The sequence below is a fragment of the Miscanthus floridulus genome, chromosome 6, assembly GCF_019320115.1.
Source record: "Miscanthus floridulus cultivar M001 chromosome 6, ASM1932011v1, whole genome shotgun sequence".
In the NCBI taxonomy this organism is placed as follows: Eukaryota; Viridiplantae; Streptophyta; class Magnoliopsida; order Poales; family Poaceae; genus Miscanthus; species Miscanthus floridulus.
In genome coordinates, this window is record NC_089585.1 from 11952954 (window position 1) to 12023243 (window position 70290).

General features: G+C 47.8%; 5 protein-coding genes and 1 pseudogene across 5 annotated transcripts; 4 read left to right on the forward strand and 2 right to left on the reverse strand.

Annotated features, from left to right (window-relative positions):
- The first annotated feature begins 9755 nt into the window (after positions 1 to 9755).
- Positions 9756 to 13187, forward strand: LOC136457642 (uncharacterized). Its single transcript, XM_066457668.1, has 7 exons — positions 9756 to 10065; positions 10197 to 10312; positions 10400 to 10518; positions 10612 to 10774; positions 10887 to 11104; positions 11188 to 11557; positions 11651 to 13187. The coding sequence occupies exons 1-7, from the start codon at positions 9904 to 9906 to the stop codon at positions 12960 to 12962; spliced, it is 2460 nt and encodes an 819-aa protein (XP_066313765.1). The 5' UTR covers positions 9756 to 9903; the 3' UTR covers positions 12963 to 13187.
- Positions 13188 to 23838: 10651 nt separating this feature from the next.
- LOC136457644 (coleoptile phototropism protein 1-like) lies at positions 23839 to 28573 on the reverse strand. The gene is made up of 3 exons (XM_066457669.1): positions 27518 to 28573; positions 24361 to 24666; positions 23839 to 24256 (listed from the first exon to the last, which is right to left on the reverse strand). The coding sequence occupies exons 1-3, from the start codon at positions 28427 to 28429 to the stop codon at positions 24011 to 24013; spliced, it is 1464 nt and encodes a 487-aa protein (XP_066313766.1). The 5' UTR covers positions 28430 to 28573; the 3' UTR covers positions 23839 to 24010.
- A 1903-nt stretch (positions 28574 to 30476) lies between these two features.
- On the forward strand, positions 30477 to 33495 carry LOC136457645 (pentatricopeptide repeat-containing protein At3g62890-like; annotated as a pseudogene).
- A 20412-nt stretch (positions 33496 to 53907) lies between these two features.
- Positions 53908 to 55576, forward strand: LOC136461652 (uncharacterized). The gene has a single exon (XM_066460942.1). The coding sequence runs from the start codon at positions 54042 to 54044 to the stop codon at positions 55338 to 55340; it is 1299 nt and encodes a 432-aa protein (XP_066317039.1). The 5' UTR covers positions 53908 to 54041; the 3' UTR covers positions 55341 to 55576.
- A 1743-nt stretch (positions 55577 to 57319) lies between these two features.
- LOC136460212 (uncharacterized) lies at positions 57320 to 60208 on the forward strand. Its single transcript, XM_066460002.1, has 4 exons — positions 57320 to 57470; positions 57564 to 58670; positions 58854 to 59413; positions 59549 to 60208. The coding sequence occupies exons 1-4, from the start codon at positions 57320 to 57322 to the stop codon at positions 60206 to 60208; spliced, it is 2478 nt and encodes an 825-aa protein (XP_066316099.1).
- A 2076-nt stretch (positions 60209 to 62284) lies between these two features.
- On the reverse strand, positions 62285 to 65417 carry LOC136461651 (UDP-glycosyltransferase 73D1-like). The gene is given in 4 exon segments (XM_066460941.1): positions 62285 to 62963; positions 62965 to 63574; positions 64113 to 64231; positions 64233 to 65417. Coding segments are annotated over 4 exon segments (1530 nt in total). The 5' UTR covers positions 64653 to 65417; the 3' UTR covers positions 62285 to 62582.
- Positions 65418 to 70290: the final 4873 nt, after the last annotated feature.

Below are 70290 nucleotides of genomic sequence, written 5' to 3' on the forward strand. Positions count from 1 at the left end.
TGATCCCAAGATGCAAATATCGGTCGATGAATATAGAGAGATTAGAAAACATCGTGCCAAACAAAAGAGCCAATACGAGCAGGAGAAGACATCGAAAGCAGAGACATCAAAGCCATGGGTCACATCTTGAATCTTGTTGAATAAGTGGCAATGGTAGAAAGAAAAGGATTATCAACGATGGTTAGAGGGTCGAAAATACCAGCATCAACTAGAAGAAGAAAGGTATGAAAGGAAATAAGCCGAATCGCACTGGAATTATCCTTTCTTCAGATACTGCTGGAATGAAGGTTTGAAGTTGCCTACTAGACATAACTGTCTAGAATGCAGCAATCAATATTGGGAGTTTAGGCAATCTCAGATCAACCGCCGGTCTATCCATGCCCAGGATGCATATCATCATAATAACATGAACCGGCGCTTAAAAAATAAAAATATTCATGATCGGCTGGGAAAAAGAATTGTTGACCAAGACTGGGCTAATCATAAAGAAGGAGGCAACCAAAGGGAGCATGTCTGGTAGGAAGGCCAGTGGTGCCTAGGAGATTTGATGAGAAGCCAAAAGAGGAGGGTGCAGCGCCTAAGGAATAAAGAGTTGGAACAGGCTCAAGTATCCGGTAAACCTCAAGTATGGTGTGTTAGGCAAATAGACGATAGAAAGCAAGCATCGGCTAGTATCCAAATGGCTTTTCTATTGCCATCAGAGTTTAGAGCTTCGGCAAATCAAGAAGTTTATTCGTATTTCGATGAATCAGAGTATAAAGAGATGGTTGCCAAGTTGACAGTCGTGCAGCAAGTGATATTTGACAGACCAGTCAAACATCGACACTTGAAGGCATTGTATATGAAAGGTCTTGTTGATGAGAAGCCGATGAACAAGATATTGGTGGATAGAGGTGCTTCTATCAATCTTATGCCATACACCATTTTCCATAAGCTTGGCAAGGGACCAGGAGATTTGCTTAAGACCGACATGATGCTTAGAGACTTCGGAGGAAATACATCCAAGACCCGGGGGGCAATAAACGTCGAACTGACAATCGGGAGTAAAACTCTGCTCACCACGTTCTTTGTTATTGATGGGAAAGGATCATACAGTTTACTCCTCGATCGTGATTGGATTCATGCGAATTGTTGTATACTGTCGACCATGCATCAGTGTTTGATTCAATGGCATGGGGATGATGTCGAACTGGTTCATGCTAGTGAATCCGTAAGCATCGCGATAGTCGATCCAGTCTTTTGGGAACTAGGAGATTTTGAATGTTTCTCTAGAAAGACATGGGAAGGAGGCTTCATTAAAATCAGCAATGAAAGCCAATAGCCGATGCAAGCGATCAGCTTTGAGAGTTTGTTTTAGTAGAAAAGTCACAGCTTCACGTCGGCCGTTGGATCAAAGGAAAATGAGTATTAAGTCTTGGAGATGGGTTTAGGCCGACGTATGTGAAGGCTGAGTTAAAGTGTAAGTGCAATTCAGAGTTAATGGATTTCTTAAGAGAAGTTCTGTTTCGCTTAATAGGACGCTTGACCTGGGTTGATTACTCGTCTAACCTTTTATATTGAAAGTTCTACGGGACGTTATCCTAGCATCTGATCAACACTTGGTAGCCGATTCATTCTCGGCTCTAATAGCCGGTACCAGGAGGGTATCGCCTCTAGTTCAAGAAGTAAACATCTTCAAAGATAATGAGAGCCGATACGATATGTATCGCCTATAGAGCAAAAAACACAAAGATTCACAGTCATACACGAAGGCATTGCATTGAGGCACGATCATAAAAGAACAAGAGTCTTCATTCATTGGTTTATCCTAAATACAAACTAATCAAAGACCTTGTTCACCACATCTTGGGCGGATGTGATGTCCACTATGGCCTCCGCTGCCATGATGAACTCTTCGAGCAGATCTTCGTGCTCCTCAGGGCCATCACCAATCGGGAAACCAACCTCCATAGTATGAAGATCTTGCCTGGTCTGGACTTGTGCTATAGTTAGAGCCACTGATGTGCCATGGCAAACACCGTGAAGGGCAATCTCCTAGACACGGGCCGGAATATCTTGGAGACGAATGTCGGTGGAGGAACCCTGGGCATTCACGGTGTCCACGGCTGCATTCGCCGCCAGTTGGAGAGATTCCAACTATGCTGTCAAGGCTGTCATTCACAACAAACCTACAAGCAAGTCAGAACTATTCATCATCATGAACAAGAAATGTTGATCTCACCCCATGCGTCAGAGACGCTGGTTCATTGGCATACTCTCCTCTAGAATTTCCTCTACCGCGTGCTTACCTTGGTTATCTTCACCGGCCATGGAAGAACGATTGTATCTATGAAAGGGAGAAAGAGAACCGCTATAGGGTTTCGACAGCAGGTGGAGAAGAGTGGAGAAACAGTTGCGAGTAAGGATATATTCAAGGCTGAAACCACCAACCGGTATTTGAAGACCTAGAGCAAAGGGATGGGTGCCTCGAGACGTGTAAAAGGCAATAGTAATTAATGGAAGGTGAAGCACCACTTCACTAATGCCTATGGAAATACAGCACTGAGCAACTGAAAGGCAGGAAATCGAAGGGTTCTCTTAATAAAAGCCATGTTTTCAGACTTGGTTAAACTAAAGAGTCTGGGTCGGCTATATCAAATCAGCTCTTTAGCCGAAAAAGCAAGCATAAACAAAAGTAATGCGCATAGTGCCAAGATAAGAAAATTATCTGTTAAATATCGCCTATTACAAACTACGGGCCGAGGAAAACCTTGCCTACTATGTCATCGGGGCCAAGGTATTAAAAGCTATAGAATTAGTGGCACTCATGAAATCCTCAACCAAGCACTCCTGCTCCCTAGGGTATGCTGCATCTAGAAAACCATGGGGAAGAAGCTGAAGATTTTTGCCCAAATGGGCTTGAACGGTAGCCAACGCCATGGCAGTGCCATGATGAACGCCATGGAGGGCAACCTCCCTGACCTGATTCAGGATGTCATGCAAACGAACCACTAAAACGGCGCCCCTGGCATTGACAAATCCTACCACATGGTCCATAGCTAATCGAAGGCTCTCTAGTTGGGTAGATAGATCTAAAAGGTTCAAAGGGGAGGTGATCAGAGTCTTGGAGACAAAATTGAAAAGAAGTAGAGGTTACGACAGGTATCTCACCCGCAATTCTGGACTCGGCCTTGGCCAACCTATCCTCCACCGAATCGATCGTAGGAGGTGACCAGCATCGAACCATGGCCAAGGCTGATTCTACAAGGGGTAGACACTCAGCAAGACTTTGGCCATGTCGATCAATGGAGGCAAGTAGGTCATCATTATCAATCCGCCTCATCTGATGGCAAGAGGGCTGGCGGCAAGCCATCAATGAGGAAGGCCCTGAAGGCCAAACGGAGTTGGCCCTGTTCCCCAAGGCAGCAGAGGCATCATGAGATACACCTTCCTAATGACGAAGGCACTGATGTGATGATGTAGATCCGATGAAGACCTTCTCAGGGGACCTCTTGCTGTTCTCCATAATCTCTAACCTATGGAAAAGCAGGAACTATGCTAAGGGTGCAAGGGTTTGAGGCAAAGTGAGTTATACTTGGATCCACTGCCAAGGCTCGTTTATATAGCCCAGGAAGGCGAGAAGATAGATTTCACCAGGAGATATGAAATTGAAATCAGAAATGGAAGCGAATCGGCACTCTAGGAATTCAGGGGATGGATAACGGAAGGATAGCAAATTCGAGCTTATTGTTTCCCAAAATTACGAAGCGTCGTGAGACGGATACAAAGAGTCTACATTGACTAGGGATCTACCCACCAAGGTTTCTTTGGATTGAAGAGAGTCCAGATCCCCATAAGGCCGAGGGTCATCGTAAACCAAGTCACATCGGCCCATTGATAAGATTGTGCAAGAGAAAGGGAAGAGCCACCTGCCTAACAGGTACCCAGCTAATTCCTCGGTAACTAGGAGACCGCTAGAAAGAAGCTTGTGCCTTTCCCGATAGGCATTTGATGGAACAAACAAGGGAAAGGTGTCCACATATTCTAGCCTTCATAGAACACTAAAACAGCTTTGTGAGCATAGAGAGAAGACTTAGGTAATGTCACAAGAATTCTTCTAACCACGATGGCTGGTCTTCTTGCTCAACAAAGCGCTAGAATAAGTGACACAATCACCCTGTACACAAGAATTCTTCTAACCGCTCGAGATCATCATAACAAAAGGATAGACCATGGAGGGTCCAGCGGAGTTGGGAGCACTCAGAAGGATGGATGGAAGAGAAACATGGCTGAAATAGTGAGTTGCTCTTGCCAAGATCGGATAAACGTTTTATAGCCGACCCAGGAAGATGAATCCAAATACCCGTGAAACAGTGGTGCTCTTGCAAAAGTTTTGAAGCATGGGCTCATGAGGTGATATGAACGGCGACAAATAGTGGACCCCAGATCAAGGTTCTCAAACCGTGACTGTGCATCAATTAGGGATGCAGACAGGATAATTTTGGAATAAAATTACTTTTATCCCAAAATTGGGGGGCATGTGTTTACACCAAAATTTGGAAAATCACAGAGACCCAGAAGCTTATAGGATCATATCATCAAGGGATTAGTTGCTGGTGGATCAGAAATAGCTGATTCAGATGCAAAATCTAGGAATCGGCTTTCTTCGGACAGCGCCAGCAGATAACGACAGAGGCTATGCTCGACGCTAGGATGAAAACATGTTGGACTCTACAAAAAGGGAAAAGATTATAGTCCAAGTTATCTTAAATTAGGAATGTTTTCATTTTTATGCCAAAATCTGTAAACAAATTGTGCTCGAGTAGGATTCATATTTAGGCTTCGGGTATAAATACCGAACCCTGGCTCTTGTAATAGAACAACGAATCAATCAAATACAAGTCAATTTACTTTTTTCAGCTCCGGCGACCCCTTAGGAGTAGGAGTAGAGTAGATCTCGGTGAGTTCTTCAGCGAGTATGGCTGCATCGATCCGGTTGACCTCCACTGCTTGTCTGTAAGTACCATCATGGTTTATACCTCTGTTCGTATGGCTGCATCGATCTGATCGACCTCCACTGTGACTCTGGTATAGGCTAGTTATCAACTCTTGCCTAGTTTAAGTATGGCCTGTGTGATTCTGCCTCACACCCCACTGCTTGAACTAGATCAAGGTCAAGTTATCGGCTCTACCTTTGAATGGTAGTCTTTGGTAGATTCATTAAGTCACCGATATTGCTTATTGCTTTCATTGTTTATCTAATTACTGCAATATCACTCTTCCCAATTGAGATTGATCTAGATCGGCCTTATATCTTATTTAACCCATCGTTTGCTAATCTCAAACTGATCTAATCTACATCTTAAATGATGAGTTATGTTTTTATTGGATGTTTTATATCAATCTTAATCATGCATAGCGTACGGTTAAGACATGTTTGATCTTGAGTAGATCTATCAGTTAGCGAGAACCGTTTCATGGCCCGTTATCACGGCCTATGGGATTCTGCCTCTCACCCCACTGTTAGCACCGTGGAGCGGGGATCGTTAGTTGATAGATCCGTTCCTAAGAAGGCATGACCTTAACTGTGCGCTATGCCTGAATCAACTATTTAGCCGATATCGAGCGCTTTCACAAATAGCTCACATCACGAGATCGTTGAAGTAGAGATAAGTCAAAAGATGTGTTAGCCCCATGATCTTGTTATTGTATTACGGCCTGCATGATTCTGCCTCATGCCCCACTGATATTAGTAATGAGTTAGGGTCATCGAGTCTATTGTTGTTTCTACGGCCTACATGATTCTGCCTCATGCCCTACTGGTCATGGTGATAGATGAGATCTAACATGTTCATTAAATTTATCTTTATTAGTTGGTTGAGTGGTATTGAATTGTTTCTTTACATAAACAGGAGTTCGGTTACTTGTAATCTTTGGCTCAGTGTAAACCGACCATCATCGATATCTTATTGCCATTTATTAATATTTGCTTAAATGATGTTTATTCTAAATGATAATTGATTCTCTTCACACGACCCCATGAGCTCTAACTGACTTACTCTCATGAGTATACTGGGATCGGCTATTTAGCCAATTTCCTTCCATATCGGCTCTCACAGCCGTACTTTTGGAACTGTCTGGCAACACCGGCAAGTTCCGCCCTTAATTACTGATGAACTTTCTCTCCTTGTCAATTGCAGGGTCAAATTGACTAGCACACATCGGGAGGATTGCGCAGGATCGACCACCCCTGCGTTGAAGCTAGGCGGATCTGCTCCATCGAGCGGACCCTTCCGGCTTGCTGCGTGTGTCCTCGGCACGAGACGAAATTCTATGTCGACAAAAACAAAGCTTATACGACTTCGTGCGGTTTTCAAGAATATATTTTGACCTATATTTTGTCTTATATTATATAATTTGTATGAACAAAAGTTTGATCATTTGAAATTATTCCTAAATACAAATATAAGTTAACTACTTTCGTAATTCAAACTTTTGATGTAATTAGGCTAATTATTAGTCAAACAAAACAAAATTTGAATTTTAAAATATGTGCATGCCTTATTTTTTAGGACAGAGGGAGTAGTTATGTAAGGTTCAGCAAGGAACACCTTTACACCACATTTTTTTGTGGCGAATGACAACACAACGAAAGTTACATGGGTATAATGTTCGTTACATGGGTACAATACATCAATAGTTCAAATAAAACACAAGACATCATAATGAAAGTTCTAGTACAATACAACATTGTTTATTACCAAAGCATGGAAATCCTTAGTCAGAAACATACTGAGTAAGTAACTCATCTTTCGAGTACCAATCCTCTACCACAACCTCGTTGTTGTGGCTAGGCTCACCTGCATTGCCCTAATCTACCTATCACATGTAGTAAGCGGCCTCCACTTCATCTGCGGCCTAAGACAAGAACACGTTCTCCTCTGTCTCGTTCATGTGGCTAGGCTCACCTGCATTGCCCTGATCTGCCTATCGCCTGTAGTAAGCAGCCTCCGCTTCATCTGCGGCCTCTATGGATTGAGAGAAGAACGTGTCCTCATCCTCCTCTACCTACAAGCCCACCTCTAGTAGAGCGATGAGCTCGCTCAGTCTGCTAGTGTCATCCTCATCCTTCTCCGCCTACAAGCCCGCCTCCGCTAGAGCGATGAGATCGATCAACCTGGCAGTGTTGTCCTCATCCTCGTCCCCCTCATTGTCCAACACAATCGGAGATAGAACGCTACGACCAGCTCACGTTCTATGCTCATGTAACTTCTTTTCCACATACCTTTGCATGGGCCACCACTGCGGCATGCTCCCCACTGTATCCAATCCCTTCATGTATAAAATGCAAAAAGTTAGAAACACGATTATATTACATATAAAAGAAGGCAACGAAAATAACAAGGCTTCCAATGACTCACTTGCACACAATGCAGCAACATGGTCGTCCAAGACCTGCATCTATACCCTTTCCTCCATTGCAGCCTTCCTTGCCCTCTCCTCCTCTAACGCCCTACGTCTCTCTAACCCCCATTTGTTAAGCCTAACACCGATCGAGTTACTAATATCGTTGTCTATCAAACTCACGCATGTCCTTCTTCCGTTGTTTAGCGAATAGGTCAACGTATTTAGGTCCATATCTCCTCTTCCGTGCAATTACTTGCCTCCCCTTCAACTCATCCAAGAACCTAGCTTGACCATCATAAGATTCCCACTTGCATTTCCTAGTGTTCTATTGAAACAAAAAATTAGATCATAAGTCTTATCTAAAGAAAAAAAATATGATTTTATGTTTTCCATAACAATAACCAATCTCATCATAGTCAACCATATGGCCGCAATAGTGGTCTATTCCAAGCTCCGAAGGGATTAGGCCATAGTTGGATTAAACACCACATTCGCACATGATAGATGGTGCTTTGAAAATTACCCTTTTTTCTTTTTTTTCCTTTTCCTTTTCCTTTGTCGGTTTTGGCCATTGATTCTTAGGACCATAGAGCCACTCCTTGAAACGACACTTCGCAAATGTAAACACCTAAAAGAGGTGACATTAGTACATGAACACCTATAGCTCAAAATTTCAACAGATACAATGTCCACTTACTTCATGCTTGTTTGGACACACAAACTCCAACGTATTATTAGGATTTGTCATAGCTCGATCTCCGTAATAGCATAGAGGAGGTTCCTCGAGTCGTCTAACTGTGGCTAGGTGCTTGTCCTTAGCCGTCATTGGTGGTGGGTTAGGGAGAGGTGGAACCCACCGCTCGAAGTGCTCACGTGGATGTCTCCCTCTCCAACAATCATCAAAAAGGAGGTACCTTAGGTCAAACTTGTCTGTATCGTCGATCCACTGAAAGAAAAAGCACCTCTCATAGGCCTACACAATAAGATTCCAACAAAATATTAGTAACCTAGTAACACAAATGAAGAAAAAAATATACGGAAAGAATTACTTACAATAAAACGACTACATGTGTAGAAGCAACGAACCGCTGTGTCGGAATGTCTCGATTGAAACACGTCGGCCAGACGTCCACAGTCACAGTTAGGGACATGGAGGTCAGGAGGGACGGGGGCATCTTTGCTAGACGCGTCAGGGTACAATTCTCTAGGACGACCCCGTTTTCGCCACAACTGCTCACGATGCATGTCTTGCATCTAATAAAACGGTTGTAATTTAACATCAATCAAAACATCACAAATTAATGTAAAGGAGAACCATTTGCATTACAACTAAAGTAATATAACCAACACTTATAGGAACAAATACACTAAACATGGTAAACATACTTCTAATCCTTGAATCCACCATTCAAACTAATATTTTTCTCCAAACCCTAGCTATCGATCCTAATACTTAATCCACAGTTTAAACTACTAATAAGAGCACCGTTACCTTGACTGAGGTCGAGGAGGAGCTTGGGGAAGGTAGGGAGGGGGCGGCAAGGGAGGGAAGGGTGGTGGCCGGGCGCGGGGGAGTCGAGAGGCGGCGGCGCGGGCGCCTCGAGCGCCCTCACTTCTAGTCGGGCAGACAGACAGAGGGGGGAAGCCAGGGAGGGAGCCCGCAGCGCGACGGTTAAGTCGGGCCCGGCCGCGCCATGACCGGCGGCGCAGCACTGACGCGCCATGATCCACGGCGCGGCAGCCCGGCCACGTCATCGCCCAACGCTGCTGCTGCCTGACACGTGGCTACCCCCACCGCGCCGCCATGCATGGCGCGGCAGCGTGAATTTACCGCGCCATGCGAATAGGCGCGGCCAAAAGTGTTAGTTTTGAAGAAAAAATAGATTTGAAAATAGTTTAAAAAGTGTTAAAAATTAAAAAAAAAATCGATGCATGTGCATCAAAAAGGCCTAACACGGCCGTTATCTCAAGCCGGCATACTCCGTCACGGGTCATAAAAAGTCATTAACCCGACAAAAGTCATACCGGCGCCATTAAAAAATCAAAGGATCTCCGCCTCCTACTCCGATCTGTCCGTGTTCGGTTCCAACAACTCCCGCGCAGTACCGCAGCTCACTGTGCACCTGCATTGATCGCTCCAACGGTCTTCCAAATCATTCCGGGCCAGATCGCGTAGCCCCACAGGCCAGCCTCCCAAGCGCCCCGAGGCCATGTCGTCCCCCCTCCCTCTCACCGTCTCACGTTCTCTCGCCTGACGAATTTGAACACCCCCAACGGCTCTCTCCCATCTCCCCGTCCCGGCGTCCCCGTCCCTATCCCTCCGACGGTCCGACCGTTGCGGGAGGCGAAACGCTCCTCGTCCTCGTCCCCGTCAGCCCGCCCGCCCGCTTGCAAATCCAGCTGCTAAATTGCTCCGCACTCCCACGCCCTTTCTGCTCTCTCTCCTAATCCCGATACTCACCTGTCCCTAATCCGTACGCACATCCATCGCGCACCGGCAGCGGCGTCGACGCAAAGATGGCAGCAGCGTTCACTGAAGAGGAGAAGGCGGTGGACGACGCGCTGGGCTACCCCAAGGCCTACGCCAGGCTCTGCCGCAGCGGCGGAGGGGCGGTCGGCCTGCCCTACAGCCACGGCCCGCCGCACGCATTCCTCCCCTACGTCCTCCAGCCGCACGAGGTACGTGTGTGCGTGTGTGTTCAGCGGTCGCCTGATCTGATCCCTCACCTCACCGCCGCTCTGCGTGACCCGAGCGCGCGCAGAGGGAGACGAGCTGAGCTGAACTGACCGAGTGGTTACGGTGGGTGCAGGCGCTGCGGGCCAAGGACCTGAACGAGATGTTCCCGGTGACGGACGCGGAGGCGCCGCCCACCGCCAACCCTCGCGGATTCGCCAACCTCCTCTGGAAGCAGCTCGACCACCTCGGGTGCGTGCGTCACGGTTTGGTTTCCGCTTCGCGATGTCACGTCCTTTGTCAGTTCGGCTGATTGATATCTGCGGCGATTGGATGCAGGAATGCGGGGTTCGATCCGGCGCTCTTCCGGGTGGACGCGTACGGGAACGTGCTCTACTTGCACGCCGACTCCGCCTCGTCCCTCGCCTGGGACATCGACCACTGGTTCCCCTGCGCCAGTAAGGAATCGCTGCGATCTGATGAGTTTTTTTTTTTCAGCCTCGAACACTCTTACTGACCGCTTGATCGGTGGTGGCTGTGGATGTTTGCAGGGGGAGGGAAGACAGTGCCGAGCAATCTGCGGATAGTGCAGTGGCAGGTGTGCAGGAAGAAGCAGAACAAGCTAGAGTTCCTCATGCCGTGGTGGGATCTGCAGCTCGGCGTCTCTGTCAACCAGTTCCTGTCCATCTTCGCCTCCAAGAACTCCGACTTCAGGTACTCTTGCTGCTGCCGCCGACTAGTTACAGGCCGGGTGCCCATCTTTCGGCTGCTTGTCCCTGTGGGAACCTAGCCGTAATGTACCTCTTGGGTCCTCTTGACCGTGCAGAAACAGAGCATTCGCGTTCTTGTTCACCCATGGTGCCAGCGAGGAGCTGAGCTCGCTGCAGGTGGTGGAGGCGCACGCGTTCCCGCAGCACTTCTCTGAGATGAAAACGAAAGTAGGACTCGCCCCTGCTGCAATTGTTTCCTCTAGGGGTTCTGACAACTCGGTGCTCAAATCTCTTGATGCGAACCGACCGCTCAGGCCTACTTACCCTTTGATTGGTATAAATTTCCTTCATGCTTTGATTTTATAATGAGCGTGTTCATATGATCTGTGGAGTTCTAATTGATCATTCTCTGTGTAGCGGCTAAGAAATTTACAGGCGAAAGGGATGAGAATGTCCACTTGGCAGGACAGGGGCCTAGTTCCACAAAGGAGAACAATAACCCAGATGTTGATGGCTACATTAGCAATCCTTACTTGTCCATAGCTATGGCTAGGGACTCGCTGAGGCAACGAGAAGAGGCCAAGAAGAAGCAGGCCGAGCTTACAGAATTGGAGAACGAGGCCAATGAGCTGAAGCAGAAGAACGAAGAGGAGCGGGTGGCCATCCAGGGCTTGGAGGCTCTCCTAATCAAGAGGAGGCGGCGAGTTGAGAAGTGCCGTCGCTTGGCAGAGGCTCAGTCCAACTACAAGGCAGTGCTGGAGAAGATGATCAGAGATGCCATGCACCAGTAAGCATGATTGCTTAATTAAAAGAGCATTAACATGCGCTATTCAGAAGTTTAGTGATGCTAATTATTTATCTGTCAATATATGAAATGCAGGTCCATTGTGTACAAGGAACAACTTAGGCTGAACCAAGCTGCAACCAGCACTCTCATGGCCAGATTGGAGGCCCAAAGAGCAATGTGTGACTCATCTGAAACCGAGCTCCGGAAGAAGTACCAACATAGAGATGATTTGGAGAGGCAGATAAAGCCAGAAAGGAAGAGGTATCGTGTTGATGATGGATTGCTCGAGGAGAGGCACAGTGAGAGTGTAAAATATCTTTCAGCAAGAAGATTGAGGAGTAGCCCTCTCAAGCAGGAACTGAGGGTTTTCCTGGAGGAAGATCAGAGGAATTCAGATGCATACATTTCACTAGGCGAAGAAGAAATTGGAGAAGGAACTTCAACACGTACTCCAGCATTCGAAAATGACAGAAATAAACCATTGAAGGTGATAAACTTCCCGAGGAGGTCTCTTTCCATTGAACAGAACACTGTAGATACTGAAAGAGGCAGAACACTGGTGCGGGAGAAGCTAGAAGAGTTGGCCATCAAAGAACGGCAACATAGCAGGAGACGGGAAAGAAGAGAGACCATGAGATCGAGGGGAACTGGTACACCTATAAGATCAAGAGACGACAAGGCTAAAGTGATCATGCAGAAGTGCTACGAGTCTGAATCTGAGAGATATCATGCCAGTGAGACAGTTTCAGTACCGAGGACCTCATCACTTCCAAGTCCACCCTATAGAGCAACGGGCATGTATGGAACTTCCAGATATGGTACAGATCAGTCAATGCTACTACAAAAGAGTGAAGCACTTCACCACCGAGGTTTTAGCAGACCAGAAGATGATGAAAACTTGGACCATGTTGGCAAAGGAAATGTGGATAAGTGGCTCCATATGCTCATGGATAACCAACAAGAAGATCATGCTGTATACCATTCTTCAGATGAACACGATAATGACGAGGAGAATGCTTCAGATGAGCAGCAAATGCAGAGCCGAATTGACGAAGAGAGCTGCAGGAATGGGATAACTGAATGTTCTGATGAGATTGTTGAGGTTGAGGACGAGATTGTTTCTGACCAGGGAGCAGAAAGAGGCAGGAACAGCTTTGGAATTAAAGACAGAGAGGAAAAGAAGATTTGGTTCCCTAGGTCTGACAGCACCAGGGGTTTCCGGTCACTGCCATCATCACCCTCCAAGATCCTGGGAATGAGAAGAGGTGTGGAATGCATGGGCAGGAAGCCTAAGGTGGCTGGTGACGATGACTGCAGATATGGCTATGAGGATTCAGTGTCCACAAGCAGCAGCAAGTTCCTCAGCAGATGCAAGCAGGCAATCAAGAAAGCAGTACACAAATAGGTCGTTGCACCATACGTCTGAACCTATTTATTCTTCCTTCATTGTGTTCAAAATCGATGCAATTTGTTATAGTCTCGGTAACTGAATAAGTGAGTGAGCATAGCTTGCAGACTTCTGTCTGATGCTTTGCCTGTTAGTTGTGTGATATTTATTTTTTATGGTCACCCGGATGTGATCAGATTAGTGTGTGTACAACAATTTTTTATTCTTTACTTTGTTAGAAAAGATAAAACTATTCCTGTTCCTGAGCAGTAGAAGTCTGAGATTTATGTGTTAGATTGATCTCTAATCATAAACTGGACACAATGGCCGAGTTGGGCCTTTGATCCGCGCCGTGGTCGGGGGCTGGAGGGCCCCTGTCACACTGCGTTATATATAGAGGTGGGGGCCGGCGGCTCTGAGTATGACGTTCGCCTGAGCCGAGCTCCCCACCGATACCTAAACCCTAATCCCGATCAGAGAGGGGGCAGCCAATGACGGAAAGCCACCAGCCGCGTCACCCCGCTCCACCGACGTCGACGACTTCATTGACCTCTTCCCAAACGTCGTTGCTCGTGTGCAGACGTCATCGACAAACGAGATGACGGCTTCTGGACCATCTCCCTCTACAGTGTCAGGTTCGACACGTTTTTCTTCTATTCTTCTCTTTCTCTCATTCTATCTACTGTTACTGCACTAGTAGATATTCTAGGACTCACAGTTTATCTAAGTGCAAGTAGACTCGCTAGTTCTATGCCTAGAGATCCTGCTTTAGGTTTAACAATAGTACCAGAGCCAGGTTGGGTATAGATCTAGCCTATCGGAATCCTCTGTCTAGATGTAGATCATGTCAGGGGTAAGAAATAGATTAGATCCGTTCAGATCTAAGAAAAGAAGAGGGTCACCGAACCCTAACTCTAACAGGGTGAATGAAAGCAGTATGAAGAAGAGGGACTCGACTTCAAGAAGAACCCGAATCTAGCTCAAATCCATGAAGAACTCGCTGGGAAAGATGAATAGTGACTCCAGTGAGTCAAACCCTAACCCTAACTTGACTTAACCCTAACCCTAATCCCCAATCGGATGAAATCCGAGAAGAACTGAAAGGATCTAAAAATGTCTAGAGGGGGTGAATAGGCATATCTAAAAATTTACTACAAATGCTAAGTTCAAATCTGTTAGTCAATGTCGGAAGTCCCAGCGTTTGGGTCAGAACTCCCGACGTTGTCAGAAGTTCCGGCGCAAACGTCAGCAGTTCCGACGCCTATGTGAACTACAAAAGCAGTGTCAAATTTAACTTTGCGGATAAATAATCTTACAACCTCACTTCCTAGTGGTTTGGTGAAGATGTTGAGTCACTCCCTTGACGTCGTAATGCCTCCAAACCGTAGATCGAGTCCAAACTCTAAAATAAAAGTTTGGAAGAGAAAGAGACAAACAAATACGAGTAATCTCTAGCAATCACAACAACAACAACAACAACAACAACAACAACAACAACAACAACAACAACAAGCACGTGGGACACAAGTGAAAGCTCTAGTTTGGTTTTGGTGAATTGATTAAACCCTAAGTGCTAACCTAGTTTATCAAGTGATCATGAGATAGGTAGCACACTCCAAGTTGCAAAGCAAACAAAGATCATAGCATGATGAAGATGATGCCATGGTGATGATTAAGCGCTTGGACTTAGATAGAAGAAAGAGAAAAACAAAAAGCTCAAGGTAATGGTATAAACCATAGGAGCTATTTTGTTTTAGTGATCAAAACACTTAGAGAGTGTGATCACATTTAGATTTGATAGCCGTACTATTAAGATGGGTGAAACTCGTGTCGGAATACGGTTATCAAAGTGCCACTAGATGCTCTAACTCATTGCATATGCATTTAGGATCTAGTGGAATGCTAACACCCTTGAAAATGTTTGTGAAAATATCCTAACACATGTGCACAAGATGATACACTTGGTGGTTGGCACATTTGAGCAAGGGTAAAAAAGTTAGAGATGAAATGGAGTTGGTCGTAAAGATGCTGGCGTCGGTCAACTGATCGTACGCTAGGTCGCTCAGCGTCCGGTCAACTCAAGCGCAGTGTCCGATCAAGACTGATGACCGTTGAAGTTAGGACACATGGCTGACTACGAGCGATCGGACGCTGGGGGCTCAGCGTCCGGTCAACTGACCGGAGCGTCCGGTCAGCCCGCGTTATGCCCAGTGAAAGGGTATAACGGCTCTATTTCGTGGGGGCTTCTATTTAAGCCCCATGGCCGGCTGTAGCTCACATCTTTGGCCATTTTCATTGACATAGCAACCTTGTGAGCTTAGCCAAAGTCCTCCCACTCATCTCCATCATTGATTCATCATCTTTATGAGATTGGGAGAGAATCTAAGTGCATTGCGTGAGTGATTGCATCTAGAGGCGCTTGGTGTTTGTGTTTCGCTGCGGATTTCGCTTGTTACTCTTGGTGGTTGCCGCCACCTAGATGGCTTGGAGCAGCGAGGATCGTCGAGCGGAGAGTGGTGATTGTCTCTGGCTCCGATCGTGGTGATTGTGAGGGGTTCTTGACCTTTCCCCGGTGGAGAGTCAAAAGGTACTCTAGTGAATTGCTTGTGGCTTGTGTGATCCTCATCTTGTATTAGTTGTGCGGTACCCTATTGAGGGTTTGGCGTATGAAGCTAATTAGCGCGTGAACCTCCGAGTGAGTGAATCGCCACAACGAGGACTAGCTTGTCGGCAAGCAAGTGAACCCCGGTAAAAATTATTGTGTTCATCTTTGATTTCGAGGTGATTGGTCTTCATTGTTATTCATCCTTGTGATTGATTGGTTCCTTCATCTACACGGCGGTATAACTTTCTTGATCACTCTCATTATATTATCGCAAACTAGTTGTCAAGCTCTTTAGTGTACCTTGTTGTGAGAGCTTGCTTGCTTGGTTGGTGTGGCTCTTTACTTAGCTTTTGAGAGCACACTAACATAGAGTAGCATCATAGCTATTGTGTGTGTAGATACCATCCAACCTAGAATTATGGAAGGTGGCTTGCTTTTTGAGTAGGCTAGCGCAACACTTGCTTCGTCTCATAATTATCTAACTACTTTGTTAAGTGTTGTTGTAGAAATTTTATTAGGCTATTCACCCCCCTCTTGCCATTAGGACCTTTCAACAAGGATTTATCCCGAAGTTCGACAACCCCATAAAGGAGCTCCTACGTCCTCGTTGTTGAGGTGACCACCAAGGTCGGAGTCTCTTCCACCTCCTTGCCTCTCTCAAAGCGACCACAAAGGTCACTTGAGCTTTCCACTAAGAAATCAAAGGGTGATACAAACTTTCCAAGGGTCTTCCACAAGATGGAAGCTCTTGGGCAACGCCTAGCCGGCTAGGGGCAAAGCCCTAAGAGTAATAGACGCAAAAATCAACTGGCTTGACGAAGAAATTAAGTGCTCAAGCTTGCCAAAGTGATGCTCTCACTTAATCCACTCTCCTTTCACTCAAAACCCTAAGAGAATCGAAGACTAGAGCAAAGGGGGAAAGAGATGGGTGCTTTAGTTGCTTGGGAGCTATTTTGCACGAAGTGGGTCAGCTGTGAATGAGTCTGTAACGGTTAGAAGAGAAGAGAGGGGTATTTATACTCTAAGTGAAAATCTAACCGTTCAGATCTACGTCGAAAGTTCCGACGCAGATCTCGAGACTTTCGACGTTAACAGAAAACACTGTTCATAGAGGGTTAGAAGTTCGCGCGTGCAAGTCAATGTCAGAACTCCTGACAAACGTCAGAACTTCTGAAGGTCGAAACTTTTGACGTACGTTGGGACTTTCGATGTACGTCGGGACTTCCGACGTGTGCAGTTAAACAACCAACCAGCACCGCTGATGCCAGGACTTCCGGCTTGGGTCAGGACTTCCAACAGTCAGAACTTCCAACGTACGTTGGGAGTTCCAACGAGCGTAGATAGCCGGCCAGTAGAACCACCGATGTCAAGACTCCGGACTTGGGTCGAGACTTCCGACTGTCAAAAGTTCCGACTCACGTCGGGACTTCTGACGTCCACAGTCACCATGCAGGCTAAGTGACTGGGAGTCAGAACTTCCAGCAAGAGTCATGACTTCCGACTGTCGGGAGTTCTGGCTTACATCGGGACTTCCGACACCGACAGTCACAGAAAAATAATCTACGTGCTCGTAGAGTGATAGAATGTCTCTCTTTTGATTTTATTTTAATGCTTGAGCACTATATCTTCCTCGGACCAACTAAATTTGCATCCCTCTTTATAGTGCGGTGGATCCTAAACTCAAAAACAAAATTAAAACATTTGGAGAGCGTTTTGAGTTCGTCCGCCTTTTCAACTTCAAGAATTGAGAGATACCATTTCATCTTTATCAACTCTTTGATTCTTTCATGGGACTAATAGCTGTGACATGTCTTATTAAGATCATATTAGTCCCTAATTTGGATATCATCAATACACCAAAACCCACATAGGGGGCAAATGCACTTTCAAGAACAGAGAAGAAAATCCAAAAGAAGATGAAGAAAAGGAGAAAGGGGAAGAGGGGAAGGGGCCTACCTCATCGTGAACCACGCTGCCACCTCGCCAGCACGCGGGAAGACGGCCGAGACGTACGAGCTCTGGCCAAGACCATCGCCGCTAATCCACTCGACGATGGCGTGCTCACCCGCGTGGGGAGCACGCGCCGATGAAGGGGGCGGCAACGGTGCCATGTTCTTGCCCTTTTTCGCTCGGTTGCCGCTCGCTGCTACTGCACTGAGGAAGAAGGAGAGCGGCGAAGAGAGAGGAAGGGAGGCAACAAATGCGTTAGGGTTTCGGGTCGGCCGCCGCGCCGGGGGTTTTGTTCGACCGACGCGCGCGCACGACCATCCAATGCAGATCAACGGACGAGAGCGAACGGGCCAACATTCGGCACAGGCGGGCGCGCATAGCGGATGAGTTTGTTGGCCCAGGCCCAGGTTGCAGCCTAGGAAGCTACAGCTAGCCCTAGGCAAATTTTACCGAGAACCAAACCGAAAAAACCGAGAATCGAACCAAATTTATCGAGAACCAAAATCTCGGTTCCCTGTTTGGTTCCTATTTCCTAAGAACCAAAATTTGTTCGGTTAATTCAGTTCCTCCCCTCGGTTAACCGAACTAACCGAGGAACCGAACTCCCGCCTCCCGGAGACCCGGCGCCCTCCTACGACGACCGACCTCCCACGGTGCCCCATCCCCACCCAAAGTCTGGCATGCCCTCCCGAGTCGCTGATGTTTTGGAAGCCAGAGTAGGTCGGTAAGTTCGGTTCGGAACCGGAACTAAACCGAACTAACCAAAGCCGAACTTCGTCGGTACCGATTTTTTAGAAGAACCGATCGGTACCGACTTTTCTAGGAACCGAGGAACCGAGGATTCAGTTCGGTTTGGTTTAGTAGTACTGAATGCCCAGGGCTAGCTACAGCGCCCGCGCGAACAGTACAGGCTGGGCCGATTTTCGATGTTTCAACTGGTTTGGGCCAAATGAACAGTGTTCATACGACTTTAAGTTTTATTTTTCTGAAGCAATTTTTGATAATATTTGTCTAGTTTAATATCTCTGTTAAAATTTAAACCAACAGGATAATTTTTCAGAGAAAAGTTTAATGCTTCTGAAAAATAGATAATTAAATTTTTTTATGTTTTCCGCTGCTAAAGAAATAGTTTATTCTCCAGTTATTTTGCACCAACGTGATATTTAATTGAAGAAAAAAGAGATTTTGACATGATTATGATGTTTATTATTTTTTGACCAATGTTGTTAATAACAATATCATAATTTTAATGATTTTATGCATTATTTTTATTTCTGCCCAACGGTGATGTAGATTTAATGTATAAACAGTTGTATGTTTTAATTTTGACCAACGTTGGAATCAAGGCATGCAATTATTGTTATTATTTATGTTCTCACTCTATATGAATTGTGTTTTCAGGTGGATACAACTTGATGGGTTGTATCAAAGAAATCTCCACTCTCAAAAGTGACAACTACACAGAGTGGAAGAAAAAGATTAGCCTAGCCTTTATCTGGGCTGAGGTGGGCTGGGTAGTCATCTCACCATGTCCCACTGAGTCTGTGGCACCAGTGAGGGAGACAAACAAGACTGATGCCGCTTGAGCAATTAGAGAGAGGAATTTTGAATCCCAAAAGATACCCTATGACTTTGAGCATAGGAAGTGGGTCACTGCCAATAAGAAATGTTTGGCTGTGATAAAGAACATGATTAAGTCTGCAATTGTGGGCTTAATCCTAGAGTATGACACGGTCATCAAGTACCTTAATAGAATAAAGAGTCAGTTCACTGGCTCTTCAAAGACATATGCTACCCAGCTGATAAAGCAACTGGTGACAAAAAGGTACTCTTGAAATGGTGGCATAAGAGAGCAAATAATAAGAATGAGCAATTTGGCATCCAAGCTAAAACTAATGGATCTGGCTCTCAAGAAAGAGTTCCTTATCCATCTGATTTTTGCTTCCTTACCAAAGAAATTTAATACTTTTGTTGTCAACTACAACATACAGCCCAAGAAATGGGACTTAGAGAGGCTCATGGCTATGTGTGTGCAAGAGGAGGAGAGAATGAAAGCTGTCAATAGTGGAACTATCAATTACGTGAAAGACAATAAGAAAAAGAATGATAATATTAACTCCTCCTCAAAGTCAAAGGGAAATAGTCCCATGCTGCATTAGCCTCAGTAGAACAAGTTCACAGTAGAGAAAGACCAGTGTCTCTATTGCAAGAAGACAGAACATTATAAGAAAGATTGTCCTGATTACTTAAACATGATCATGACAAAGAAATGTGAGAATATTATTACGTTCATAAATGAATCTATGTATGTACAATATTTAAAATCTACTTGGTGGATTGACTCAAGCGCAACTGTTCATGTTGCTAATTCCTTACAGGGATTTCGTTCGACGAGGACTACGCAAAGAAGAGAAAGATATGTTAAAGTTGCAAATGGAGTCCGAGCAGATGTTGAAGCCGTTGGCGATCTTTCTCTAGAGCTTGCTGATGGCTTCACACTTTTACTTAGAGATGTACTTTATGTTTCCCTTTACAGAGAAACTTGATTAGTGTTTCATGCTTGGATAATGATGGATATGATGGCCATTTTGGAAATGGTAAATGTAAGATAACATTTAATAATGCATGTGTTGGTCTTGCTATCTTACAAAATGAGCTTTATTTATTATCACTACGTGATGATGTGAATGTTGTATACGATGATGGGAACGTTGCGTGCAACAATGAGAATGCATCCTCATTTGCGGATGTAAACAGAAAACGAAAGAGAGCTCACGATGCGTCGTCGAAATTATGGCACTGTCGTTTAGGCCATATTTCGAGAAAGAGTATAGAAAGACTAGTTAAGAATGATATTCTTCCTCCATTAGAGTCCTTAGATTTAGAACAATGCAGAGAATGCATAAAAGGAAAGTATGTAAAGAAAATTAAGAAAGATGCCAAACGAAACGTAGGAATTTTACAGATTATTCACACAAACATATGTGGTCCATTTCCTGTAAAGAGTGTGGATAGTTATGATTCGTTCATAACATTCACAGATGATTACTCCTGTTATGGCTACATTTATCCAATCAAAGAAAGAATAGAAGCATTGGATAAATTTAAGATATTTAAGGCAGAAGTTGAAAACCAACATAATTTATAGATTAAGATAGTCGGGTCCGACCGTGGGGGGGAGAGTACTACGGTCGGCATACCCCATATGACCAAGTTTCTGGACCTTTTATAAGGTTCTTATAGAAGAATGACATAATAGCCCAGTATTCTATATCGGGCAAATCTCAGCAGAATAAAGTAGCTGAAAGACGCAATCGTACCCTGATGGATATGGTGTGCAGTATGATAAGTTACTCCACCTTACCGTTGAGCCTATGGATGGAGGCATTAAAAACCATCATTCATATTCTTAATAGAGTACCAAGTAAGTCGGTGCCCAAAACATCATATGAGTTATGGATAGAAAGAGTACCCTCACTAAACCACTTACGTGTGTGGGGGAGTCCTGCTGAGGCTAAAGTATTTAATCTAAATATTGGGAAGCTAGATCCCAAAATAGTAAGTTGCCATTTCATTGGCTACCCAGAAAAGTCAAAAGGTTTTCATTTCTACTGTCCAGACAGACATACAAAGTTTATGTAAACAAGACACGTTGTCTTCATAGAGGATGAAATGATGAGTGGGAGTATGGTAGCTCGAGAAATTGACCTTGAAGAGAAGCGGGTGTATGCGCCCACTCCGATGATTCATGAGCCATTTTTCTCACTACTCGTTGTCGCTACACCGACAGTGCAAGATACTGTGGTGCCAACACCTATTGTTATTCTGCCTGTGGGAACAATGAATGACGACGAGGAACCTATTCTTTAGGATCCTATAGAGCCTATTGCCACACATGTGGGGGAGCAACAACAGCCTCAAACAGAAGATGTGCCAAATGTGGAGGCCCCTAGAAGGTGGCAAAGAGTTAGAAAATTAGTTATTCCTGCTGACTATGAAGTATACAACACTGAGGAATTTTAAATGAAGAATGATCCCACCTCATTTGAAGAAGCCATGAGAAGTGATCATTCATCAAAGTGGCTTGAGGCCATATAAGATGAAATAAAATCTATGAATGCCAATAAAGTTTGGGACTTGAAAATAATCCCTAAAGGAGTCAAAACAGTAGGCTATAAATGGGTCTACAAAACAAAACTTGACTCTCAAGGAAATATAGAGAGATATAAAGCACGACTTGTGGTAAAAGGCTTTACACAAAGAGAAGGCATTGATTACAATGAGACATTTTCTCCAATCTCATATAAGGATTCCTTCAGAATCATAATGGCATTAGTGGCACATTACAATTTAGAACTACATTAGATGGATGTAAAAACGATATTTCTCAACGAGGACTTAGAGGAAAATGTTTATATGGCACAACCGAAAGGTTTTATCATGCAAGAAAAAGAACAAATAGGATGCCGTCTAAAGAAATCCATTTATGGATTAAAACAAGATTCAAAATAGTGGTAATCAAACAATAAGGAATTTTAGGTTTAAAAAGAATGTAGAGGACAATTGTGTCTATGCAAAGTTTAAGAATGAGAAGTTTATCTTCCTTGTCATGTATGTGGATGATATCTTACTTGCTAGTAGTGATGTCAGTTTACTACTGGAGACAAAGAAGTTTTTTCCTCAAAATTTGATATGAAATATCTTGATGAAGCTTTGTTCATTCTAGGGATCGAGATTCACTGAGATAGAAGTAAAGGGGTATTAGGACTGTCACAAAAGGCATATATAGAAAAGATCTTAAAGAAATTCAATATGTACAAATGTAGTCCCTCACCTGCTCCTATAGTCAAGGGCGATAGATATGGGGATTTTCAATACCCTAGGAATCAGTATGAGATCGATTAAATGAAAACGGTTCTATATGCTTCAGTTGTCGAAAGCTTGCAATATGCTCAAGTATGTACGCGTCCTAACTTGGATATTTGTTATCGGGTTACTTGGCAGATTCTAAAGCAATCCTGGAACATAACACTGGAAATTAGTGAAAGAAAGTCTTGTGTTATTTGCAAGGAACAAAAAGCCTCATGATGACGTATAGAAGATCAGATTCACTCCATATAGTGGGATATTCAGATTCTGATTATGCGGGAGATGATAGAAAATCCACGTCTGGATATGTATTCACTCTCGCAGGGGGAGCTATTTTATGGAAAAGCTCAAAGCAAACCATCACTACATCGTCCACAATGTATGCCGAGTTTGTAGCGTGTTATGAGGCAACGGGACAAGTGAACTGGCTAAAGAAGTTCATACCCAATTTGAAGGTGATTGACGACATCTATAGACCACTTAAGTTATACTGCGATAATAATCTGACAGTACAGTATGCTCACAACAATAAGTCAAGTGGTGCTGCCAAACACATTGACATAAAGTATTATGTTGTGAAAGATAAAGTCCGGGATCATGTCATAAGTCTTGAGCATATAAGTACCGAAAAGATGCTCGCGGATCCACTTATAAAAGGCTTACCATCCAACGTGTTCAGAGAACATGTTGTCGACACGGGTTTAAGGGAAAGCCTATAATTTCTGGACAAAAGAAGGCCCAAAGTCAAGTATCTATTTCAGAACAGAGTGGTGTATTGTAATTGTTAAATCTATTGGTAATTGACAGTGATGATGAAACATGCTCTATGCGCTAATCTGTAATGGAATGAACAAAAGTAAATGATATGAAATTAAAAGATGATAGGAGATCAAGAGGGAGATTGTTAGATTGATCTCTAATTCCAGTTGGGCCTTTGATCCACGCTCTGATGGGGGGCGCCCAGCTCACTATGGATGGAGGACCCCTGTCACACTGCACTGTATATATAGAGGTGGGGACAGTGGCTCTGAGTACGAGGTTCATCTGAGCCGAGCTCCCCACCAAAACCTAAACCCTAATCCCGATCAGAGAGGGGCGCAGCCAGTGACGGGAAGCCACCAGTCGTGCCGCTCCGCTCCATCGACGTCGACGACTTCATTGACCTCTTCCCCGAACGTCGCTGCCCGTGTGCAGACGTCACCGACGAACGAAATGGTGGCTTCTAAACCATCTCCCTCTGCGATATCAGGTTCGACACGTTCTTCTTTTATTCTTCTCTTTCTCTCATTATATCTATTGTTACTGCACTAACATATGTTTTAGGACTCACGGTTTATCTTAGTACAAGTAGACTCACTAGTTCGTTCTATATGTAGAGGTCTAACATTATGTGCATTTACGATTTTACATTTTCCATGTTGATCTGTTCGTGGCTTCTGCGGTTCTGCCTATCAGCAGTTGGTGCTTTCTGTCTACTAGTACGTCATACAGTTCAGTCAGATAATTTCACCATGAACAGAAACTCGAGATGACAGTAACACAATAGGGCATTCAAACTCAAAGAAATTACAACTATAACCCCAAGCAAAAGCAGAAACCACAATAAACAACCATTGATCACCATTCCTTCGACATCCCCATCTCAGGACGTTGACTTGCGCCACTTTGCGTTCGGCGTCGCCGTGGCGGTGCTGCTCTTCTTCCCCTTGGGCGGCGTCCGGCGTTCCATGTCGCTTTCCGAGTTGTCCACCCTCGCAACATCGGCGCCCATGCCACCGCCGAACCAGAACGCGCTCCACTTGAAGAAGCCGCCACCGCCGCCGCCGCCGCGTCGCCGCCTCTCGGAGCTCAGCCTGTCCACCTGGGCCTGCAGCGCGTTGCACTGCACCTGCAAACGCAGAGTACGTACGTTCCAGTGTCAGTGTAGCCGATCGGAGCACTGAATCGAACCTCGTGCGGACTCGGAAGCTCAAGACGACGACGAAGAAGAACCTGGAGCCTGGCCACGTCCTCGCGGAGGCGGCGCACCTCCTGGTGCTGCGCGAGGACCTCGCGCTTGGAGGGGCAGCGGCCGGGGAGCTCCAGCGCCGGGTTGGGGCTGCGCTGGCTGCTGAAGGAGTTGCTCAGCTCGGCGAGGCGGTTGAGCTTGCCGTGCTCCGAGAAGAGCACCTGCATCACGGAGCGCACCGGCATGCGCTCGTTCTGGACGGCGTGCGCCGCGGCCTCCGCCGTGAGCTTGCGCGCGTCGATCAGCCGGCACAGCGACTTCCGCTCCTCCTTGGCGGTGTTCGGATGCGCCTGTCGGAAATGGAGCCATGCCAAGGAATAAGGATCAGCGGCCATTTCTTTGAAGCATGTCACGGAACTTTTGGATTATCTTAATGCAATCCTAATTCTACTAAATGCAAATCATCAATGTGCACCGCACAAAGTAGCGATCCTGATTCCTGAATCTGACGTGACTTTTCATGCATGGCCAGTGTATCATCGATTTGACATGCGAATATATCAGCGCTGTCAGCATTATATTCCCGATGACAGTGTCTCAGCGGCAAAATGCAGAGGAACGTAACAGAACAGGCTTCCCCAAGATTTCTTTTGCTGCATTTCGATCTCAAAACTGTTGGTGTTCTGATACTCAGGCCCGTGAAATCAAAAGAAAGATCCTGTCACTGTTGTAGACTGCACCCAGGTCCCCAGGCACATCCAGACAGCAGCACGCAATGGGACTCTGAGAATCTAGAATTTCTGTTCACGCCTGCAAAGATCCCTGTTGCAGGCGCCGCTACTTGCTTGGGAACTCCGTCCACACATTTTCAGATGGATCTATCTGAACAGGATATTATTAGTACTATTCAACTATCAAGCACATCTAGTTTCCTGCGAAAAATGCAGGTGTACAGTAACCCTGCTGGTGGCTGGTCATCGCAGCTAGCAGGACAAAGGAAAGTGTGGCCGAGTAGTTTAGCGCACAGGGCACCAAAGCCCAAAGGGAGAAGAAGGGTTTTCGTATCCACAAGCAGTCAAGCGCCTATTCCCATGTGTAATGACAGTTGACAGGTCTCTCTGTCTCTCTGCTGGTTAACCGGTGGAGCTCACGTGACACTGTGACGACACTGACATCTCTCTCCAAACGTTTGTCCTTCGCTAAACAGTCCGTTTGACTGGTATTAAAATCGACCGAAGTTATTCTGTTGTGAGATAAAAATAACGTAGATTTTAACTAATAAACCTGTGGATAAGTTCAAAGCTAACATGCCAGCGTCAATACAGCAAAGCGTGAAGCTTCAGCGACTAGTTGGGATTTTGGACACTACAGTGAGTGACACCAGTAGATAAGACGTTTCAGCCTTTTTGACATACTCACCCTATGCAATGCAACAGACAGATGCTAGTAGCAAGGGTTTAGCGACAAATGGGAGGGAGGTTTTTTTTTAAAATCTTGCATTGTCAAACCGTGCAAGCAAGCAACCAAAGGCTATCATTCAGTTCACAGGCCAGGCACAAACAAACCCATGGATAAATAAAATAACTAGTGTGTGGTTTGTTCCCTTCCCTATAGAATCATAGAATAAGGCGCTGTTTGGTTAGTGCAGTACCTTCTAAAATTTCTATCACATCGAATGTTTGGATACATACATGGAGTATTAAATATAGACTAATTACGAAATTAATTGCACAACTTGCGACTAATTTGCGAGACGAATCTTTTAAGCCTAATTAGTTCATGATTTGACAACGTGGTGCTACAGTAAACATGTGCTAATGACAGATTAATTATGCTTAAAAAATCGTCTCGCAAATTAGCTTCCATCTATGTAATTGGCTTTATAATTAATCTATATTTAATACTCCTTATTAGTATCTAAACCTTCAATATGACATGAATTTTAGAAGCGAACCAAACACCCACCCCCTAAGCATAGTTGTGTGTTGCAGGCTTTGTTATGATTTTTGCTGTGATGGCACGCTACGCCTAGGACCTAACTTATGATTGCAGAATAAATGGATTTACGGCCAGACAGAACGGCAATAATGGTCCTATTCGTCTTACTCTATATTCGGCTTATTTGACTTGTTTTTTTAATCGAAACAGTATTTTTCTCTCATAATAATTCAATCAAAACATTATTTTTCAATCAGTTTTAATAAGTTTCAAACCAACAAACGGGCTGATAAAAAATGGACACGGGTAGTCCTACAATGCTAGCTAGCATTGCATGGTCCAATGCAAAGCACAGTACAGTCAAACACAGAACCACATGGACATGCCTCGCAAGTTTTCAGGCGCCCAAAGAAGGCCAGAGTCGCGCCCAGTATCTGCATGCCTGATTCGGTGATTCCTATCGCTTTTACAGTACTGCTTTACTTTACTAAGAATAATTACTGGTATCTGTATCTCCAGCACAGATTCGAACACGTCCTGGGATTGTCTGCAACCCAAGGCAACCCCACTAACCCATCAACTCAAGAACACAGACTTCAGCACCACTGCCTTTTTGCCGTGCACGAAAAGGCGTTTCCAAATGAAACTGAAACCAACGGTCTCTCCCCCGTTTAGATCCAAAATTTTTTGGATTTTGGCTTACGGTAGCATTTCGTTTGTATTTGGTAATTAGTGTCTAATTATGGACTAATTAGGTTCAAAAGTTTCGTCTCGTGATTTCTCGACCAACTGTGTAATTAGTTTTTTTTTCCGTCTACATTTAGTACTCCATACATATGCCGCAAGATTCGATGTGACAGATACTGCGTAAAATTTTTTGAAATCTAATCAGGCCCTAAGATTTCCTCTTTTGACCAATGTCACTGCAAGATACAGTATGGGATTGCAATGCAAGAATACAGGTAAGGTAACTGTGCACTAATGCTGACACGGTGGCTGCATGTGCATCGAGTGATGCAGAGGCCTGAACGGAGGATTTTTCCTCGTCTAAAAAACTGTTAGCACTGAGTCACTGACATGAAGACGCGGCTATGTTGTTCGTGGCCGTGGCCTTTTCGGCGAGCAGGAATGGGCACGCACGCGTGCTACGCCGCACGCGCGCATGGTGTGCCACCGAGAGTCATGGAGTGCAATCAAGGACAAGGAGGAACCAGGAATGGAAAGGGAAGGACCGAAGGAGTGTGCGCGGGAGCGCATGCGCACCTTGAGGTAGGTGTCGACGGCGCGGTAGAGCGCGTCGTCGGCGGGACGCGCGTGTGCGGGCACGGCGCGCGCGAGCTCCTCGAACTCGGCGGGGCGGAGGCCGGCCTCCAGCGCGGCCTCGGCCAGGTACGCGTCCACGAGCCTGGCCACCCTCGCGGCCGCCGCGCCGCCGCCGCCGATGATGGAGGCGCCGCTGCTGGCCTTGCTGGCGCCTGCTGCTGCGCCCTCCTTGAGGAACCCGCGGACGAGGCGCAGCACAAGGGGCACGTCGAGGAGCAGCGCCGACGAAGCGTGGTCCCCGGCGTGCCCGAACGCCGGTATCATCACGGCGCCCAGCGTGGCCTGGTCCAGCCGCCGCGCCGCGCGGGCCTCCAGGTCCCGCAGCAGCGCCGCGTCCGCGCCCACCATGCTCCCCGCGCGGAGCAGCTTCAGCAGGAAGTCGCACGTGATGCCGTCGTCGGTTGCGACGGCCGCGGTGGTGGCGCAGCAGCCGCCGCCGGCGACCGCTGCTGGAGGGTCCGGCGGGAGCGCGGCGACGAGGGACTCCAGCAGGAGCCCCTTCTTGAGCCACGTGGCCGTGGGGCTCTCCGGGGGCAGGAAGCGCCCGGACACGGACGACGCCGGGGACGACGACGCGAGGGGCGGCGCCACGTCCGGGAGCCACTTGGCCGCGTAGTGCGACAGCACGGACGCCAGCATGTCCGGGCGCGCGCACGACGCCGCCTTGGACTTGACGGCCGCCACGGTGCGCGCGAAGTTGTCCACGTCGTTGACGCACGAGTCGTCGCTGGCGCTCGCCGCCGCCGCGGCCACCAGCCACGGCTCCGAGGCCGAGCGCGCCTGCTCGGCGCTGCCCATGCCGCCGCGGGGCGATGGGGTCTTCGGGCTCTGAGTCTGAGACGACGACTTCATGGCTGCTGCTGCTGGTGGCGGCGGCGGGGCGCGCGCGTAAAGCTCTTCGAGGCTCTCGGCTGCTGCTGTATGTGCGTGCGCGAGTGTGTAGTATTAGTAGTTGGCGATGGCGAGCAACGGAGCTAGCTAAGCTAGCAACGTGTGTGAGCAGCTGCAGCTGCATGCTTGGTCACTTGAGAGAGTTGAGAGTGTGTGCATATGGATGGACCAACGACAAGGCACAAAAGCTGTGCTGCAGTGCGAGAGACGGTGACATACTTGGACCAGAGTGGGTACACAGGCATATGGCTGCGGATGGTATAGTCATCATACCATTCTAACGCGTACAAAAACGTATATGCATAAATCGCCAAAACACGCCTGTGTTTCTATGTATCATTGGCATGTGTAATTCAAGTATTTGGTGGGTGAAAGTGAAACGTACAATGTAGCTGTAGACTGTAGTGTATGCACAGCACATCTACTGTTCTCCGGACAAACTTACACAGACGGATCGAGTGAGTTTGAAGAAGCGAGAGCAGCACCATGTGCATCAGTGCGTCTGTGTAGCGCAGCTAGCGCTGCCTGGAGTGTGGACCTCGTACCTTTACTGTTTCGTCCGCATACCGCACCTGGGCCAAGGTCCGAGTGGACCACGTAGCTAGTCGTACACACATGCATGCATGTTCTTGAGCCATACACATCTGTAGTCGGAATAAAACGGTGCAGGCTTAGTTGGTTTAAACTCACTATAAGCCAAAAGGGGTTTCAATGCCCGCAACCTTGCAAGGTGAACAGCATGTGTACTTTCTCAGTTACTATTTTTAACGCCCATAGAGTGAAACCTTGCAAGGTGAACAGCATGTGTACTTTCTCAGTTACTATTTTTAACGCCCATAGAGTGTGAATTTCACAAAAATCGCTAGATTCTTTGCCAATATTACCACAAACCTATATATTTTACAAGTTACAACAAAAGTATGTATTTAACAAAGTCAAAGGTTTCACAAAATTATATAGATCTACAGCCTGTTTTCACAACTCTAGCTCCGGACCTATAGTTTGCAGACCAAACCAAAAGTGGTTTATATGTTTTTAATCATGGTAAATATGTAATTTAGATTAAATTTTGTTTATATTTCCAATCATGTGACCACGCAATAAGTTATGTACCCAACGTACGTCACGTTTGCTAGTACAGTAGATTTACTGTTCATAGCAAGGTAATTGCCCATCCAGTATATGTAGATTGATAGTAGCGGTGGCGACTCACGTGAAGGTGTTACAAAAACGGCTATCACCTCATGTCCCCGATGGAGCCAGAGGTGTCACTCGTCCTCGTGCTCGTGCTCGTGCTCTACCTTTGCCATGCCTGTATTGTAGCTGTAGTCGCGTCTCACCCTAGACGACATGGATCGCGAAGAGAAGAAACATCTAATCATGCATGGGCTTGCAACTTGCATTCGTTCTGGATCGCCTGAGCCTTGAATGCCTGATCGAGAGACGCGCGCGGCGCGCATCAGTGGTGCACTGGCATGCCATGGCAGTATGGCACATTGGCACCACACCACAGCGAGCCAAGGGGGACAAACCAGATGCAAGGCGCGACTTTCAGTGGTGCCGCCGTGCCGTGCCATTCCATGCCATGCGTATTGGCACCACGCAATCACGCATGCCACAAAAAAAGGTTGTTGCATACCCGGTGGCGGAGCCAGAGCTGAAAGGAAGAGGGGTCCGGATCCAGCTCCATAGCAGATCTGTCTAAAATTTCTCTCTGTTTCTTTGGCTAAGGCATCGGCGTTAGAAGCTAGGTGACTTTTTCACGCTGTCATCTTGGCTTTGTTGTTCAGCTATAAAATCAAGTGTAAGAAAATAACTATATACGTGCAGCCATGCGACTGTGCAGCAAGTAATATGCATACAGTCTCACAGAGTCACGGATATCCTTTGAAAATTTACCAACATCAACGGGGGCCGGAGCCGAGGATGGCCCCAACGTGGCTCCGCCGGCATACCCCCTCCCGCTTGTGTTTGCGTGCTGTGTCACTGTGTCTGCGTGCGAGTGCGTTTTTCGCTTGCTGCAGCGTGCGTCTGAACCACTGGTCTTTTTGACCTGACCAATGAGCAGTGATGGTGAGATCGGATGACCGGCCGAGCCGTCTCGCCGGAGCAGGGAAGCATCTGAAAAGGAAAGGTGTGGAACAGAGGAGGTCCGCCGTTGCCCCACCCGCGTAGGCCGCGACCAACCCGCGGCCCGCGATTCGTAGACACCTCCTGCTGGCGGTCAGCTCCCCTCGTCGTGGTCCTTGCCGGCTTTGCCAGTCTCCCACCCCCACCCCCACAGGCCACAGGCCCACGCCCACCACCACCGTTCTCCCCCGAGGTCCCCCGCCGCAAGCCCATCAACCACCCCGCGGTCATTAGCTCGTGTATGCCGCTGGGGCCGCTCCGCGCCCGCGCCCGCCGTCTGCTCGACGGAATTCCGCTCCGGGGCCCGGCCGCGGCGCGCGAGGATGCGGTCGCCGGGTACGCGCATATGCTGGCGCGCGGGGCCAGGCCCGACGCTTACACGTTCCCGCCCCTGCTCAAGGCGGTGGCGCGCGCGGCGGGTGGCTCCGGCTCCGTGGCGCCGGCGCGCGCCGTCCACGCGCACGTGGTCAGGCTCGGGATGGGCCGCAACGCGCACGTGGCGAGCTCGCTGGTCGCCGCGTACGCGGCCGAGGGCGACGGCGCGGCGGCGCGCGCGCTCGTGGGCGAGCGCGGGCGCGAGGGCGAGACGCCCGTCGTGTGGAACGCGCTGATCTCGGGCCACAACCGGTGCAGGCGGTTCGGGGAGTCGTGCTGCTCGTTCGTGGACATGGCCAGGGCCGGCGCCGCGCCCATGCCGGTCACCTACGTCTCGGTGCTGTCTGCCTGCGGGAAGGGGACGAGAGACGTGCTGCTCGGGATGCAGGTGCACGGGCGCGTCGTGGGGAGTGGGGTGCTGCCGGACCTCAGGGTGGAGAACGCGCTGGTCGATATGTACGCCGAGTGTGCTGACATGGACTCGGCCTGGAAGGTGTTCCACGGCATGCAGGTGAGGAGCGTGGTGTCCTGGACGTCTTTGCTTTCTGGGCTCGCGAGGTTAGGCCAGGTTGATGAAGCGAGAGACCTGTTTGGTAGTGTGCCTGAGAGAGATACAGTCTCGTGGACCGCGATGATTGATGGGTATGTGCGGGCTGCCCGGTTCAGGGAGGCATTGGAGATGTTCCGTGAGATGCAGTATAGCAATGTGAGTGCAGATGAGTTCACCATGGTGAGCGTGATCACAGCCTGCGCGCAGCTAGGTGCTCTGGAGATGGGAGAATGGGTGAGGGTTTACATGAGCAGGCAAGGGATTAAGATGGATGCCTTTGTCGGTAATGCGCTCATAGACATGTATTCCAAGTGCGGAAGCATTGAGCATGCATTGGATGTTTTTAAAGGCATGCACCACAGAGATAAGTTTTCTTGGACAGCTATCATACTTGGTCTCGTGGTGAATGGTTATGGGGAAGAGGCTATTGAAATGTTCCACAGAATGATCGGGGGTTCAGAAACTCCAGATGAGGTGACATTCATTGGTGTTCTCACAGCCTGCACCCACGCTGGCTTGGTTGACAAAGGACGGGAGTTCTTCCTCAGCATGATAGAGACCTATAATATAGCCCCAAATGTGGTGCATTATGGATGCATAATTGATCTCCTTGGCAGAACTGGGAAAATTACAGAAGCTGGATCAAATGCCGATGACACCCAACTCCACTATTTGGGGGACCCTGCTGGCAGCTTGTAGGGTTCATGGCAATTCAGAGATAGGTGAATTGGTAGCAGAGCGCCTCCTTGAGCTGGATCCAGAGAACAGCATGGTGTACATCCTTCTGTCAAACATTTATGCAAAGTGTAACAGATGGGAAGATGTTCGGCGGCTTAGGCATGCAATAATGGAGAAAGGAATAAAGAAAGAACCTGGTTGCAGTCTGATCGAAATGAATGGTATTATTCATGAATTTGTAGCTGGCGATCAGTCTCATCCTATGAGCAAAGAAATCTACTCTAAGTTGGAGAGCATAATCAATGATTTAAATAGTGTTGGGTATTTTCCTGACGTAACTGAGGTCTTTGTTGAAGTCGCAGAAGAAGAAAAGCAGAAAGTTCTTTACTGGCACAGCGAGAAGCTGGCTATTGCTTTTGCATTACTCAGTTCAGAACCTAATACTGTGATAAGAATTGTGAAAAACTTGAGGATGTGTTTGGACTGCCATAACGCAATTAAATTGATTTCAAGGTTGTATGGAAGGGAGGTTGTTGTGAGGGACAGAACGCGCTTCCATCATTTTAGACATGGATTCTGTTCTTGTAAAGACTATTGGTAACTCCTTATGCATCAGCCACATAAGGCAGCTGAAATCTGTAGCCTCAGCTTTGAGCTTTGAGTGATCACCTGATAGGCGAGCATGAGTTCTCTCTAGAAATGTAGTGTTGAGTATTGACTGCAGTTCAGGAAGTGAATAGAAGCATGATAGTATAGTTGATCCATTGAACCCTTCACCCTATATTCTGTTTGAGCTAATCTTCTTGCACCTTGATGTAAACCTTGAAATATCTGATGGTTCTGCTCAGCATTTATTCGGAGAAAGGTATTTTATTACATGTTCTGCTACATGTCATAAGAAATATGTTCTAACTTTGTTTATTAGAATATTCTTTTGAGAAGATTCAGATTCTTGGATGTTGAAATGTGCAATAGTGGTAGAGTTAAAAAGGTATTTTAAGTGTCTCAATATCTAACTCTTGGATTTGGCTTTGCAGAATTTTCTGATGGAGAAATACTTGCTGTACAATTGTTTGGCTCTGGTGTGAAGCAATATTTTTTTTGGCACAGCTGCATTTGGTTGATTGATCATGTCTTGATCACAGTTTGGGCCTAAATAAAACAAGGTGTATTTTATTTCTCAGATCTGTGGCTCTCATATGTTTTGATCATGTCTGCTTGGTTTCTATTTGAAACTGTAATGAACCTGAAACATTGGTCTTCATTACACAAAGTAGATTTGAGTTCATGCTTCATTCACACTTTTTCCATAAATCTTGACAATTTGTAAGAGTTAGAAAATAGTCAGTCTTTATTTATCTGCTTTAGTGACATGAGGAATTGTCTAACTATATATGCATAGTCAGAGTCGCTTGATAAATATGCTTGTTAAAAACTATCTTAGAAGACTGAACTGCATTCTTAGCATTTGTTTTTTCAAAGAGAAATAATAACAGATTCAAGCAATAGAGTTATTCACTTTAGTTTTGTAGTATGATCCATGAAACCTTGTATTTTTCATGTTATCATACTGCTAAATGTAAATTAAGATTTAATTCTTCAGTGGTGTATGCTAAATTTCCCTCTCTTTTTTCCCTTCCTTTAGAGCATCCATCTCTTTTGATCTCTTATTTGACAATTGGCATATCTGGACATCTATTTTATGCTATCATACTGCTATTGTTCATCTATTTTATGTCATGTTTTCTCCCCTTCTGCATCCCATCTGTGGTGAGCTCCACTCCATTTAGTTGATTTTATGATGCTGATCTTGACCACCGAATTTGTGCCAAACAAAAGTTTTGAAAAAATAAACTCAATAATAGAGTGACTGCAATGATCTTCAGTACCAATAATTTCTCGGAAATAATAATTTCTCGGAAATATGTTGAACTCGTTGTGTGCTGCCAGGCCATGCTATTTGATGGTGAGTGCCACCTGCCACCGGCACATTTACCTTTATTTATTCGACAACAGTCTCGACCAGTACATTTCCCTGATCACCAATCAACATTCTTGGGCCGATGCTGAACCATAGAAAACAGTTTAAACAATAAGGAAAAGAAATCTATTTACCTATTTCCAGGGTGAATAAACACATTTTGCCAACATATGGCAAGACTAGGATGTGAGCAGGATAAATGGGTACTTCAGAAGGTACCAATTAAAGAATGAATGAAACATGACTGATCAATGAACTCGCAAGTCATATTTTGTTAGCTATGCCTCTCATTATACTAGATTATAATCTGATCTAATTGAAAAAGTGTAAGATGATTACAAGATGCAGGCTGCTTGTTTGCTGGTAAAAGGATACCATTAAATGCCTTCTCTGTGATGCACAAAGTTGGTGAGGATATATAGTATGTAGGGAATGGCGACAGTCAGTATCTCTTGGGCTGAATAAAGATTTCACAAGAGGAACTTGAGCATCAAAAAGGTTATAGTATGTAGGGAATGGCGACAATCATTTTTACAATTAGGTTTGGATCCACAAATTGCTGTGGACATTGCCTTTTTAATACTATTCAAATGCTTGTCGTAACAGTATTCTCAGCACAGAATCTTACCAACTTAAGAGGTGTGTGCTAAGAAATGGTTCCTTTGTATATGAAGTTTTATTCCCTATTTAATCTAGAGTGATGACAACGTCATCTGTTAGGATCTCTTTTTTATGTTATAGATTTTTGTAATAGTATCATGATTTTGGGGACGGGACATGCAATGTATTAGCTTGGGCCAGTTTAGATCCGAAAAATTTGGCAAAATAAGCACGGTAACGTTTTCGTTGTTATTTGGCAATTAATGTTCAATCATAGTCTAATTAGACTTAAAAGATTCGTCTCGTAGATTTCATCTAAACTGTGTAATTAGTTTTATTTTTTATTTATATTTAATGCTTCATGCATGCGTTTTCGTATTCGATGTGACGGGGAATCTTAAAAAATTTGACGTTTTGGGAGGGAATTAAACATGGCCTTGTACTCGTATATGTCATCTTAAATGCACGTGAAATTCCCTATGACACAAAGTTGTGGCTTCGGTCGTCGGCACGGGGTTCTGGCACCCGCACGCCATGGACGCCGTCAACTCCACGACAGACGGACAGAGTACCAGTTTGTTTCCTCCTTTCGTGAGCTCTGTCGCCTCGCCTTCTACACTTAGCTACCGGTGCAAACAACACCTGCCCCTGCCCCCTCTCTTCCCAGCCCACAGTCGATGCTCGTCACAACACGCCCCACACTGTGAGTGAACCTTAGACGTTCTTTATTATCAAACAAACTGCTATTATGCTTTCAGGTTTTGTTTCAGATAAGCATGACCTTCAATCCTTAACTTGGCATTCGTGCTAAAAAAAAGGATATCGACAGTCCATTTCAACTGTGACAAAGATCATGTCTTGGTTTGAGTTCAAAAAAAAAAAGTGTTGGTTTGCTCCAACAGCGGAGCACATGTTAAGGGCGACACAAACTCATCCATCTTCCTATGGACTCACATCATAGGGGCATTCGTGCTAAAAAAAGATATTGTCAATCCATTTCCACTAGAAACTAAGCGCGGCGTTGCCGCGCAGCTGCCAGTGTTAGGCTATCCATACCTATCAGTGAAGGCAGTAAATTGCAACATTCAGAATAATGTAAATGAGTGGTATCCATTATTCTCATAACCAAGAAAAAGGCATTTATCATATTTTGAAATACTACACGTCATTGGTTAATATGGAAGTGATGTTTAGCAAAAAAAAAAAAAGGTAAACCAAATGAAGCAAATGGTTCCCTTCACTGCAGCTGCATTGTATTTAGGAATGCATATGTCCCTTAAGAACTACACATTTATTTGATATACAATGCATACCCTGGTTTATTGTTTTCAGTTTGCCTACGAGGATGTTAGCACTTTGAGTAGGCAAAATTGAAATCGATTCAGACAACACAACAGCTGAAGAAAGGTGTGCACAACTGGTTGAAAGAGCCTAAAAGTATTATCCATGAAATATGAAATATGTGCTGAATTAGCTGACAAAAGTCATTCAAACTATTATCCATAACTTCGAAAAAACAAAACGACAAAGATTGTACCTTTACGGTGATTGCATGAACATCGTCATACAGGACGGGTGGATTTATAAGTGAACTCATAGGAAGGATGTTGCTAGAATGAGGTAGTGTACTCATAGCAAGGGTATTGCAGCACACTATCATTCATAGAAGTTTATGCAAAGAGCATGACAAAGAAAATGATATGTGAATTAGAAGTCGCAGGAATAAAAGATATTGCTAATTTTAGGAGGCACGACTAAAACCCAAGTACGAAAAGCGACGCTAATAGAGCAGACCTATGGGAAGCAATGGAGCAATGCTTCCTGATTTGTGAATCGTGCAACATTTAAGGCTTACGCTTTTTATGGGCTTCTCCAGTTGGTGCAAAATTTATTTACTGGCTTCGAGAGACCTGATAAAAATGCAGAGTGACTGCATTAGCAACCATGCAATGGTTAGGAAGCAAATAACAATAAAAATAGGTAGTCCGGAACAATAAGTGATATAGATTAGCATATGGCAAACATCAGTATCATTCCATTTGGTCATAAAAGTATTTATGACAATCTCCTTGTGGCCTCAGAAATGCAATTATGCATTTTGCAGGTCTACTTTCTCTGCACAGGTATAGGCAAGGGATTACAGCAGTAGGTACAACTAAGATTAGAAGGGAATTATATGTTTTCATATGCTCTATTCCAGGAAAAAGGAATACAATGTGTCTCACCGTTTTCCTGTGAGCAAAGACGTGTATTTGTTCAAAAAAAGTCACAAATCACATTAGATATCCGAACTCCCTAGGTCCATAAGAGAGCAGCAACATGGACCATATCAGAGGCCACAATGCATGAAATATAAATAAAATAAATTATTTCTTGTAATTGAGTGGTGACATAAAAGAGGTTCTGTTTCATTTGCAACAGTTGGTCCAATGCAACGACCATCTTGGAGGGAAAAAAGATAGATGTGTTTCATGTCAGAAAAGTATGACAACAATTTTGCCTGCATATGGCTGATTGTGATTGAGCTAAAATAAACACATGGTACCAGGCACATGATCCCACATGTAGATTCATAGACAGGTGTAAAGGCCATTTGACTAAGCATTGTGTGGCATCATTCATGCACTAACCGCCTTGGTAAGGTTAGACTAAAATTAAAATTTTAGTGATAGAGTGAAACACCACCTGATCAACAGGTATCATCATCAGGGACTTCTGTCTGATCAAAGATTCAAATGCTTCATTTTCTCGTCGAATGGTGGACTCAAATTTTTGCACCCCAGTGGAATATTCATAAAAAAGGAAAAAAAAATTTAACTTCCTTGATGAGCTGACTGAGGCATGGGAAACAAAATAAATACATAAAAAAATTTGACGTTGCCTAGAAACTGGCCAATTGCATTTGTATCAACAAATTGGCTTTTACGTACAGAAGTATGAGCATCGCCATGTTGACTATTGCTGCTGTGTGCTGCTGTGTCGGCAGGGGTAGGACCATACAACCTACATGAGAGGAACAAATACTTGAACAAATACTGAGTGTGGCTCTATCAAACCTGTAACAGAATAGAAGTAAATATATTTATAAGCGAAACCATAGATGATAGCATCTTTCATTGTGTAAAGAAATTGTTGCTCCTATGATCTGTGGCAGCGGCCATGGTCACCGGCAGGCACATGTACGTAGATATTTCATGCCCGAATTAGTATCCACAATTTATACACAATCTCTTTCTGACCATGCAACATTTTTAACAGGCATCTATATGATGAGAGGAAGAGGTGAGTTAGGATATGTTTGCTGACTCAATTTGGGAAACAGAGAAACATGTTTTTACAGAGGTAGTGTGTCGGCAGGGGTAGGACCATACAACCTACATGAGAGGGAACAAATACTTGAACAAATACTGAGTGTGGCTCTGTCAAATCTGTAACCGAATATAAGTAAATATATTTATAAGCGAAACCATAGATGATAGCATCTTTCATTGTGTAAAGAAATTGTTGCTCCTATGGTCTGTGGCAGCGACCATGGTCACCGGCAGGCACATGTACGTAGATATTTCATGCCTGAATTAGTATCCATAATTTATACATAATCTCTTTTTGACCATGCAACATTTTTAACAGGCATCTATATGATGAGAGGAAGAGGTGACTTAGGATATGTTTGCTGACTCAATTTGGGAAACAGAGAAACATGTTTTTACAGAGGTAGGAAAAAACATAGTTGACATATCAAAGCTGAGGATATAAAAGCATATGTCTGGGAGAAAAATAAGGGGAGGTAAGCAACCTGGCATGTTGTGGACTAACCTTACTCCAACTTCAAGTGCAGGAATATTCATAGACCCTTTGAAATTGCAACTGTAAGAGGGGGGCATGTGATCCTGACAGCATCTACTATAATCTGAAACATATATAAACTTTGAAGACCATATTTGGATGACCCGGAAAATTGGGAAGGACATTAAAGAATGAAGATGCAAGTAACAGCAAGAGTGGAAACAGAGCCAATGCGGGACATCCGCTGCTCTCCTTCCCCCGACTGTTCATGTGTGCAGACTGCAGACCTGCAAGCAAAAAAGGAGGAGATCATGAAGGCAAGAGACGGTGGGGCAAGAGACTCAAGAATGGGCAACAACACAGGAGATCTAACCTGGTTCGGTCGGTGCACTCGCAGATCGGTCATGGAAGCACTGGCCCGGTTGCGGAGGTATCATCGTGGTCAGGCTACACGCGGAAGAAGCACCTGCCATGCAACTCGCCACACATGGTGCTGGGCGACGGCGGCGAAGGAAACCTTGACCGGACGATTGGTAGGCGGCCGGATGTGGGCGGCCGCAGGGAACCCCCACCGCCGGCACAGCCTAGATCGACGAGGACGGTTCCGTAGCCACCAGGCCTTCCTCCCCACCTGATCGTGCTCCCCACCATGAAAGATGCCTCGACGGGTGCGGAGGCGGCGCTCGGCTGGAAACTGCTCTCCGGGCTGGGAGGGGCCGGGGCCGGTGCGGCGCCCCTTGTAGCGAGCCCGACAGTGGCGCGACCTCGGCGGGGGCCGGGGTGACGGTCGGCAGCGCGGCCTGGGCGGCGGCTGGGACGGGGGCGGTGCTCGGCGGGGTGGCAGTGGCGGCCATGGCGGAGGCGCGGCCGGGCCTGGGCTTGCTGGAAGAGGACGTCGGGGCCTCCCGCCGAGGTGGCGCTCGGCGGCGCGGCCTGGGTGGCTTGGAATGGGGACGGCGCTCGGCAGGGACGGGACCGGTGGTGGCGGCGGTGGCATGTCGATGTTTCACCACCGATAGCCTGCCACGGGGTACCCGGGGCAGTATGTTCGGGCTTCAGCGTATGCTGAACTCGATGGTTAACGCAAGAGACAGTCGATTTATCCTGGTTCAGACCCTCGATCGTAGATCGAGTAATAACCTTACGTCCAGTCGGCGTTAGCCTTTGCGTTGGATTGATTGTAATGCGTTGTGTTGTGTTATATAATTGTTCTCCCCCTCTCAGGAGCCCTGCCCTCCTTTATATAGTCAGGAGGCCAGAGTCATAGTCGGTTTATAATGAGATTTCCTAGTAGGATTACCTAATAGTTCTACTACTACGATTATATGGGAAGAATCCTAGTTGGACTAGATCTTTTTTCTACCCTGCGGGGTATCCTGTGGGTCCCGCATCGATAAGCCCCCGAGCACTTCATGGTTGAGCTCTGAAAATCTCGCTCTGCTCCTTCTGGTCTTGTTGAGTAGGAACAAAATATCATCCGAGCGTTTTCTGAAGTGAAACCTTGTAGCGCTTCTTGGGATCTTTGGGTGGTGAGTGCTTTTGAAGAAAAAGTGCATCCATCTGGTTGTAGCCCCCGAGCCTCTTGCTATTTGGAACAAGGAGATGGAGGATCTTGTCTTGAAGTTGCCCTGATTGTTCGTTGAAATTTTATCAAAAAGAACTCGCTCGAACATGGCTTGTTCCGGGTTCTTTTTGCCGTAATGTCTTGAAGTGGTCTGCGTTGAGGAAGCCTATTGGTGACGTGCGCTTTTTCGAAGAAAAAGCGCACTCACTGAGTGTAGCCCCCGAGCCTCTTGCTATTTGGAACAAAAAGTTGGAGGGTCTTGATCCTTTATGTTGTTTGAAAATTTTGTATTCTGAAGTAGTCCTCGAGACTTAGATTACGTCATCATCCGAGTAGTTTTGCGGTAAGCAGCCTCCGAGCTTATGTCAAAAAATTGCACTCACTGAGTGTAGGCCCCGTGCTTTCTCCGAGTTCTTCTTTTTAGAAAAGAAGTCGGATGAAGAGTCTTGATGTGTCGTCGTTGTAGTCTTGAGTTTCTTGTATTCTTGGTCTTTTGTCTTTGGTTCCGAGCCTCCGGGGATAGGTGAAAATTAAGGCCGAGCTCCCTAGCTCAGTGTTGTTTAAGCTATGATGCCGTCCAAGCCCCCGAGCGTATATCCGTGTCGTTTTGTTCAGGAAGAACTCGGATGCGTGGTTTTGGCGTATTCTTTGATAGTTTTGCTGTTGTCAGATGTAGTTGTATGGTGGTGGTTGAGTGTAAATGCCTTTTGTTCACGGATTGTACTGTGCTGGTATATTCTTCCGAATATGTCCATCTTCGAGTACCGCTTCCTTTCGCTTGAGTCGTCCATTATTGTGTCCTGTCTTTTCACTGTGTCCTTTGTTAGGCCTATTTCGTTGGTACTCCTAGTCTATGTGCGCCGATCCTTTGGTCTATAAATACTGTCCCTGAGTGCTTGTTTTCATTCATTGGATATTCTGTTGAAACCTTGGTGGTCATGAACATGGTAGTTTGTGAAGTAGAGCAGCCCCCGGGCATGTTTTGTACTTTCTGTGTGTCTTGTCGTAGATGGAGGAAGTCTTGTGATAGGGATTAGAGGTAGGCTGATCCCACGACAGCATTGTGCCAGGATGTACGTGGTGGTAGTTGGAGGAAGTCTTGTGATGTGGGCTTCGTTCCTTCATCGGTAGTTCTGGGTTGATCCTCGTCGCCTGTCTTGAGACCGTCCGGTGCAGATCAACACCATATCTAGCATCACATCGGTCTTGGGTAGACAGATGCCTGCCGGTCTTCTATGCTCCATGTTGCCCTGCCGTGCTGTCGATTTCCGCCTTGGATGCACTGCGTTCGTCCTTTGAAGAAAACAGTGTAACTGATGGCGGTTTGTCCTTCCGAGTAGCAATTTGGGACACATAGTCATTCCAGAGCCTAGTCGTGTCCGTGTTCCTCTTTGCTACTTTGCTTTTCATGGTGCTGAGTTCGTTGGGTCTTGTAAGATTTGTAATCTTCTATTTTTGAAATCGCTTGTAATGTAACAAATCTTGTCTTCTGAGTTGTCTTTGACTTTTCTGTTGTGATCCCTGTCGTTCATGAGACTACCGAGTTCTTTCTTACATAACCGGGTTCTTTTGTTCCTCGTGAGGTAGCCCTTTCTTTCTTCTTTCTTTCTTCTTGGTTTGACGGGTCATTCTTGTATCGATCTGATAATCCTGCCGTGGCGTTGGACGGATAAGTCTGAAATCTGCCCGTTGGTTTTTACCGTTGTGAGGATTCGTGCCCTCCGTCGTTTTAGCTGCGTCGGTAAATGGACCGTTGCGTTCCCACACTGTGCTTTAACGGGCCCTGTGGGCCATTTGTATTACTGAGAAATCTATTTAAAGACCTTTTATCTTCCTTTCCTTTGTCGCCCAGCTCTTGCCTTTAAACCCTAGTTCTCAAAAATCCGTCGCCGTCATTGTCGCCATCACCCGAGCACCATCATTCTAGCTTCATCTCCTTTAGCGCCTTTTTTTGCTTCCGCCAGTTCATGGGAAAGAAGAAAACCGCAAGCAAGTCTCAGGCGACCTTCGTGGACGAGGAGTCATCCCTGTCTTTGATTGAAAACCAGGAGTTCGTGGCCATGAGGGTAGCTCAGAAAGTTTGGCTGGCTCCAACAACAAGTGAAGACCAGCTACGCGAGCTCGTTAGTGATGGCTTGATCCAAAGCAAAGTCATCACTGAATGGAGAGTTCTGGGCGAGCATCGGGTTCCGGCTCCGGGTCCTGGTGAGATTATCCTTTTTGTTTCCTTTGTCCGCGCTGGACTCTGTCTTCCTGCTTCCGCCTTCCTTCATCAGTTTCTTGGTTATTTCGGGGTTAGTCTGAACCATCTAACCCCCAATGCCGTTCTCCATCTTTCTATTTTTGTTCACCTTTGTGAAGCCTTCCTTGGGATCCCTCCTTCTCTATCTCTTTTTCGCTTTTTCTTTCGCCTGAAACCCCAACCCCGCCGTGAAGAAACCAGTGCCCTCGGCGGTTGCGGGATTCAGTTTCGCCAGGGTCTCAAAATTAAGTTTTTTGACTATGACCTGGTTGATTCTGTCAAAGATTGGCGTGTCGAGTGGTTTTACGCTGCCAATTTGATCCCTTCTCTTGTTGTTCACTCCGGATCCGGTCCTATGGCGAATGACCGGTGGGACAAGAAGCTTGAGTCCCCTGCTGAGATTCAAGCGATCCAGCCACTCCTTGATAGGATTAGCACGTTGAAACAGCAGGGATTGACCGGCTTTGGTATTGTCTCAAGCTTTCTTCGTCGCCGGGTTCAGCCCTTGAAAGAGCGGGAACATCTCGGCTTTGAGTATTCTGGGGCTGAGGATCCTTCACGCATGGTCCCAGCTCTTGAGCTGACCGGTGAGGAGGTACTCGAGCGCCTCCAGAAGATGCTGAAAGGAGTGAGCGTCATTCCTCCTGCTGTCTCTGAGTTCTCGGCCATCAACCCGCCCCTAGCTGTGAGTTGTCTATCTTTTTTATTTGAGTTCTTTATGTACTCTTGCTGCATCCGTTCTTGCTTAGCTTTTCTTTATCTTGGTGTTTTATCTTTTTTCGCAGGAGCTTGGGCAGAATTTTGTCGATCCGATCCCCCTTGGTGTTCTCCCTGCCGTGGCGGAGACTGGGGATCGTCTAGCTGGTACTTCTACAATTAGTAAGTCTGAAACCTTTATAGCCCTTCCTGGGGTTTCTTTTAGATTTGTTGATGTATATGAAGAGTATGTTCCTCGTCTAGTCCCTCGCGGTCCTCGCAGTGTCCCGAAGAGGGGGCGAATGGATGGGTCTTCATCTGGCTTGCCTGTCTCCAAGAAGCCTCGCAAACCAAGTACTCCCTCAGGTACTCCAGTTGTTGCTAGCATGCTCTTAGGTGAGCACATTTAATACTCTTTGTTCTTTTATTTTCATGTTTCTCTCTTGAACCGAGTACTTTTCGTCTCCTTTTCAGCGGGTGCTCTGGTTTCGTTGGCTAAAGAAGAAGAGGATGATGAAGTCCCCCTCGTCATGCGGCGGTGAGTTGTTTTTCATATTCTTGTTGCATTGAATTTCTCCTCTTTGTTTTGAATTTTAGTCTTGGATTTTTTAAAGTAATCGGAGGTCAGGTGTGAGTTCTTCTGAGGTTCCCGCGCCGACTTCTTCTGAAGCTCCGGTGTCGAGTTCTTTGGTTGCCTCTGTCCCGAGCTATACCGCTCCTCCGGTGCGGAGTTCTTCTTTGGCCCCAGCCCCAGCTTCTTCTTCAGCCCTGGCTTCTTCCACGGCTCCAGCCCCGGCTTCTTCCGCGGCTCCGTTGTCTGCTATCCCGCTCCCGTCGCTGGGTTGCGGGGACGTCTTCACCGTCGTGGTTCCCCCTGCGAGGTCTTCTCTTGGTTTTGCGAAGAAAAAAGTAGTCGGGTGAGTAAATTCTAGCTTTATCTCTTTGGCTTTTATCTTCCTTCTTCTGGTTCTTATTGGTGCTTCCTTTTATCACTTTTCAGTGTTTTGTCTTCTCTAATTTCTTCATCGACTTCTTTGCCTCCCGCCGCACCAACGAGTTCTGAGCCTCGGGACTCACAACATTGTGTTGATGAAGTCGCCGCGGGGGCTTCAGAGCTACCTGGCGGGGTTGCGGACTTGGTCGCTCTGGAGGTAACTGTGGCTGTCGCGCCAGGTTCTTCTGAGGGTTTGGCTCTGGCTTCCCTGGAGGTCGCTTTGGTCGTTCCTCCTTCGCCCCAACCGGCCTCTCCTTCCCCTTCTCTTGTCTCCGGTGGCCCCTCCTTTTCCGGTGACATGGTGCAACAGTTCGATGCCACTCATCGGTTATCGGAGCTGACCGCAGCCTGGGGGAGCTTGTCGACCCTCGCGACTTCTTTTGGTGAAAAGCTCCAGGTAGGTTTTACTGTCGTTCCTCTTTTGCATGCTTGTTTTTTCTTCTATCCTTACGCTTTGTTTCTCTTTGCTTCTTTTTGCCCAGTCTTTTTCTCATGATCATTCTGGCTTCTTTTTCTCATCTAAAAATGAGAGGAAGTTGTCTTTGGAGGTGGATGCTCTGAAAGCCGATCTTGACCTTCTCCGGGTTGAGTTGGAGACGGAGCGTCAATTGCACCAAAAGGAGGAGAAAGCCCTTCGCGCCTGGGTAGTGGAGACGGAAAAACAGAGAGATGCTGTGGTGGAGTCTATGAAGAATGAATGCAAAGGTGTCGCGGGTTCTGCCTGTTTCTTCTTGTATTTTGACTTCTTTTTCTGCTGACTTGTTCTTGGGTGTTCTATCTAGCTCTCCGAGTTGAGAAGCAGAAGCTCTCGGAGAGTATTGATGAAATGAAGGCCCTTGTTCGTTCTAGTCATAATAGAGCTGAGGAGGTAAATACTCATGCTGAGGAAGAACTCACCCTTGCTAGGCTGATTAGGCGTGGAGCTGATAGAGATCTTGTGCAGGCCCAAAAAACCATTGAAGGCTTGTCCGGGAAGCTGGCGACGGCTATCGAGAATTGGAATGCCTTGTGGAAATCTTTTCGTTCGGTGGCCGATGTCCTCTGGACTCCAGCGGATGACGGGCAATCTTGGGCGCAGTTCATTCCTCGGATTCCGACTCGTTTCCAAGAGTTCGCGAAGAGGTGTGCCCAAGTATGTACCAAGAATGTGCTGGCCCAAGTCCGGGTCCTTGCTCCAGAAGCGCCTCTCTCCAAGATAGCAGAAGAAGCTGAAAGCCAAGAATATCTTGACGCCGTTGAAAGGATGGAGCCTGAGGTTGAAGATCTAGCCAGTAGGGTTGTAGATAGTCTAAATATTGATATTTCCCTTTCTGATGACAACGCCTGACTCGACTGAGCGTCCTCTTGTAATATTACACTTCTTTTTAAATGAAGATTCTTTATCTTTGTCGATGTATTCTTTGCCTGGGTGCGGTTGAAGTTACTTGACTTGCTGAGTACCTTGTCTTGTTCCCGTCTTTGCTCCGTAAGACAACTCTGTGCGTTATTCTGACGAGGCCCCTCGATTTGTTGAGTACTTTTCTTTTCTTCTTTCCTTTGTGGTCCGTCGAGTGCTTTGTCCGTGCTATGACTCGGCATCCGAGTGCTTTCTTGAGTGGCGCTTGTGCTTTCATGAGGAAAAAGTATTCCTATCTGGATGTAGCCCCCGAGCCTCTTGCTTTTCGGAATGAGGTGCTGGAGGGTCTTTTGAAGTTGAAATTTCGGTCGACTCAGCCAATTTGCTTTTTGTTAGCTTTTAGCTACCCTCATTGGCGAGTTCAAGCGTTTTTTCATCTATTTTGCTCTTGGCCGGGATGCTCAGGCATGTTTTCAGCCATTTTACTTTTTTGTTTCGGGTGTTAGCTTTTAGCTACCCTCATCGCGCGGGCTCAAGCGTTTTTTCAGCTATTTTGCTCTCGGCCGGAATGCTCAGGCATGTTTTCAGCCATTTTGCTTTTTGTTTCGGCTGTTAGCTTTTAGCTACCCTCATCGGCGGGCTCAAGCGTTTTTTCAGCTATTTTGCTCTCGGCCGGAATGCTCAGACATGTTTTCAGCTATTTTGCTTTTTGTTTCGGGTGTTAGCTTTTAGCTACCCTCATCGGCGTGCTCAAGCGTTTTTTTAGCTATTTTGCTCTCGACCGGAATGCTCAGGCATGTTTTCAGCCATTTTGCTTTTTGTTTCGGGTGTTAGCTTTTAGCTACCCTCATCGGCGGGCTCAAGCATTTTTTCAGCTATTTTGCTCTCGGCCGGAATGCTCAGGCATGTTTTCAGCCATTTTGCTTTTTGTTTCGGGTGTTAGCTTTTAGCTACCCTCATCGGCGGGCTCAAGCGTTTTTTCAGCTATTTTGCTCTTGGCCGGAATGCTCAGGCATGTTTTCAGCCATTTTGCTTTTTGTTTCGGAAAAACAACTCGTTGGAAGTCATGACAAGACATGCTGTGGATGAATATCATCTTTTATTGATCATGAGTATAAACTAATACATATGTTGTTGAAGAGTATTGTCTTTCGTTGATTGTGAGAGTAGGTCCCTTGTGGCTTGCATATCTGTTTTTTCTTGAGTTGTTTTTACGCGTAGAATTTTCTTAGCTGGCTGATGTGCCATGTATTGCTGACTTCTTTTCCATCTTCGGTCATTAACTTGTATGTGCCTGGTCCGGTGACTTTTGTGACGATGAACGGGCCTTCCCATGGACTGAGTAGCTTATGTCGTCCATCAGTCTTTTCTATCCTTCTTAGTACTAAGTCTTCGACTTGTAGTGATCGAGGTTGGGTGCTCTTGTTGTAATGTCGTCTTAAACCTTGTAGGTATCTGGCTGATTGGAGGGTAGCGTTTACTCTGATTTCTTCTGAGCTGTCGAGTTCTAATCTTCTTGTGTGTTCCGCTTCTCCTTCATCGTATTGCTCTATCTTTGGGGATGTCTAGATCAAGTCGGCAGGTAGTACGGCCTCTGACCCATAAACTAGGAAGAAAGGTGAGTAGCCTGTTGCTCTGCTTATTTGAGTTCGTAGTCCCCATACTACTTTCGGTAATTCTTCAATCCATTTGGACCCATAGTCCACTAGTTCTTCGTATAATCTTGGCTTTAATCCAGCTAGTATGAGTCCATTAGCCCTTTCTACTTGTCCGTTGGCCTCTGGATGTGCAACAGACGCATAGTCTATACTGAAACCACAGTCTTGTGCCCAGCTCTTGAATTCTATAGCTGTGAAGGGGGAGCCTAGATCTGTGATGATTCGATTGGGCATGCCGAAGCGGTGCGTAATGTCTTGGATGAACTCGACTGCTTTGGTTGCGCTGTATTTCGCGAGTGGTTTGTATTCGATCTACTTGGTGAACTTGTCGATCGCTACAAAGATGTACTCGAAACCGCCTTTTGCTTTTTTCAGGGGTCCTACTTGATCTAGCCCCCAGCAGGAAAAAGGCCAAGCGGGTGGGATGCAGATAAGATTGTGAGCTAGTACATGGGCTTGTCTTGCAAACATTTGGCAACTTTTGCATTTTCTGACAAGCTCTTCTGCGTCTTTCAAAGTGGTTGGCCAGTAGAATCCGGTGCGAAATGCTTTGCCAACCAGTGTCCTTGAAGCGACATGATTTCCACAGCAACCTGAGTGTATTTCGTCTAGGATCTCTTTATCTTCTTCAAATGAGACACATTTTAGGAGTACTCCTGATGATGCTGCTCTTATGTAAAGTTTATCTCCTACTAGAACGTAGTTTTTGCTTCTGCGAGTAACTTGGGTGGATTGTACCTTATCTGCTGGTAATTTGTTTTCTTTGATATAGTCAATGAAAACTTAGGTCCATGAAGTGTTGATTATCAAGATCTGAACGCCTTTAGCCTGAATTTCATATGTTGTTTCACCGGGTTGTTTGATAGAGGGAACTGATAGCTCTTCTATGAATACGCCAGGTGGAACCTTTGCTCTGTCTGATCCGAGCTTGGCAAGGACATCTGCTGCAATGTTGGAATCGCGTAGGACGTGTAAAATTTCTAATCCTTGGAAGTGTTTTTCAAGTTTCCGTATTTCAGCACAATAAGCACCCATGTTTTCTTTGGTGCAGTCCCAATCTTTGTTGACTTGGTTGATGACCACTGCTGAATCACCGTATACGAGTAGTCTTTTTATTTCGAGGGTAATCGCGACTCATAGCCCGTGGATGAGGGCTTCATATTCTGCTTCGTTATTTGTAGCTTGCCATAATATCTGTAGGACGTACTTGAGTTGTTTTCCTTCTGGAGAAATGAGGAGAACGCCTACGCCGGCTCCGCCTAGTTTGAGTGATATGTCAAAGTACATCTTCCAGTGGTCGAGGATTGTATCTGATAAGGGCTGTTGAATCTCTATCCATTCGGCCACGAAATCGGCGAGGGCTTGAGATTTGATTGCTTTCCGTGGGGTGAAATTAATGTTAAGAGCTCCAATTTCAACTGCCCATTTGGATATGCGCCCTGTGGCGTCTTTATTGTGTAGGATATCTCCGAGTGGAAAATCTGTCACTACGGTAATCTTGTGGCTTTTGAAATAGTGGCGAAGTTTCCGTGAGGTAATGAGTAGGGCGTAGAGTAGTTTTTGTATATGCGGGTACCGGATTTTGGATTCTGACAGTACTTCGCTGATGTAGTATACTGGACGCTGCACTTTATACACGTGCCCTTGTTCTTCTCTTTCTATGACTATTGCTGTGCTGATTACGGTAGGAGTTGCCGCGATATATAGCATCATATCTTCATTTTTCTTTGGAGGTGTCAGGATAGGTGATGAAGTGAGGTATTCTTTAAGTTTTTTGAAGGCTTCGTCGGCCTCCATTGTCCACTCAAACTTGTCTGTTTTCTTTAGTAGTTTAAAGAAAGGTAACCCTTTTTCGCCGAGTCTTGATATGAAACGGTTGAGGGCCGCCATGCATCCTGTTAGTTTCTGAACATCTTTGACACTTCTGGGTGGGCCCATTTCTGTTATAGCTCGAATTTGCTTGGTGCTGGCTTCGATTCCGCGCTGACTGACCAAAAATCCGAGTAGTTGTCCTGAGAGAACTCCAAATACACATTTATTTGGGTTCAATTTCCATCTCCATTTCTTCAAGTTTTCGAAGGTTTGCTTTAAATCTTCAATTAGAGTATCTGGGTTCTTTGTTTTTACCACCACATCATCCACATATGCCTCCACATTTTCACCGATTTGATTCCCGAGGCAAGTCTGGATAGCTCTTTGGTATGTGGCACCAGCGTTCTTTAGTCCAAACGACATGGTCTTGTAGCAGTGGGCACCAAACGGGGTGATGAAAGATGTCTTGCTCTGGTCTTCTTCTTTTAGTGCGATCTGGTGATATCCTGAATAGCAATCGAGAAAAGATAATAACGCAGATCCTGCTGTCGAGTCAACTATCTGGTCAATGCGTGGTAGCCCGAACGGATCTTTTGGGCAATGTTTGTTGAGATCTGTGTAATCGACACACATACGCCACTCGTCCGTGTTTTTCTTCTGTACAAGGACCGGGTTTGCTAGCCAATCTGGATGTAGGATCTCCTTGATGAATCCGGCTGCCATTAGTTTTGTTATTTTCTTTTTAATTGCTGCCTTCTTGTCGGGTGAGAATCATCGTAGCCGTTGTTTTATAGGTTTGGAGCTTTTGTTAACATCGATTCTGTGCTCAGCCAACTCCCTTGGGACTCCTGGCATGTCGGCTGGCTTCCAAGCGAAGATATCTTTGTTGTCCCGAAGAAAGTTGGTGAGCGCGAGTTCCTATTTTGCCGAGAGGTGAGCACTGATAGTTGCTGTCTTGGAGGTATCGCATGTGCCTAAGTCGATTTGCTTGACGTCGGCTTCTTTTGGCGGTGCGATGATGCTGGGCTTTTTAGCCGGTATTTCTAATTCTTCTTGGCTTGTTTCTGCAGCGATTGCGGCTATTTCTTTTCTTCCATTGTCGGCTTGCGCTTTAGCTATGATCTGGATCGCCTGAACGTCGCAGTCAAAAGCGCGCTTTAAATTGCTTCGAAGGGAAAGGATACCGTTGGGTCCTGGCATCTTAAGTAGTAAGTACGGGTAATGTGGTATTGCCATGAATTTGGCTAGTGCTGGACGTCCGAGGATCGCATGATATGATGAATCGAAATCGGCGACTTCAAATTTGATAAACTCTGTTTGGTAGTTTGAAGGAGTTCCAAAGGTAACAGGTAAAGTAATTTGTCCGAGTGGCATGGCTGCTTTGCCGGGTACTATTTCGTAAAAAGGTGTGCTTGTTGGCGTAATCATCCCGGCGAGTTGTAGCCCCATTTTCCTTAGAGTTTCTAAAAAGATGATGTTAAGTCCAGCTACTCCATCAATTAGTACTTTGGTGACGGTCATACCAGCAATAGTCGGATCCAGAACCAATGGATAATGGCCTGCGTTTCCCACGCTAGTCCATTGGTCTTCTCTGGTGAATTGGATAGGATACTGTGACCAATTGAGGTATCTTGGTGTAGCCGGTTCTGCTGTCATAATGGTCCGCAGTGCTAGTTTTTCTTGATGTTTGCTTCTGCAATCCGGAGCCCCTGAGAAAATCACTGCTACCATCCCCCTAGGTTTTTGGAATCCTTTGTCCTCGTGGTTGTCTTCTTCTCTCTTCTGATTGTCCTCTTTAGTGTTTTCCTTACTATCTTTTCTTGTGTATCGATCATTGAAAGTATAGCAATTCCCGATAGTGTGCCTCCCACCAGGGTGCAATGGGCAACGTATGTTTTCAATGTCATCATATCTTCTTGGTTTGGGAAATTTCTTTGATTTGTCGGCCATTGCCACAGTATTGTCTGGTCTACGTTTTCTTTCTTGATGTCTGCTATTTCGTTGATTTTGCCTGTCCAGGTTGTCTTGGTTGCTTCTGTCCGGGAACCTCTCTCGTGTTTTTTATTCTGCAGTAATCATTTTTTCTACTGTACGTCTGAATTCTTCATTGTTTCTCGAATTTTCTTTGCAGAAGTCTTGAAATTGCCATCTGGCCATGATCCCGTGAGAAAAAGCTTCAATTACTTCTCGTTCGGTTATGTCATGCACTTGAGCTCGTAGTTCGCCGAATCGTCGATAATAGTTTCTGAGACTTTCACCTCTCTTTTGCTTGAGTCCTTTTAGTTCTGCATGAGTGATTGGGTGTGTAATGATTCCTGCGAAATTCTCACAAAACGCTCTCTGTAAATCCTCCCAATTTCTGATAGATCCTGGATTTAGTTTATCGAACCATTGGAGGGGCATGACCTCTAGTGCCATGGGGAAGAAGAGGGCTTTGATATCGTCGTCTTCTCCGGCTAGTTCAATCGATTGTGAATATATTCTGAGCCATTGCTTTGGTTCGGTCTTGCCATCATACTTGGAGTGATTAGATGGTTTGAATTTGTGAGGTAATCGCACCAATGCGAGCCTGTTCGCGAAACAGGGGAACCTGTCGTGAGCCTTGGTTTCTTTGAATTCAGATTCGGCGCCTTCCTCTGGCCAACTGTCGTTCTGATGGGAACAATTTTGCGAGGTTGTCTGGGTAGGAACCCTGCTCCTAGTCTTCCTTAGTTGTTCAAATCGGTGGCCTTGATTATGTTCCTTCCTACTTCCTCCGTCATGGCTTCCACCCGGCCCAAGCCTTTCGAAGGCGGATTTCCTTTGATTTTGATCTTCTTGCCGGTGGGTTGTTGATCTGGCGGGTAGTCTTGATCGAGCTTTCTCTTCATGTGTTCTCGGGATTGTCGATCGGAGCAAGTCCTGGAGCTGTTCATATTTCTCACCAGGATGCGAAGTTGCTCCGAGTTCTTCTAATGCTTCTCGAATCTTATCGTAAGGCGTATTCACCGTGCGTCTCCCTTCGACTTCTCATTGTGATTTTCTTCTGTTGTACTCATCCAATTCTGACTCGTATCTGGTCCAAGCTTCCCTGCGCTGCCTAGCACGGTGTTGGCGCCCTTGCTTCAACTTGTTTTTTCTTTCTCTAGCTTGTTTCTGACTATCTGTTTCTCCGTCGTAGCCCTAGGCAAAGGGTGATATGTTGGATTCTGATTCATCTGATGATCTAACATCGGGTGCTTCCAGGGGATTTAATGGTGATCGCGGTCGTCGAACCATGAACACTTCTCGCGCATGAGTCGTTCTGTTATTGGCGTTAGTTTTCATACTGTCGGAGTCACTAATAACTTTAGTGGATGCCTCGGTGTTGTAGATCGAGTCTCCTTCTTGGTAAGGTAAAATAGCTGTTGTTGTCGTGCCGACTAGTTGGGTTCCGCTACCTTCAGAAACGAAATCTGGCCAGTGGATGATACAGTCCCGCGATGTTATCGTTAGCACGAGGCCCTCCTGAGCTCCTGTCAGTGGTATCCCAAATTTTGGATTGAAAAATCTTTCGACCTGTTCTTGATAGGGTCTTGCCATGTTGTCGAGCCCAAATGGAGAAGAACTCGACTTCTTGAGAGAATTATGGGGGTAATCCGAGTTGTTTTGGGTTGTGTTCCGGAATCTTGCCAAAAAAGAACTCGGTTTCTGGAAAACACTCTGATAAAAACTTCGCTTTGGAGCTTGAATTCGAATCAGATACGAGTGGTCGTGAAATCCGATTTGATTCGGATACTGTGAGCTGCGCGAATCTTCTGGTGAGCTGATCCGTTATAGTCGTTGGAATAGGAACTTCTTTTAGATGATCTAAATCTTCGAGGAGATGGCTTTGAAGCTTGCCGTTGTTGTCTGCCTCGCAGATCCATGAGCCGAAGATGAAAGTTGATCCCGTCGGTAAAATCATGTTGTCGAGGTCCATCAAGCTCTCGGAAGCAAAGTCGCCGAAATCCCCTACCTGGCGCGCCAGCTGTCGATGTTTCACCACCGATAGCCTGCCACGGGGGTACCCGGGGCAGTATGTTCGGGCTTCGGCGTATGCTGAACTCGATGGTTAACGCAAGAGACAGTCGATTTATCCTGGTTCAGGCCCTCGATCGTAGATCGAGTAATAACCTTACGTCCAGTCGACGTTAGCCTTTGCGTTGGATTAATTGTAATACGTTGTGTTGTGTTGTACAATTGTTCTCCCCCTCTCAGGAGCCCTGCCCTCCTTTATATAGTCAGGAGGCCAGAGTCCTAGTCGGTTTATAATGAGATTTCCTAGTAGGATTACCTAATAGTTCTACTACTACGATTATATGGGAAGAATTCTAGTTGGACTAGATCTTTTTTCTACCCTGCGGGGTATCCTGTGGGTCCCGCATCGACAAGGCAGGAGCGCCAGCGTCGGCCCGGGTTCACGACGATTCGTGGGTGACCAGGTTTGCGGGTTGATGGGTGAGAGGCCCGATCAGACCCGCATCGGACGGTCAGTATCGCGTAACGGGTCGATCGAACGGCTCACAAGTTAACGGGTGACATGGCCCTAGCGGATGTCCGCGGTTTGAGTGCAGGATTCCTATAAGAAGATTGTGATAAAGAGCACGTGTTGGTTTGCTCCAACAACGGAGCACGTGTCGGACGGCACATACTCATCATGTTCATATGGACTCACATCATAAGCTCCCAGCATAGGTAGGCTCGCGGCAACGCCACATGTGGTTTTCAGTATTATATCTACTCCCTCAGTTTGTCTAAAAAAATCTACTTCCTCAGTGCCAAGAAAATGTCATTTTAGGTTTGGACTAAGTCGTTTTTTTAATTTAACTGAGTTTATAAAAAATAGAATCAATATTTATATCTTTAGAAAGATCATTATAAATATATTTCGCTATCCATTTAATGATATTTACTACGCATCATTCATGTTGATCAGAGATTTTTGAAATTAAGAAGATAAATCTACTCTTAAAAGGACAGAACAACATTCATTTTTTTTTACGGAGAGAGTATTTACCCGTAGGAAAACCCTCCAAAAGTCCACTCACACACGTATACAGTTCTCGGCTTCTCGCCTCCAAGTTTACGAAGTAGCCCCTCGAGAAACAGCTAACTACCAAAACGTTCATTCCGCAGCCGAGGAGAGATCTCATCTCGGCTTCTCCGCCGCCATGCCTCCCTCCCCATCCTCCGCCGGCGCGGGCGCCGCCTCGCCTTCCGGTTCCGCGTCCGCTTCAGCCTCCGATCCGATCCCGTCTTGGTGGGAGTCCGTCTCGCAGGCGCGGTCCCGCATCCTGGCGCTCTCCTCCATCCTGCCCGCCGCGGTCTCCCACGACGTGGCGGCGCTGGCCGACGCCGACCGCCCGGCGCGCGCGCTCCTCCGCTCGCCCGCCGCCTACGCGGCGCTCTCCGACGCGCTCCGGGCGGGCGGCGGCGCCGACGACCCCGCCTGCCACTGGCTCTACGACACTCTCCTCTCCGCCGACCCGGACCTCCGCCTCGCCGCGCTCGCGTTCCTGCCCCTGCTGGCGGCGCTCTACCTCCGCCGCCTCCCACCCGAGCTCCCCTCCTCGCTCTCCGGCTTCGAGGCCGTCCTCCTCGCTGTGTACTCCTCCGAGGCCAAGAATCGCCAGGGGAAGCCGATCCTCGTCCAGGTGCCCGACCTCTCCGTCCCATCCCTATACCACACGCCGGCGTCCAACCCCAGCTCCAAGTCCCCTCGCCGGTCGCAGCCCCCGCCGATTCCCCCTCCGCAGGCGACTCCCGTGGTGGGGGTGCTCTCGCCGCCGCTGGAGCCACAGGCCGCGGTGAAATCGACGAAGCGCGCCGGAATTATTGGAGTCGCATTTGAGGCCTACTACTACAAGATTTCGCAGATGCCTGCTGCGTCGAAGGTGGATGCCTGCAATGCTGCGGCTGCGTGGGCAGGGCAGTACTGCAAATGCCGTTTTGAGCTTGATGACAAGGAACTGGAAGAAGAGGAGGGTGACTCTCTGGGGTCTGTCTCGCCAATGTCCTCAGAGGCTGAGAATGGGAAGGAACTGGAGGACGAATTGGCCAGGATGCGTATCAATGGAGACATCAGTGGCCGGAATTGCAGCGAAGATGACAAGGAGGCGAGGGTGCCACTTCCCTGGGAGCTGCTCCAGCCATTGATGAGGGTTCTTGGGCACTGCTTGCTTGCGCCACTGAACCCAGCCGAGGTGTGTGATGCTGCGTCAGAAGCAGTGAGGGTCGTCTATGCCCGTGCATGCCACGACCTTGTGGCACAAGCAATCTTAGCAGCCCGAAGCTTGATTGAGCTTGACAAGAGTGCACGAAAGGCTGCCAAGGCAGCAGCTGCTGCGGCTTCTGGGCAAATTGTTGCAGTTGGCACTGCTGGAAGCAATGCATCAAGCTCTAGGCCAAGTTCAAAGCCAAATACACCAAGCAAGCAGCGGAAGCCTGACACACTGCTCGTGTCCAAATGAAGTCAAATGTGGTACCTCCAGTAAGAGTGTTTGTGTATGGTAAAGAGTTTCTTTCTGACGAGTGTTGTGTGTGTGTGCCACATGAATATTGGTGAAAGTTCAGTAGACCTTGCAATACGTGAAATGTTATTATTGCTGCAAGACAGTTGGCTAAGGTTGTTTCCAACTTGGTGTTGTATGTTAACTTGCTTATTACTTTTTGCATATAGTTCATGAATCGACATATATTTTGTGTTTTTGGTGGTTTGGCGAGGAGCAAGCCTTTATATATTTGCTTTAGTTGTTATTGGTTTTGCTGTAATCTTTATCTGAATATCTTGCAGCAGTGTGCGCCAGTAATTCTGTATGAAGATGCTTTGTTGTACTTCAAATTTATCTGTTCCATGTACAGACAGCAGCTACTGTATGGATTTATAAAGTTATTTATTGCAGCGAAATTTCATAGTTCAGTTTGATATGAGCACAAAGTTTTTACTGCACCATTGGAACGTGGTTTGCCATTAGGCTCTGTTTGAGGAGCATCTGGCAACGAGGATGAACGGTGCAGATAAGGAGGGCGCCGAATAATTTTTTATTTGGGAAGTATGTCAATTATTGTTCTTTAAATGAAACCAATGTGAGAGCAGGAGCAATATTGCACATTTGGAATGGATTATGTGACTATTTTAGCCATGCGTGATATACTTGTTCTTTTTTCCATGCACTTAGTTAGACATTGATTTAATTCTTCTAAGAGAAGTTATTGATATTATAATGCAGGTTCCTCAAGAGATCCAATCAGAGGCCAAGTATCAAAATGATTTCATATCGTAGCTAGTAAGTAACTAATTTTCCTTATAGTTTGGTGAAATCCTGAAGAAAGCCCAATGCCTCATTGATTAAAATTCTTTAATTCTTCTAAGAGAAGTTATTGATATTATAATGCAGGTTCCTCAAGAGATCCAATCAGAGGCCAAGTATCAAAATGATTTCATATCGTAGCTAGTAAGTAACTAATTTTCCTTATAGTTTGGTGAAATCCTGAAGAAAGCCCAATGCCTCATTGATTAGAATTCTGCACTTGTAGTCAATTATCAACACATATATTTGTTTGAAGGTTCCAGTCACCATGTTGTAATACAGATGTACATATAGGTCGTACGCGATGTATTTTCCATTTCTAACAAGCTTCTAAGTTCTATGACCTTGCATATGCATTTTAATTGGAATTGATCAACACTGGCCCATTTATTCTTAGCGTTACATTTTCTCAAATGTCTTGTTAGCACAATAGCATGATGTTTAATGGTGTTTAAGGATCAACATATAGACATGGCACAACTGGTAGGCAAAGGCATATGAGAGGAGGGGTTAGCAAGTTAGCATCTGTAGAAGAGGAACGGATCATCACAATCTGATGATTGCTATGAAGCTAAGCAACACGTGGGAACTGATTGTGCGGTAACTTAGAGTAGATCTTATCTCTTGATAGTCTGCCTGATTCAGGTTACAGGTTAATTTCAAAGATAACTCTTATCGAGTAGTGATTAACCTTTAGTACTGTCTTATGCTTTATAGTTTTCGTCCAGGAGAGGGGGGGTGTTATGACCGGGCTGCAGTACTCCAGGAGGCGGCCCAATAGTGGCTAATAAGCCATATTTATTAATTTCGGGATTTATTTTTATATAATTAGCAGATGACTTGAGGGGTTAATTAGCAAAAGGATATTTAGTTCTACAAATACTTTGTAATCAGGATTATTGAGATTAAGCAGAAACAATCTATTGTTTCCGGCTTCCCCTGGGAGCCGGGAGTTCCTAACCCTAGCCGCCTCTACTGTTCACGCGTGAACAGTGTCGCCGACTGTAGCTGCGCGAAGGTTCTAGGGCTACAGCCGCAGCTGCCGGTTGTCGTTCAAGCCTCGCCCTCCGATCGTTCACTCCTACAACCTCAGATCGGTACGAGGGAGACCGCAGCAGCATACCAACCTGGTATCAGCCATGTCGATCCCGCTGCCCTCCACCACTGTGCCCCCGCTCTCCACCACTGTGCCCCCGCTCTCCACGGCGGACCCGCCAGGCACCACCGCACCGCTGTCCGCGGTCTCCACGTCGGGTGCCGCAATCCTCGCTGCAGATGGCCGCGGGCGCCGTGGGCGTCATGACGAACGAGCAGTTGACGGCGGCTGTCCTTGACCTCGGCAAGATGGTGGCTGGGATTCATGGGTTCCTGCTGGGGCCGCAGCCGAACCCGCCGCCGCCGTCCCCAGCGTCTTCGACCGCCCTGTACTCCTACAGGATGCCACACGACGACACGGCGACCACCACCTCACCAGCGTTGTCGGTCCTCCCCGCTGGTGTGCCGATCCAGGACATCAAGTTCCCTCACTCGCCGTCCCTGATACCGGCGTGGCTCACGAGTGCCTCGCTGCCGGTGTACAGGCGCGTACGTCGATCCCGCAGGCGCCCCACATCACCGCGGGTTTCGGTCCTGAGGGCGCTCCGGCGTCGGGCACCCTCTACGGCGGCGTCGATGGGGCCCTCTTCCACGGCTCCAGCCTCTGGCCGCCCCCGGCGTCCGACGCGGCTCCATCGGTGGCCGCCCCCGCGGCGTTCGGCACGGCTGAGTTCCAGCCGAAGGGCTACAAGCTGGACTTCACCACGTACGACGGCTCCGTGGATCCGCTGAACTGGCTTACACACTGTGAGCAATTCTTCTGGGGCCAGCGCACACCGGTGGCACAATGGACGTGGATGGCCTCGTACCACCTCACCGGCGTCGCTCAAACGTGGTTCTATGCCCTCTTGTTGGACGAGGGTATGCCCTCCTGGGAGCGCTTCAAGGAGTTGTGCCGCCTTCGTTTCGGGCCACCCATCTATGGCTCGTGGTTGGCCGAGTTGGGTCGGCTGTCGTTCCACTCCACGGTCCAGGAGTTCGCGGACCGCTTCCAGACGATCCTCGCGCACTCCCGGGACATCTCCACGCGACAGAAGGTGGAGCTCTTCGTCGGCGGTCTCCTGGAACACATTCGGGTGGACGTCGCGATGCGCGCCCTGCCCGACCTCCAGTCGGCGATGTTCCTGGCCCGCGCCTTTGAGAGCCGCGCCACGGCCACGGCAGCCCTGCAGCAGTCGCCGCAGCCGCGCGATGCTCGTCCACCGCCACGGCCGGCCCTTCCTACACGCCCTCAGGGGACGGCCGCGGGCCCTACCGTCGCACCGGGCGTCCCAGCACCGTCCGCAGCGGGCGCGGCACTTGCTGCCCCGGGCGCAGCGGCACCGGCCCGGCCGTTCCGCCGTCTCTCGCCGGCCGAGATGCAAGAGCGCCGCCGCCAAGGCCTCTGCTACAACTGTGATGAATAGTATGTGCGTGGGCTCATCTGCCCCCGCCTGTTCTACCTGGAGGCGGACGACTTCGTCGACGACGACGGGGCACCAGTGGAGGACGCTGTGGCCGCGGCCTTGCCTGAGGAGCCGCACGTCAACGTGGCCGCCCACGCTCACGCTCTTGAGGTTTCTATGCACGCTCTTGCAGGGATCAGGACCTACCACACGATGCTTCTTCCGGTGATGATCAAGGGCGAGCGCCTCCTCGCCTTGTTGGACACCAGCTCCACCCACACCTTCCTCCAGGGCGCGGCCATGCGCCGCCTTGGGCTTGCTCCGCAGGGGGGCGACCAGCGCCGTGTCACGGTCGCCAGCAGCGAGCGTGTGTCGTGCGAGGGGATCGCCCGCGACGTCCCCGTCATCATCAGTGGGGCGCCCTTCTCCATCACCTGCGTCGGGCTCGCGCTGGGCTGTTTCGACTTCATCCTGGGCGTCGACTTCCTCGGCACGTTGGGCCCCCTCACCTGGGACTTCGAGGGGCTCACCGTGTCCTTCCAGCGGGACGGCCGCCGCGTCACGTGGCAGTGTGTGGGCGCCCCGGGCGCGCCCTCCCAGCAACGTTCGTTGGCCGCGGTCGCCACGGACCCGCAACAACCGCTGCTGGACGAGCTTCTACTTCAGCACAGCGCCGTCTTCGACACGCCGCGCGGTCTCCCTCCGGCCCGCCCCTACGACCACCGCATCCACCTGTTGTCGGGGACCGCTCCGGTAGCTGTGTGGCCTTACCGGTACCCGCAGCTGCAGAAGGACGAGCTCGAGCGGCAGTGCGCTGCCATGTTGGAGTAGGGCATCATCCGCCCCAGTACCTCTCCGTTTTCTGCACCGGTGCTCCTGGTCAAGAAGGCAGACGGGTCGTGGCGCTTTTGCATCGACTACCGGGCGCTCAACGACCGCACATCCAAGGACAAGTTCCCGATCCCGGTGGTTGACGAGCTCCTCGACGGGCTCCATGGAGCGAAGTTCTTCACCAAGCTCGACCTCCGCTCCGGGTACCACCAGGTGCAGATGCGCCCGGCGGATGTCGAGAAGACCGCCTTCCGCACGCACCACGGCCACTTCGAGTTCCTGGTGACGCCGTTTGGGCTCTCCAACGCCCCGGCAACTTTCCAGGTGTTGATGAACGATGTGCTCCGCCCGTTTCTACGCAGGTTTGTGCTGGTTTTCTTCAACGACATTCTCATTTACAGCTTGTCGTGGACCGAGCACCTCCGGCACATGGGCCTCGTCTTCACCGCCTTGCGAGCACACGATCTCTTTTTAAAGAGGTCGAAGTGCTCCTTTGGGGCCCTCTCCGTCACCTGCCTCGGCCACGTCATCTCCGCCGACGGCTTCGCTATGGACAGCGACAAGGTGGCCGCGGTCGCTTCTTGGCCAACGCCGCGCTCCCCGCGGGGTGTGCGCGGCTTCCTGGGGCTCGCCGGCTACTACCGGAAGTTCATCCGCGACTTCGGCTCCATTGCGGCGCCCCTCACGCGTCTCCTACGGAAGGAGGCGTTCGTCTAGACAGCTGAGGCGGACGAGGCTTTCGCTGCCCTCAAGCGGGCGCTCTCGTCGGCGCCGGTCCTGCAGATGCCTAACTTTGAGCGCCCATTTGTGGTCGACTGCGACGCCTCCGGCACCGGGTTTGGCGTCGTTCTGCACCAGGGGGCGGGACCCCTGGCCTTCTTCAGTCGACCGTTCGCCGCCCGCCATGTCAAATTGGCGGCGTATGAGCGCGAGCTCATTGGGCTGGTGCAAGCAGTCCGCCACTGGCGCCCGTACTTGTGGGGGCGCCGGTTCCTCGTCCGCACCGACCACTACTAGCCTGAAGTTCCTCCTGGACCAGCGGCTTTCCACCATGCCCCAGCACCAATGGATCAGCAAGCTGTTCGGGTTCGACTTCACCGTCGAGTACCGTCCCGGGCGGCTCAACTCGGCGGCCGACGCGCTGTCCCGCCGCGATGAGGAGGCTGCGTCGCTGTGTGCCCTGTCCGGGCCGTCCTTCGACCTCTACGCCGACATCCGCCGGGCCACCGCGACTGACCCGGTCGCGCAAGACCTGCTGCAGCAGCTGGCGGCTGGCTCCCTGGATGCGCCGTGGGCAGCCGGGGACGGTTTCCTCCTCCACGGCAAGCGCATCTACGTTCCGGCCCTCGATGACCTGCGTCACCAGGTGGTGGCCCTTGCACACTCGGCTGGGCATGAGGGGGTCCAGAAAACACTTGTGCGCCTCCGAGGTGATTTCTACGTCCCCGGCGATCGCCAGCTGGTGCACGACTTCGTCCGCTCCTGCGACGTGTGCCAGCGAAACAAGACGCCGAGCCACTCAGCCGGCCGGCCTGCTTCAGCCCCTGGACATCCCGTCCTAGGTGTGGGCTGATATTTCCATGGACTTCATCGAGGGTCTTCCAAAGGTGCACGGCAAGTCGGTGATTCTGACGGTGGTGGATCGCTTCTCGAAGTACGCCCATTTCATCGCCCTCAGCCACCCCTACACCGCCGCCTCGGTCGCCCGCGCCTTCTTCGAGGGGATTGTGCGCCTGCACGGCTTCCCCAACTCCATCGTCAGCGACCGCGACCCAGTCTTCACCAGCAATCTGTGGCGTGACCTCTTCAAGTGTGCAGGTGTGAAGCAGCGACTTAGCACAGGCGTTCCACCCCTAGACCGACGGCCAGTCGGAGGTCGTCAACAAGGTGATCGCGATGTACTTGCGCTGTGCGACCGGTGATCGGCCGCGCTCGTGGGTCGACTGGCTCTCCTGGGCGGAGTACTGCTACAACACCTCATACCACTCCGCGCTCTGGGCAACGCCGTTCGAGGTGGTGTACGGGCGCCCCCCACCCTCCCTTCTTCCGCACCAGGAGGGGGCGGCCCAGACAGAGGCGGTGGACGCCATGCTGCGGGATCGGGACGCGTTACTGGAGGAGGTTCGCGAGCGTCTTCTCCAAGCGCAGCAGTACGCCAAGCGGTACTACGACGAGCACCATCGCGAGGTGGAGTTTGACGTGGGAGCATGGGTGCTGCTCCGCCTGCTGCACCGACCCACCCATGCTCTCGCCTCGCCATCGAAGGGCAAGCTGCGTCCACGCTACGCCGGGCCGTTCTAGATCGTCGAGCGCATTGGCCCTGTGGCCTACCGCCTCCACCTTCCCGCGGAGGCGCGCCTGCATGACGTCTTCCATGTGGGGCTGTTGAAGCCCTACAACTACACCGGCTCTCCACCTTCAGGTCCGGCCGTGCTGCCCCCGGTCCAGGATGGGTGGCTGTTGCCGGCGCCCGAGCAGGTGCTGCGTGCCCAGCTGCGACGGGGTGCTTGGCGCCTACTAGTCAAGTGGCAAGGTCTTCCGGAAGATGAGGCGACATGGGAGCCACTGGAGGACTTCAAGGCTCTCTACCCCGATGTCCAGCTCGAGGACGAGCTGTTTGCCGAGGCGGGGAGAGATGTTATGACCGGGCTGCAGTACTCCAGGAGCCGGCCCAATAGTGGCTAATAAGCCATATTTATTAATTTCGGGATTTATTTTTATATAATTAGCAGATGACTTGAGGGGTTAATTAGCAAAAGGATATTTAGTTCTACAAATACTTTGTAATCAGGATTATTGAGATTAAGCAGAAACAATCTATTGTTTCCGGCTTCCCCTGGGAGCCGGGAGTTCCTAACCCTAGCCGCCTCTACTGTCCATGCGTGAACAGTGCCGCCGACTGTAGCTGCGCGAAGGTTTTAGGGCTACAGCCGCAGCCGCCGCTCCCTCGCTGCAGCCACGGCACCACCTCGCCGCCGGTCAGTCGTTCAAGCCTCGCCCTCCGATCGTTCACTCCTACAACCTCAGATCGGTACGAGGGAGACCGCAACAGCATACCAGGGGGGGGGGAGCTTAATTCCTTCTATATTAGCTAGATGCATTTGCCCGGGTTTCCCATTTCATGAATCAATAGATTTATACTAATATACGAAGAACCTCCCTCTTCCAAAGCCTTCCTTGCCTTGACACCAAATTCTTTTGCTCTCATCCTCATCTCCTCTGCACCTCCCTCATCCATCAACTTGGACACAGCTGTCTCCACAGCATCCCTTGTCACTGTAGCCTCCTTGTGTTCATACCCCCATTGTGTCACCGCTTTCACTCCAACCTCCACCCCAGTTTTCAGCACATCCACCACCAACCTTTCATTCACAAACTGCTCTGCACAGTGTGGCCATGTGATCATGGGCACGCCTGCACAGATGGCCTCTAATGTTGAGTTCCACCCACCGTGTGTCATGAAACCTCCAAGTAGATTTGTGCCACAGGATCATTACCTGTGGCGCCCAGCCCCTTATGATCAAGCCTCTGTCCTTTACTCGTTCTTCGAACCCATCCGCGAGCCATTCCTCAACTTCTGGAAACTTATCTCCTGCTTTAATCACCCAGATGAACGGCTTGTTGGAAGATTCCAGCCCTAGTCCCAGCTCAACAAGCTGCTGAGGTGCAGTGCAGGCCAGACTGCCGAAGCTTACAAAGATCACTGAGCCTGGATTCATGGAATCAAGCCATTGCAAGCACTGTGCCTCATCCATTGAGGCCTTGTTTCCTCTTGCAGCCATCGTGTTGCTGTCCTGATTGCACAGACACATTGGTCCCACTGTCCAAACCTTCTTCCCTGTAATCTGCTCAAAGGACTCGATGTACAAAGCCTCCAGCTCTTGGAAGCTGTTTATGATAACACCACTGGATCTCATCTCCTCCTCATTCATGTTCTTACGGATTTGATCCAGACCAGGAACAGATACACTTCCAGGGCATTTTGCCTTTGCCAACTCAAGGAGCGTAGGGAATCCTGGGAAACTAATGAGCTCATTCTCATCTTCAACTTGTTCCAGTAAGTTGTCGCGGACAATGATGTACCTGCAAAATATAATTATATTGTATTTAATCACATTATGCTGCAAACTTGTTTCCTGTTACTGCCAGTTCTTAGTCAGCATGCTATTGTTGAATTTCTGCCATTATTGGTTGGAGTGTAAACTAAAATATTGTTGCTGATTAATTAGTAGTACTCTGATTAATATTTTTTCCCTTTATGTTACACTCATAAAATTGTTTCTGAATAGTAGTACTCAGATGAATACTTTAATTTATTTTGCACATACATAATTGCCTTTGGCCATGTTTATGTCCACTTATAATCAGATTTTCAGTGAAAAAAAGCGAGAGTCCCACCAAATGCTTTGATTATTTCTGCTTATATTCTACCGCTGCTTCAGAACTTTGAAGTAGCTAAGTCAAGAATCAAAAAATTCCTGTTGAATGACGGTTATAACTTATATAAGCAGAAACAAATAAGGTCTTTCTTTTCTGAAGGAACATATGCTACTTTTTACTCCAGTTTTTGGACCAATTACATTTTTAGTGATAAAATATGCTTCATATTGACACAAAATACCTGGCAAGGTACGCGAAGCCGCAGAAGCCATTAAACGTCAGCCTTGGGATACCAAACTCCCTTGCGATGTCACCTGTCCACCAGTGCATCATGTCTGATATGATGCAGCTTGGAGATTGGCAGTTGCTGACTGAGGTATGCAACGAGGGGCTCCCGAAGCGCTGCGCAGGCATCCATGAAGTTCTTGAGCAGATCTCTGGATTTGATCATGTCGACGTTCTCGCATCCTTCAGGCAGGCCAAACTCAACGGCGGGGAAGCGGAGCTTGACGAACTGGATCGCGAGGCCTTCTGCCGCTGCGTGATCGATGAACCCTGTGATCCTGGAGGCGTTCAGTGGTGTGGTGATGAAGCTGACCTGCGCGCCATGCTTGGCTAGCAGGTATGCCATGTCAGTCATGGGGATGGTGTGGCCCTGTGCCATCATTGGAACCAGCACAAAGTGTGTCCTCTCAGAGGCGTTCAGGTTATGGGCGAGTGCTTGGGTGGCAGAGGCCATGGCTGTGGCTGTGAGATGATGAAGTGGAGACTGGAGAAGCATACACTAGTTGTTCTGGGAGAGGTCGTATGCTGTTTGTGTTTGAACCGGAGGAGATAACAGCTGAGGTATATATGTAGTCTCTGTTCCTCGTGATATGAAACCGATGTGGGTAGGTTCGGTGACGCATGTACACACGTCATGTTATCAAGGAGATAAGAGGCCGGCAGCATATAACAAATTGCAAATTGCTACAGCTTTGGTGGTGCATGTTCACACGTCAATCAGAGTCGTGGGATCGTGGTTACAATATTGGGTAGAGCTTCTCAAGTCTTGAACTGGAGCAGTGTTCAGGCTGTCCGACTGGACTACAGATAGCTCGGACTAGCATCGTTACTGCCTAACATGTTACATGGCCCGGGATTCTTGACAATCCTGTGACTAAAATGGGTAACCAAATAGTTTATCCACTAGAAGTTTAGGCTATGTTGTACTCGAATCTTTATATGGTGGTGCTCTCTTGTTATGCTAGTTTGCTTGCATGGTTCTTTTTGGCATGTCTACTGGTAAGCGTATGGCTCTGGAGCCTTTTGATCTTTCTGGTGATGCTTGCGTTGCTTGCTTGTATTATTAATTGTCTTCATAAAAGAAGTCTGAGTGCCAGTTTTTCTCAGGCGGATCTCATCCATTTGGAAAACTGGATCCCTGGGGGGCCCTTCATTTTGGAAAGATGCACTTGGCAATCTTGCATGCGCACGCAGTACTTCCAATCTAGAAATACCTGTTCTGGTTCATCTCCCATGTCAATGAGTGTGTATAAGCTTTCACCATATCCTTGTAGCTGCTTCTCTCATAGGATATACTCGCTGTTTCCGAGAGAGAGAGAAAGCAATTAGTTTCAAATTTAATTTATGCTGAAACTATTTTTTTAATTTCCTGTCTGACAAGCTGAGGCTGCGATGCATGCTGTTTCGAAATTCCTCTTATCAGGCTTATCAGTCATGGTATAGTGTTTTTCTCTCACAATAAAATAACATCAGCCGGCTTATCCGATTGACACGTATTATGTTCACTTTCTTCTTTGATCACCTTTTTCATATAGATATATATCACACGTATTATTTTATACCATACAATCTGGTCTCATATATTAGCTATGCTGGGATCATTTTAATGTCAGCTCCTCTTGTGGAACTAATACTGTTTTGGAAAAATGTTTGGCGAAAATGGCTTAGATGAAGGCTTTGTAATAATTTGATTTAGATCTGTAAGGAGGAACCAGGATAAACAACGTTTTTACGGCTTTGACTCGTCAATTTTAAAACAGCTATGGCTCTTTCGGGCTCCTTAGAAAGAAGCCACTTTTTAATGTCCATCTGGTACAGCTTCTTGACAAGAGCTGTTGTACCAAAGAGGCCCTTATTCGACACAAAGATAAACAATTTGGAAACAACCAAGAAGTAGAGGTTAAGAAGATAGTTGGAGCAGAAGCAAACAAGGTACTCCTATCTCTTAATACGATTCGGGCACCAAAAGCGGGCACCCGATACTGCCACGTCACCCGTTAACCCGCCAGCTGTTCGATCGACCCGTCACGCAATACTGACCGTCCGATGCGGGTCTGATCGGGCCTCTCGCCCATCAACCCGCAAACCTGGTCACCCACGAATCGTCGTGAACCCGGGCCGACGCTGGCTTCCTTTGGCTCCTGCCTCCGTCGCCGCAACCGGTCCCGTCCCTACCGAGCGTTGTCCTCGTCCTAGGCCGCGCCGCCGAGCGCCACCTCGGCGGGAGGCCCCGACGTCCTCTTCCCGTAGGCCCGGGCCCGGCCGCGCCTCCACCACGACCGCCACTGCCACCCCACCGAGCACCGCCCCCGTCCCAGCCGCCACCTAGGCCGCGCTGCCGACCGTCACCCCGGCCCCGCCGAGGTCGCGCCACTGTCGCGCTCGCTACGAGGGGCGCCGCACCGGCCCCGGCCCCTCCCAGCCCGGAGAGCAGTTTCCAGCCGAGCGCCGCCTCCGCACCTGTCGAGGCATCTTTCATGGTGGGGAGCACGATCAGGTGGGGAGGAAGTTCTGGCGGCTACGGATCTGGTGGGATCGGATCGAGGCTATAATTCCTCACTAAGGACTGGCTCCTCAAGCATTGCACTCGTGTCTCGACCACTGTCACCGCGCTCCGTAGTTCGCCTGCCGCCATCGGTCATCGACCCCGGCACGCAAGCAATCGCACAGCTTGAGGCAACGACGATGGAAGCGAAGCACGGGACGACGCCCAGGCTGAGTCCGTGTAGGTGCTGCGCTCGACGCCTTTATCGCCAAGAATCTCGCCAATTCATATGTCTACTGCAACCGGCGGAGGTACGTCCTCAGGGTGTTTGCTGAAATGGCCGTTCGCACTGCCGTGAGTTCAAATTCCTTACTTGCCTCTGTCTCCTCCATTTGCTTGAATAGGTGGCCAGCCAGCTAACTATCGCGACAGTGCTCCCTGGACGGCGTGAGCCACCGGCGATGGCGTCGGCAACTGGCGTGGCAGACCACTTCCTCGTGTCCTTCTCCTTCCACGACCCCAATGCCAAGGAGCGCCATCAGGGACCATCTGCTCTGAGCCAACGCAAACAACCAGGAGATTGAACATGCGCTCAAGGTGAAGCCCTGCCCCACCGATCCTTGTTTTTTCAGTAAAAATGAGATGCTATTGTTTCAAGTGCGTAATCAATTTTTACCTGAAAATATCCCTGAGCGAGTAGCTATCTGTGATTCTATTTCCTTTCACGCTTTTAATTTAATGGATGGTCGCAGTCTACACTTCTTTTCTTCGTGCCTTTTGGATGATGTAGGTATTCAACTGGAGAAACGTATTAGCTTATGTTTTTTAAGTGTACATTAATTCACTGTTTGACAATGTTTCTAGGGAAGTAGCATTCAGAAGTGTTCAAATAAAGATTTGATTTTTGTTCACTTTGGACTTCCACATTGTATTTGTGTGCGTAGAACTGGAGTAACGATGTAGAATCAATTCTCTGCTCGACAATGTTGCTCTGGGTGCAACTGAATGCTAGTAAAGTGGTGCCTGTTGTCCCCGGTGAGCAAAGTCAAGCTTGCAGCTGATAAAGAGTAAGTGAACCATTCTTCTGTGCTTCAGAACGTTGTGCTATTCTACTGCTGCCTGATTAATCTCTCAATTAGGCACCATAATATTCAAACTATCGTAACATAAAAAAATCTCTTATAGTTGTATTACTTGCTATTATGTGAAATCATCCAAATCCAAATATGATGAATAAACGCAAACCCATGATATGATATGGAGTCATGGTAGCGACTGTTTTAATTGTGTCAAATATTGTATGGTTTACTGCTTGGTACTGCATTTCAACCATGCCTTTTGTGACTAGACTAGATAAAAAAAATGCTCTTCCTTAACCTTTCGTTGCTAACAGGCAACACAATCAACTGTGGATGGCAACAACCACATCAACTGGCTATTAGATTTGTTTACTGCAATTTCTATTCTTTCTCTGGTACTTATCATGCTCAGGGTGTCTGTCTCCATGGAACAACGCCACCTCAAATTACGTGCAATCATCAGGAGTGGGGAAAGAAATCATTTCCATTTTTCTCTGAATACGGGTAGGGGGCACACACCTAAAAAAATAAAACAAAACAAAAAAAACCTAAAGCTCCTTGCTCCAATCTTTCTTGCGTGCGTTCTAGAGAGGTTCTTTCTTTCTTTTGTGCCGTGGTCGTTGGCTAATTGATTTCCATTCTACACAGGTTAGCTGGAACAGGACGTGAACAAAATGTGTTGGAGATTAATTGTTGTTTTATGGATTTCAGTGCGCTGATTATGTTTAAGTTTTTTTGCACGTGGATTTCATATCCACATCCTAATTTAGGCATATGATATTTCTTCTGTTTGATGGATTGTCCATACCCTACTTGCTTGTAGCAGGGAACTGTTGATGAGTGGTTTGATTATGAGAAATCGGTTTTGTGCTCCATGCCATGACTCCATCCAGGGGCCAATGGTGGAGTCAGCAAAGGGGGTGGCTAATGATGCAGAGCATAGGCAAGCAACTCACCTTTAGGCTTCAGCTCACTACTATAAGGAAAATGGACCCTTGGTCCATTTACTTTGGATTTTGGTGTTTGATGACTAACACAACCAAATTGGACTAATAAATTTGCAAGTGTTTGTTTTATAGTTCAATAGGGTGCAAGATGTAACTTGGACAAAGGCAACGTGATGATCCGATGATCAACACCTCAAGCAAGACTTTAGGAGCACAAGAAAAGATCCAAGAGATCAAGCAAAGTCCAAGCATGAAGATTGGAACCAAGCCGCACGCAAGATCGCGAAGAAACGAGCTCGCAGAGGCGACCGAACGCTGGACCGGACGTTGGTGGCTCGGCAGTCAGGATGACCAGACGCTGGACCGGTGGCTCTGCAATCGGGGCGACCGGACGCTGGACCGGCTCTGCAGTCGGGGCGACCGGACGCAGGGAAGCAGCGTCCGATCGAGTACAGAGAGGTTCCAGCGGCAAATCTACGACCGGACGCGTCCGGTGGCAGGTGACCGGATGCTGGCCAGCGTCCGATCAGTATACTGCCGGCTCAACGGTCGGGACGACCGGACACGTCCAGTCAGTAGCAGGTTCGCAGGAATTTGACCCCAACGGCTACTTTCTCAGTGGGGCTTATAAATACAACCCCCAACCGGCCATTTGAGTAGGGTGGAGCTGAGGAAATATACCAAGGGTGTTGATACACCATTTTAGTGATCTCCACTTGCATAGTGCTTAGTGTTTTATTAGGTGATTAGCGTAGGTGCTTTGCGAAGTGCTTAGGTTGATTAGACCACCGCTTATGCGCTTGCTCTAGGTTTAGGCCTAGTGTTTAGTGAGGTTTGCATACCTCCTGCTACCCCATGCTTGCGAGCACAAGTGTTGTACATCAGTGGGGCTTGAAGTCTTGTGAGATCACACCAACTGAGTTTGTGGTGTGGCCGCCACCGTGTACCGGAGGGAACAAGGCTTGCGGCGTTTTTGGCTAGAAACTTGATAGTGAAGACGGCGGAGAGCATCCGGGAGAGGCTTGTCGGAAGGCATGTTGGAGACCCACTTGCGCGTGGGGAAGGCCCGAGGCTATCCACGGAGTTACCCGACCGGGAGCTTGGCCCTTGTGAGGGATTCCTTACGAGGGGCTCCAACGAGGACTAGGGAGAAGCTTGCGCGCTTCTTGATACCTTGGTAAAAATACCAGAGTCGTCGATGAGAGTTTGCATATCTCTATCTTGCTCTTTAGCTTCCACATTTACATTGTTTATATTACTCATTTTGCGGTAGAGATAGCAACTCACTAGCAAAACTATAGTTGCACATTTAGATAGTTCATCTATTACATAGGTTTTGCTAGATTTAGAAAAAGATGCCATAGTTTTAGAGTTGAAGTTTTTAAGTTGCCTAATTCAACCCCTCCTCTTAGGCGTCACGGTCCCTTCAATTGGTATCAGAGCCGGTTGGCTCAATTTGGACCTTTGGCTTAACCGCCGTTGAGCCGACGCTATTTAGAGTGGTTGGGATGGATACCGCTAGGCCTCTACACTTTGACGGCACTAACTTCCCATACTATAAAGCTAGAATGGCTTGCCACCTTGAGGCGGTTGATTTGGGTGTATGGAGAGTCACTCGTGATG

Excerpts from the sequence above, each read along its gene's own strand:
- LOC136457642 (XM_066457668.1), top strand. The coding sequence starts at position 9,904 with ATGGCAGCAGCGTTCACTGAAGAGGAGAAGGCGGTGGACGACGCGCTG. Across the intron at positions 10,775-10,886 it reads TCCAAGAACTCCGACTTCAG|AAACAGAGCATTCGCGTTCT; the intron begins GTACTCTTGCTG and ends TTGACCGTGCAG. Across the intron at positions 11,558-11,650 it reads ATCAGAGATGCCATGCACCA|GTCCATTGTGTACAAGGAAC; the intron begins GTAAGCATGATT and ends TATGAAATGCAG.
- LOC136457644 (XM_066457669.1), bottom strand. The coding sequence starts at position 28,429 with ATGAAGTCGTCGTCTCAGACTCAGAGCCCGAAGACCCCATCGCCCCGC. Across the intron at positions 24,667-27,517 it reads CCGTCGACACCTACCTCAAG|GCGCATCCGAACACCGCCAA; the intron begins GTGCGCATGCGC and ends CATTTCCGACAG. Across the intron at positions 24,257-24,360 it reads AGGACGTGGCCAGGCTCCAG|GTGCAGTGCAACGCGCTGCA; the intron begins GTTCTTCTTCGT and ends CTGCGTTTGCAG.
- LOC136461652 (XM_066460942.1), top strand. The coding sequence starts at position 54,042 with ATGCCTCCCTCCCCATCCTCCGCCGGCGCGGGCGCCGCCTCGCCTTCC.
- LOC136460212 (XM_066460002.1), top strand. The coding sequence starts at position 57,320 with ATGTCGATCCCGCTGCCCTCCACCACTGTGCCCCCGCTCTCCACCACT. Across the intron at positions 58,671-58,853 it reads CCAAGGCCTCTGCTACAACT|GGATCAGGACCTACCACACG; the intron begins GTGATGAATAGT and ends ACGCTCTTGCAG. Across the intron at positions 59,414-59,548 it reads TGTTGTCGGGGACCGCTCCG|GCAGACGGGTCGTGGCGCTT; the intron begins GTAGCTGTGTGG and ends CTGGTCAAGAAG.